Consider the following 60,948-nt stretch of genomic DNA (forward strand, 5'->3'; position numbering starts at 1 on the left):
TGGTCGGCTTCACCCATGAAAATCCAGTTCCAGAATTTTGATGACCAGAGAAACCAATGGACTGTGACTAACTATGGGAATCATATTGGTCTCTGTTTGAAACCCTTTTAGGAGTGAAGGAGTGAAATAGAGAAGCGCAAGCCATCTATCATGATGTCTATCTGAAAGAATCAGATTTGACAACATTAAATAACCTTCCAGCTGATAGCCATAACAACTACCAAGTATTAGTAGTTACCTTATCCAACAGGATTGAAACTGGTATTCAGAACAAAGTTCTGGAAAAGAATGCATAGGAAATAAGGGACACTAGCTAGTGAAATTTGCAGCAGATTAAAAAGATTTGCCCACTTATGCAGACATTCCTCATGAAATAACGGATTAATTTGCATGTTATCAATTTATAAACATTGAAACAGATGAGCATATGGGAATGAGGCTGGAGCAAAGGAGGGGTACATCGTTAAAAGGTTTGCAGTTGGCAGTGAAACACACAAATAGTGACACAGAATTGAAGGAAAATGTTTCAAGTGTAACTTGAATGGACATATTACTAAAATCTGCAGAATAAATCTTGTAAGAAATATGAACTACTCCCAAAGATTATCAGAATGAATAAATTGTTATAGATTACCATAACACCTGAGGCTGTGAGGAATCAACAAGACACCAAAGAGACAATTCTCACAAAGATGAGTTTCCAAGCCCAACCAAATGAAAGAAACAACTAAGGGCTAACCATGTACTGGAAAACAGAAATTAGCTGGATTTATGGGACAAAGCTCTGCCAAGGATACCCCATTTGCTCCAAATAAGATAAGAAATTCACTGTTTTAAGAAAATAGGCCATTGGCATATGGATTAAAAGCTTTGTGTTAATTGATAAGAGTTCCACAGCTAAAATATTTTAACCCTATTTGTTTATGATATGTGAGAAACTGCATCCATGTATCAAGAATGAGTAGGGAGTGAAGAGAACAACAAGTGAACGTAAGGTTCCAGCAATAAAAAAGTTAGAAGTTACCTTTGCTGTAGGAAACCTCTCTATGAAGTATGTAAACACTTTGAAAAGAATGAAGTAAAAGAAAGAAAATATGACCAAAAGGCAGCTAAGTTTGGTCCAAGATGTAGCATTTATCAATGACAATGATAAATTAATGTGGTCCAACAGTCAACCTGAGAGCTGCTTAAATAAAAGATCGAGGTATGAAATCAATTATTGAATGGTTCAAGGATAACGGAAAAATTCTCACAGCAGAGTTACTAAAGCCTAAAACCAAATAGCTATTAGGCACATTTGGAGTAGTTATAGAAGTAACTGGAGACAATGGAGGAGTTTCATCAGTTTATTTAGGTCTCTGTAATTTATGAAGGGAGCCTTTGAATCTTGCAGTGTAACGTGGGTATTTTATGTTTATGAACTATAAATATCTGCAACTAACTGTTAAATTACTAGATTTCCAACATGTCTTTTATTACTTTCCCAATAGATAAGTGGTTTTCACGTACATTGCTATGTTCACTTGTGTTAAGCTAAAACAAAGTGTATACCATAAACTTAATGAACAATACTTATTTTCTATAGACATTGCAAACAAGAAAGATAGAACCACCACCAAGTAATTGCATTTTATGTTCTGTATTAAATGACAAAATTTTAAGTTGCACATGAATGTGTCAAATATTCTGATAAGGAATCTGGTCTGACAGAGAAACGTGTTTGTGGGGCAAACAGAAAAAATGTAAAATATTAATGCACTGTAATGCATGGATGGAAGAATGACTGAAGGTATACATTATATAGTTCAGTATAAATATCAGGAAGTTTTACAGTTCATATTAACAAGTGTTTACAGGGCACCTGAAGCAGTTAGAGCAATGAGAGATATGAAGGTCGATATACTTATCAATTTTACTACTTTAGTACCAAAATTATATTTTGTAAGAGCATTATTAAATACAGTATAGTTTGTGAGTTGCAATAATGAAATATTAAAAACGTATTTTACACCAGTTGTTTCTAGATGAGGCAGCTGTCATTACATAGGTTGTTTGGCATTTGATACACTCTCATATCTGATTGGATAAACTTTCGGAACATCAATTTTGACAAAGGTGTAGAAGTGTATACAATATATTATCATTACCACGTTTTAATTTCACTGGTTTTGGAATTTCTTAAATAAAATATAATCTCTTCTTATAAACAGTGCAGAAGTAGTATAGTCTAAGACAGTAGGCCTGATCTAATCTCGTGATTAGGGAGCTACAACCACAATCTGCAAGTCATGGGTTCGAATCCCATAATCTAAAGTTATTTGTTTTTTAATTTTGCGCAAAGCTACACAAGGCTATCTGACCTAGCCACTCCTAATTTAGAAGTGTAAGGGAAGGCAGCTAGTCATCACCACTCACCGCCAACTCTTTGACTATTTTACCAACGAAAAGTGGGAGTGACCATCACACAATAACGTCCCTATGGCTAAAAGGGTGGGCATGTTTGGTGCGAGGGGATTCGAACCCACGACCTTCAGATTGCGAATCGAACGCTGTAACCACCTGGCGATGCTGGGCTCATGAGATATACTCATCCGTATTATTCATAAAGGCATCATAATGTATTGACCAATCATACTATGCGATGAGAGTTGGCATTGGATAGTTTTAACTATCATTCTAGACCAGTGGTTCCCAACCAGGGGTGCGAGATAGCGTTCCAGGGGGTGCAAGATAACATATGTTTTGACCACCTTCACCTTTATTCTTAAATAAATAATTACTGTGAGAGGTGCGAGAACATATTAAAATTTTTTTAGGGGTGCGGGGCATGAAAAAGGTTCGGAACCACTGTTCTAGACTAACACTTCCAAATTAGAGACGACTAGTGCAGGTAGCATTCTTGCAAAATTACTAAAGATACATGTAAAAATAAACGTTTTTGTATACATTTCTATACAGACATATTAAGTATCTGTGTGTTTCTGTAATGTTTTATTTTAGTAAGGAAACAATATAAAACAAAATGCGTTTCAGATTTTAGGATCATATGTTTATTTTTCATTTAACTTCTGGTGAAAAAAAATACTTGATTTTTTGGGGGTAAGAAAACTGGTAAAATTCCAAGCTTTTTTCAGTAAGCCTACTTCCCATACCAAGGACAGGACCCATATGTTTTTTCAAATGACAAGCTAAGCCTAAATGACTTTAAGCATCAAAAGAAAAAAAATCAGCATTTTTTTCTGATAATCTTAGGAGTATTATTCAAATAAACATTTATTTTTACAAAAAGAATAGAGATGGAGTTTCATATTGTATTTCAAAATAACAGTTTATTTATTTGTTTAATTGACCACAGATAGCATGTATTATGATTAGTTTTGGTTTTTATATAATTACTTTGGATGTTGGTATTTTGTTTCATTGATTATACAAATATTTGTCCTTATGTGGCTCAACAATAAGTCTGATGGCTTATAACGCTAAAACCCAGAGCTATGCTAATGGTAGGCATAATACAGGTATTTTATTGTTAATATTATTAAACACAAAGCTACACAAAAGGCTATCTGTGCTCTGTCCACATTGGATATCTAAACCTGGTTTCTTGCAATATAAGACAGTAGATATGCTGCTGTGCTACTGAGGGCAGCACAGATAGTTATTGTGTTAGTTTGTGCTTAACAATAAATATTTACGCCAAAATGTACAGTATGTTCAGAAAACTCGGTTTCTTCAATTGGCTTCGAATCGCCAGCCTTCAAACTAATTGATAATAATAACTCCACAACATCTGATTAATTTTAAAATGAACGAAAATAAATCAACACATGGAAACTATTTTACATATAATAAAAGACGAACTACATACTTTATCAAATCCTCTTTAACTTCTGCCATTCGTTATCTTTATGTGAAAAATTGAGGAAATTCAATATTTTTTTTCAAAATTTTCTCTTAGAAATAAAATCAGTCCATTTTAAGTTAACAGATACATTGCATATTTATTAAAACCAGATATTCAACTGAAGCTTTATTCACTAAGTTACTGCAGTTTTTACATTAGACAATATTTTATTGAACTGTGTTGGATATAACATTACCAACCTTACATAACAGCAAGAAACAGAGAAAAATTGTCTTTGTCTTAAAAATTCTCTGTCACAAAATTTATAGCAATAAATTATATTATCAACTTATTCTATACATTTTTACTACAGATGTATATTACTAATTATGTTGTTGACGTTTATCCTTTTAACAAACTAATGAAGCAATGGTTTCAGCTGTAGAAGTTTTGAACATTATGTGTGGATAAAACAGAAACTAAAGGCTATTGAACTTTCAACGTATCAAAGTATATGATAAAATTTATGTAACTTGTAATATCTGATAAAGACAAGAGTAGATTTTCAATAAACATATAAGATATACAATTAAAAAGTTTTAGTAAAAGTTATGAATTTTAATACTGCAAAACTATTACAGAAATCAAACCAGTTCAGTAAAATTATTTCAGTGAATTTACGTTAATACATGTAGTCGTCACTGTGAATTCTTTAACATGAAACAATTAAAGGAATATTACAATATATCTTCACAAATATCAGTAAAATGGTTTTATTTACCAATGGAAAAATAGCACACACGTATCACTGAAATGTTGTATGTTTTATAATTTTTGTTTACGTACATTAAATGAAATTTTTATCCTCACTAAACAATGGGATTTTACTAAATAGGGAAGTATTTGTTCAGAATTGTTTAAGTGAATGGAGAATTATTAGTAAACTAGTGTAAATTTAATATTGTTCAATTACGTGAATGGATAAAAAGTATTAATGCAACAGTATACATTCAATATTAAATAAATGGCAGAGTATTGGAACAACGGTATACGTTTAATAAAAGTTAGGTAAGTGAAAAAATATTATAACCAATGTGTGTTTCATACTGTTTAGATCTGTGAATAAATACCACAAAACTATGTGTTTTTTATCATGTTTAAGTATACATAGAAGTATAATAATGCAGATGAATACGTTTGACAAAACAACGTTTTATTTACAAGTTTGAATGTTTCGAAAATCTGAAAATTGTATTACACAAATTATTGTTACTATAATTGTAATATAACATAATAATTAGTTTATTTAGTTGTTAGGAATAGCTGTACGTGTATGAATAAAACAAACTTTATATATATATATATATATATTACACAGTGGATTAGTTACGTGTGGAAATTTATAACAGTTTGACGTTTAAAGAGCTTTGTGAATCATTAAAGGTCGGGCTATCTTTAGCTATGAGTAGACTTTCTTTAATGTAGAGGTCAGGGTCTGAATGTCCTGTGGTGATTATAAAGAAATCGTTAAATGTGATATTGTGACCTGATGTTTCAGAATGTGTAGGAATGGATAAGTTGTTGGGTTCACACAGTGGACTGTTGGCTCTGTGAGATACACCTAAATGTTTACAGACTCTAGTTTTTAAGTAGCGTTTCGTTTTGCCAAAGTTCGTACCTTACAGTCACTACACGAGCCATGAACGTAGAAGTTTAGGTATTTGATCTTTGTATTGAAATAGGCGTTTAATGTGAAGTTAGGTCTTATCAAAGAAGGTAAATATATTTATACCTCTGTGTATCATAAAATGGCGTTCACTGGCCTTTACACCAATTTCAATAGTTTTATACCCAACGTCTTCACACGTAATCTGGTTATATCATCGTCAAACAGAAATTTTTATCTTTGTTCAGATTATTTTATTTTACATGAAGAAATTGCCCTTCTGCATAAACACATGTTAAATAATTGCTATTCAACTGATTTTCTGAAGAAGATTACACGCAATTTACCGAGCAACAAATATTAACCATCAACCAATATACACATTCCCCATAAATTTCCCTCACTATCTCCTTTCCTTTTGTGCGCTCGCAAACCCTACCAATTAAAAAACAACTCTCTTCCTAACTAAAAACCATCTCTTCTCAAATTCAGCTTAGAATAACATACAGACCTAGCCTCCACATTAAACACCTATTTCAGTACAAAGATCAAGTACCTAAACTTCTATGTTCATGGCTCGTGTAAAAATATACGTGTAGTAACTATATTTCTTTGTTTGTTTCTTGAATTTTGCGCAAAGCTACATGTGGATTAACTACGCTAGCCATCCCCAATTTAGCAGTGTAAAACCAGAGAGAAGGCAGCTAGTCATCTCTACCCATCGCTAAATCTTAGGCTACCATTTTCCAACGAATAGTGGGGTTGACAGTAAAATTATAATGCCCCCACGGCTGAAAGGGAGAGCATGTTTGGTGTGATGGGCATTCGATTCCGCGACTCTCAGATTACCAGTCGAGCACCCTAACCACCTGGCCAGGTAACAGCTGTAAGTATGTACATTGACAAAATGAAACACCACTTAAAACTATAGCCTGTGAGCATTTAGGAGTATCTTACAGAACCAACCATCCACTATTTAAACCCAACAACTCATCCATTTGTAAACATTCTGAAACCAACGCTCACAATATCTCATTTAATTATTTCTCTATCATCACCACAGGACCTTCAGACCCTGACCTCTCTACATTAAAGAAAGTCTGCTCATAGCTAAAGATAGTCCGACCTTTTATGATTCACAAAGCTCTTTGGACCTCAAACTGTTCTAAAGTTACGTATCTCATCGACTGTGTAATATATAAACATTGCTTTATCCATTCACTTACAGATTTTCATGATAACTAAATAAACTAAAGATTATGTTATATTATAATTGTAGTAATAATCATCTCTGTAACACAGTTTTCAGATTTTGCTGATGATGGAATAAGTTATTCCGAAATGTTCAAACTTGTTATTAAAACGTTTTATGTTTTGTTAACCGTCTTCATCTAGATTGTACGTAGAAGTACTGATGCATCAGTACAGGATTATACGTGTGAATAAAGAAGTCTTAGTGTAATGTATTAATTCATTTTTTTTTGTTCGTGCAATGTTTTCTTGAGAATAATAGAGATTTAATGATCTCAATTCTCAAAATATGAAAACAGTTCTGCATCATTTATTTAAAAAATATAAGCCTTTTTCTGATGCTAGCTTTAAATTTGTGGCCATATTTATTTTTAAATGAATAAAAAACGGTTTCTTTATATTCTAAGAATTTACTTCTTTAAATATTTATTGCATGTTCAACAGTGTAAAAGTGAATGGAGAAATATTAAACAAAACATTTTTATTGCTCTTGCTTTTAGGGAGTGAAGAGTATTGCAATTGGGTCCGTCTCTGGGGGAAGGGCTGTTTGTGTTTTCTCGCGCTTACCTCTAAAACTAATAGACTGAAGTACAGTAACATTTCTTCAAAGTATGGGAAGTCAATATGGAGCAATCTTCCCAAATCCGGTCTGGAACAAAATCCGTATTCGAATTCTGGATCACTTTCAAACCTTTTTTATAATGGAGAGCTAGGGCATTTTTGTAGTTTGGGGTTAATAACTCCGTAAAATATAATCTGGTTTGTACCAAATTACATGGACACATCAAGGATGAGATTTTTCATCACACTACAAAAAATGATCTGGATCATTGATCATTCTAAATTTGAGAAGGATTTTCCAAGTTTTCAAACATGAAATTTGACGTTTTTCAATATAATCTTTGAAAGGTGTGTTTGTGTTTTTCTTACAGCAAAGCCACATCGAGCTGTCTGCTGTGTCCACTGAGGGGAATCGAACCCCTGATTTCATCATTGTAAACTGAAGACTTAGCGCTGTCCAAGCGGGGGACATCTCGAAAAGGAGCAGCGGGACGAGGACATGTAATTTATCCAATTTGTCTTGTTCATACTTATATTCATAAGCTTGGAAACTGTTCCTGTTAGTATTAACCAAGAAGTAAAACTAATCAATGCCCTTTACTCTAAAGATAGACATAAAGATAGAACGTAACTTGAGTTATATAAGTGCATTTTAGCGAGAAGGTGTCTATGCAAAGTACAGGGTGTTCGGAAAGTCACAGTGACTTTCCGAACACCCTGTATATGCCTCATATGAAATGGTAATAATTGCATATTAAATAAATGCCATTACTATAAGTTATCAAAATATAAGATGTGTACAGCGCTTCTGTCTTGTTAGAATTAAAGATTTAGTATGTGAAACTGAACTTCAAGAAATCAAAAAATTTGAATATTATTTTACATTTTATTAAGTACTAAAATTCATTAACTTTTTAATGGAAAAGGTTCCTGGAAAATATTGTGTTTTTAACTTCTCTATTCAGTATTACATATATTACATTACATATATTAGTCAATTTATTTCTTATCTTTTTTTTTCTTGATAAAGATTTACTAAAATCGTCAATAATTTCCATATTGTTCTTTACGGCTCTTCACACTCCCCTCCTTTAAAGAAAGGCTTCACTTGGTTAGGGTAAAGAATTGGTTCTCCGATTGCACAAAACTGTTCACTGAAAACATGATGAAATTGAATAATTTTACACTGAAAGTTTTTATATTTTAATTAATAAACACAACACTCAAGCACTATTAATAATAGCACAGTAACATACTGTTACCTTTTCAAACTGATCATTTTAAACTAATATGTATGTAATAAAAACTAGAGGGCGCTCAGTAAAACGCATACCTCCACTACACAAAGTTGATCCTATTCGGTTCTAAAACAAAACATAAACTCGAAAAATCTTTCCTTATATGTCCGTCGTTATCAAAGAACACGGGCGAATGTTTGTTTGTTTTAAATTTCGCGCAAATCTACACGAGGGCTATCTGCGCTATTAGTTCCTAATTAAACAGTGTAAGACGAGAAGGAACACAGCTAGTCATCACCACCCGCCGCCAATTCTTGGGCTACTATTTTACTACGAATAGTGGTATTGACTGTAACATTATAGCGCCCCACGGCTGAAACGGCGAGCATGTTTGGTGCGTCGGGAATTCGAACCTGCAATCCTCAGATTACGAGTCGAGCGCTTTACAACCTGGCAATGCCGGGCCTTAGCGAGACAATGAAGAATGATATTCTACATGTGTCCATAAAGTTTCATCAAAATCTGATTATTTATGACTGAGTTACAAAACAAAAGTTGTGTGAAAAATCGGTCACCGTGATAACAGATAGAAATATTTTGGATTTTCCTGACCTTGCTGTGACATTGACCTTCAAAATCTATTCACTTCTGCGTTCATAGTCCACTTGTATAACAGCTTTTGTCCAAATGCGTTCAGCCGTTTTTGAGAAAGCTTGCCAATAAATACACACACACACATAAGAATAAAACATAACGTTTGTTCACTAAGAGGTACATATCGGTTCTTTTTTCATTTTTTTCTTTTTTCTTCATTTGGTTTGTTTTTAATTTTCGCGCAAAGCTACATGAGGGCTATTTGCGCTAGCCGTCCCTAATTTAGCAGTGTCAGACTAGAGGGAAGGCAGCTAGTCATCACCACCCATTGCCAACTCTTGGCTACTCTTTTACCAACGAATAGTGGGGTTGACAATACATAATAGCACCCCCACGGCTGAAATGGCGAGCATGTTTGGTATGACAGAGATTCGAACCCTCGACCTTCAGATTACAAGTCAAGCGCCTCAACAATTTGGCCATGCCGGACCGTTTCTTCCACTTACTAAATTTTGTTTCCTCTTGACAACAAAGTTTCACTATGAACTGTCTATAATATGCCCACGACAAAGATTAAATCACAAAATAGCCCTGAGGTTACCGCTGAGTTACCAAGTGGAATAATATATGTACAATAATTAACAATATGCTCTAACAGTACGAATATGATAGTCACGTGTTGCTGTGTTTTAAAACTCATGTTTATAATAATAGATACTTCATTCTATAGAAATACAATTCTAACACATCGTTTTTTTAATGATCAATAAAAAATAGCTATATGAAAATAAACGAACTTTAAAATTCACTGCTCAGGTTTCTAAATCCCTAGTATTCAATCGTATCCAGAGATTTAGTTTTGTTTGTTTTAGAATTTGTGTGCAAAGTTCCACAAGAAAAATCGGCGCTTAGTTATCATTAATTCTGAGCTGACAGACAGGTTGTAGCTAGTCAATAACACCCATCGCCAACTCTTGAACTATCCTTATCTACTTGAATAGTTGGATTTAACTGTTATTATTATAGCGCACTAGTGATCCCAAAGTGGGGAGTACATTTTTTCGGCAACGGAATATGAACCAATATTCGAGTAAGCTAATCACTAGTCCACGCTCAGTCCTATTCAGAAGTAATGGATATATCCTAACCAAATAATTTCAACTTAGTTTTTGAATTTCTTCTTGAGTGTACTGAATTTGAAATGCTTGAACAATTCCGTGAAGAGATAAGATATTCAAACTTTAAAAACAAAACAAAAACATTAATTTACTCTAACTCTACCCCATCTACCGGATATAATCTAAGAAATCAAAGATTGTTTGTTTTGAATTTCGCACAAAGCTACTCGAGAGCTATCTGTGCTAGCCGTCCCTAATTTAGCAGTGTAAGACTAGAGGGAAGGCAGCTAGTCATCACCACCCACCGCCAACTCTTGGGCTACTCTTTTACCAACGAATAGTGGGATTAACCGTCACATTATAACGCCCCCACGGCTGAAAGGGCGAGTATGTTTACAAGCAGATTACGAGTCGCACGCCTGAACACGCTTAGCCATGCCGGGCCCAGAAATCAAAGAAGTTAAATCATATAAATTGTATTCGAGCATGCAAAAGTGTATACACCTGATTAACTAAGTCACCCAAAATTACTCCTGGAAAATTATATCGCACAATTCATTTGTAATATTTGTATCGCTAGTGTTCGAATAAAATATTGTTGAAAATATATTAGTTATAAAACAGTTTGTAATATTTGTAGCGCTAGCGTTCGGGTAAAATATTGTTGTAAATATAATAGTTGTAAAAGAGTTTGCAATATTTGTATCACTAATGTTTGGGTAAAGCTTTTGTTTCACAAACCGTCTTTATCTATGCATACGTATCTTAGCAACAAATAAACAGGCAAAATTAACTTATTTTATTTTAATAGTGAAAGTTGGATCAATTAAGAAAAAAATGAATTAAAAGAAGCAAGTCGCATAAATTATTTCTAAGGTTACCTGATTTCGTTTTCCAAGTTATTTACTTCAAATCGTTCGACTCGAAGGGCTCGAGGTTTAGGAATGAATGGAAGGTGATATGGAAGTCCAAACTCATTTCGGCTGAAGAAGTTATAATGAAAGTGTGGTGACTGTACAGGTTGCCATTTAACATCTGTACGGATTATACTTCCCAGGTCTTTCGAACTTATCAAGCATTCCACATCTTTCTGATGTCTAGTGAACATTAAAAAAAATTAATACCAAATTTATGAGCTGATCTTGACAACTGTTAAAAGCTACTCCGTAAATACAAAACACATGTAACGTGACACTGTGAAAATTTCACTTTTTATCTATCCTCAGTAATACAATATATCTTGGAAACTGGTTCCCCCAGTGGCTCAGCTCTAAGCTTCACCGCTCATTTGCTAAAAATCAGGGTATGATGTTGTTGATAGATACAGTATAGATAGCATTTTTTTGTAGTTTTAAATACAAACTTTGGAACTTGAGGTACTCCTAACATAAACATTGCCATTTTCCAAGAGAACTGATGTTTTTCTAATATAAATAGTTCTATATTTCAAGGGAACTGACGTTATTCTAAAAAAAGATAATATTATCTTCAAAGATAACTGATGATTTTCTAACATAAATAATACCATATTTCAAGGGAACTGATGTTCTTCTAACATAAGTAGTACTATCTTCCAACGGAACTGTTGTTATTCCACCACAAATATTACACTATCTAGCAAATTTTTTACTTTTTCCTGTTCCTGGGCAGGAAGTCTTATTTCCCAATTGCTTATGTGTAAAGTAAATAGAAAAGACTTATTTTTCTCTTCAAACTTTGCTTGTGTGATCTGGGTAACGAAATTTTCAAATTTATCCATTTTCCAAAACATTCCAGGTAGATTCAGTACTGAGTAGCTGATAGAGAATTTTCTCGAACTCACAAGAATTTTCTAGAACTTTCCATAGTAATATTTATATACAGGGCTCACCACTCACCACTTCAGTTTAGCTCTAGCTGCCTAAGTGAACACATGGGCCTATCCAAGGAGGCTTTACTAAGTTTCCCTGTTATTTTTGCGTTTGGGACAGCAGGGACACCGCAGCACACTACAACATGAAGCACTGACTACAACGGACCGAGTTCTCTGTGGGGAGGCACAATGTCAAGTGTGAGCAACTAGTGGACCTCCAGGTCTTGTTCCCACCATTGCACATACAAATTGGGTCTTATGAAACAATTTGTCACAGCTCTTGATAAGGAGTCTGCAGCCTTCAAGTACTTTAGACTTCTTCCCTAAGCTGTCTGAAGAATAGATCAAAGCTGATGTCTTCGTTGCACCACAAATAAAGAAGATCCTGGAGTGCACAGAATTCCCCAGGAAGCTCAGTAGGAAGGGGAAAAAAAGCTTGGGACAGCTTTGTCACACTGGTTCGGGCCTTCTTGAGCAATCACAAGGCCAAATATTATGTGGAACTGGTTGAAGCTCTGGTAAAGAACTACGGCTAAATGGACTGCAGGATGTCCCTGAAAGTCCATATCCTTGACGCTCATCTTGCAGGATGTCCCTGAAAGTCCATATCCTTGACGCTCATCTTGCAGGATGTCCCTGAAAGTCCATATCCTTGACGCTCATCTTGATAAATTCAAGGAGAACATGGGAGCATACTCAGAGGAGCAAGGCGAGCACTTCCATGAAGATGTGCTGGACTTTGAACACTGCTACCAAGGAACATATGACGAAAACATGATAGAAGGCAGTACTTGGGAGCTGATACGTAAAAGTGATTCACATTATAGTCACAAATCTTGAAAAACTACTCACTTCTAAATATTTTTGTATAACTTTAGTGTAAATACATGTAAATCTTGATTCATATGTTGTTTTATTCAGACCTTATGTAAATGAAAATGTGAAAATTTGCCCATTTTTACATAGAAAATAGGTTAATTTCTAAATTTCATTATCTAGATCACAAAAGCAAAGCTTGAAGGGAATAATGGCCATTTTGTGTACTTTTACGACATAAGCAATTAAGAAATAACACATACTATCCAGTAACAAAATTTGTGTTACGTTGTGTTAAAATATTTTGAGGGGCCTGATGGTTTTCTGCAACAAATGAAACAATCTTTTGCAAAACGTATATACTATTCTCAATAAACTGATGCTCTCTGACACAAACAACAATATTTTAGGACAGAAATAGTATTAATTTAGGTTGGTTTTTGTTTGTTTTAATCACTAAGACACAATGAGCAATGTGTTCTCTACCTATCACAGATAACAAAACCCGATTTTTACAGTTGTAAGCTCTCAGAACTTTTCTTTTAGTCATTTCTTTAAATGTTCAATCTATTTTATAAATTCAAAATTAAATATTCTACATTAAAAATATTTAAAATATATGGGCAAAATATAAGCATAATTACAGTCAAAACTGATGAAGTAGTACAGATGTGTACTAGTATTCATTTAATATCCAAAAACGTGTTTAATTTAACAAGTGTTTCATTAGCTTAACCATACTTTTCTTACTGTAATATTAACTGATTAATAGTACACTAAATATCCTAAAACGTGTTTATTTTAACAAAAGTTTCACTAGTTTAATCATACTTTTCATACTAAACGACTAATTGGTTTCCAATTCTCACTATATATCCTACAATATGTTTCTTTTAAATATTTCATTAACCTAACCCTACTTTTGTTACTGTGCGATTAATTGATTTTACAGTACTCACTAAATATCCTAAAACGTGTTTATTTTAACAAGTGTTTCATTAACTTAACCCTGCTTTTGCTACTGTACGATTAAGCGATTTTAAATTACGTAGACGTTTCTATTTTGAAATATGCGTGTGAACATTATTGCAGGACACAGTATATATGTATTTATTTTCAAATAGTCACGTGTCAAACAACTATAATTTTTATTTTTAACTGCCTTTGTCAGATTATGACGCAAGGAGCAACGATAAATAAACTACTATTTGAAAGTTCTAATACAACAATATGAATATATTTATTCCTTACGACTTCCTGACTTGGAGAGGACCTATATGCTTTTTAGATCCTACAAGTTGAATAAACATAAGACCCTGAGGTGGACTTGGTTTAAAGTCTTCATCATCTGCATCGTTTGATTCAGAAACTTGGGCCTTCACATAATAATGATAGCCTAAGAAAAGTAAGGCTTAAAATTAGGCTTACGAAACTACTAAGGCACACTATATGTGTATATGTATATATATATATATATATATATGGTATGAGAGTCTGAGGTAAATACATCGTTTTAGATTTGAGGTATTTCTAATTGATTAATAGTGATAACGAATTGTATTAGAAAACACGAAACTGACCATTAATAAAAATTAATATACCGTATATAATGTAAACTAATAGGCCAAGGACTTGATAAGAGTTGTTTTTAGATATATTACCTTATAGCTGTTTGGAATTGAGATTACATGGTGTGTTTAATGTGCAGGGGAGCTAAAACTTAATTTCTAAGGCCTCGATTCACTAACGTTATGCGTATCGCATTATGGAGTTATTCTACTAGTCTTCTTACTATCACTATTATGGAAACTGAATAAATAGTAGGTGAAGGATTACGACAGTTGAATGTTTACACATATGTATTCAATAATCACACTTAAAAACAAAAGGATCTAAATCAGCATGTTTCTTTTTTAGTGTTAACAAATCTTCATATACTCATCTTTCGTCTGGTCTTGTAGCAAATAAGCGTCTGTATCATTTAAGTTTTAGTTTTGATTTTCTGAACGTGTACGTAACACAGAAATGTTCGTACTATTTACAAGAAATGAGTTCAGTGTCAATCAACCAATGGAAACCACTAAAGAGTTTCCTGAATTCTTATTATTTTTCATTAGCTTAGTTGTAGTCAGAAGTTTATTGCTTTTAGGAAAGAAATTATGTCACATTTATTTAAATTTACTTACGGCAAGCTGGTGTGCTATGGCCAGTAAAGAGATACATCTTCACGGACTCGGACTTTTTGTACTGTTGCCATTCGATAGCTTTGTGCCCCAGCGGTGCACACAGAGAGCCATCACCGCAACCCTCGACACACTTCGCAGCTGAAAAATTTTGGAAACTGTCGCACACATAGCCATAGAAAGGACAGTCACTGTTGATGGATTCTATGTATAATTGCCAGGCAGGAATGGTTTCACATCCTGAAATAGACATGGATGAAAACAACAACAAAGAAAAACTTTGACATTACGAGTTTTTCTCTCAGCTACAGCAAAACTAATTTAACTATCTTTCTCGATGACGAGAAACCCACTCGAAATATAAATGTATCTCAGAACGGCTGGTAGGGTATTAACACTTTTACTGATAAGGTTAAGAAGATGACCTAGGAAGGTCGAAACGTTGTTCTCTACCTATCAGTAAAAGTGTTAATACCCAGCCGTTCTGGGATACATAATTTAACTATCGCTTTTGGTTACGATTCTCCTCCGAAAATCCCACTAGCTTATTCCTTATTTTAATAGAAAATAAACCCACAATACAGCAGTAATTTGGTATTATAGTGACAAGAACACAAGCCACGAACTTTGAGCTCTTTAAGTATTTTTAACTGACTTCAGTGTCAATTTAGAATACACTAGATACACTTTGTTAGCTGTATAGTTTCAAATTCTGTCCCTAAACTGTACAATAACAGCTGTGTCGACGTGATCTTCTTACAAAATTACTAGAAAAAAATCTAACCAATGTCATGTGGATGGGGTTCACCAAAATTGTGACTACAGCCATGAGGCCTCCTGCCTCCGTTAGGGTAAAAGTCCAAATGACCACTGGGTTCCAGTTCATCTATTTCTGGAGAGAAAAGAACGAGGATACATTTCAATAGTCAATAACAGAGCATCCAAGTGATATGTTTATACAAACACACCAAATTATGCTTATTTAATAGAACAGACTAGATATATGGATTAATTTGATTATCAACTAGATAACTGTGTCTCTAGCAGTTTTAAACTAAAAGCCTGTAAATATAGAAAAATAGGCAATCAAATATAAATGTTTTACAAAATATTAATATTGGTTATTGATGCACTGGTTTTTCATGGTTAGAATATAAATTGGTACCACCATTAAATAACTATTTAAGTAAAGTTCCCAAAACAGAAAGAAGAAATAAAGGAAACCATCTTTTTTATAATCAAGTTAAAATAGATAATCGAATAAGATAGAAGATTTAAATACAATTACATTACCTTATCCACTTGGTTAGGTTAGAATATCTTCGCTATAAATGCATTACAGAAGATACTTGGGTGAGATAGAATATCCTAGCTAAAATGTTTTACAGAACAAATTTGAGTGAGATAGAATATCCTAGCTGTGCTTCATCACAGAAGACATTTGAGTGAGTTAGAATATCCTAGCTACATCTTAGCTAGACGTACTTTCGCAGGATACCCAAAAGTGTTCTGCTTTAAGAGTAAATGAAACTAAAATTAAGAGTAATAAACATTTTTTTATTTCTTGCTTTTGAAGTTCATATGTCATGATCTGTTGTTCCATACAGAGTGCATAGTTCTTCTCGTGGTTCATAACTTACGCACGTTTTATCGACGTCACGATAGTGCAACTTACAGCTTTAAGCTTTCCTTATGTGATGTCATTTTAGTGTCTACTGACCAGCAGACAACACTACTCTACAGTGGCGCGAGTGGTTAAAGAGGAAACTCCTTTCAGGGAATTTACATTACAGAACATATGTGGCTAAGATGAAATATCCTATCTGTATCAAAAGGTTAGAGAATATCTAAGCTGTAGCTTCTTGTCAGAAGATATTTAGTTGAGACAGAATATTCTAGCCAAAGCTAATTCAACAAGATATTTGGATTGGGTATAATACCTTAAATACAATCATATCATATATTATGGAAATATGTTTTCAAATTTAGCAAATCATCTTTAAAAAAATTAAAGCTAGTAATGCATTTGTCATTTTTAAGATTTTGTTTCTAGTTTCTCACCTAATCCATTCACAATAATATATTCGTCTTTAGTGTGGATGACGTCGACGAACTCGGCATCAGAGGGATCAAGGCGGACCTGTGGATCAGTTTTTTGGAAGTAAGGACCAGAAGGATCAAGCCCTGTTAACACAATTGATGGATATATAGGTTGAAACTAATCATAATAAATAATCAACTACACACCTTTAGTGAACTTACTTCATTTGCTTTCCACATTCTTCCAAACATTTGAAAATTCCCTGCAATTATGGGTAACGCTAAATCTAATTAGAGATATTTTATGAGTTAGAGATATCACATAATTGAATACGTTCACTGTAGCTCTTGTCGTAGTTGACACACTATTAAATATATCCGTTTCAATAAAATGTTTCACAGTGAAGCACCGTAACAGGATACTTTTAGTGAGAGTGTTACAATAAAAACAACGTACGACAGAACACATTCAGTGCAAGTGTTGCAATAAATAAACTGTAAAACACATCGGTTTTCTTGATAGTGCCACATAAACATATCTTATTTGCACTGGAATATTCTACGATAAAAATACTTTTGTAAATTACATTTTTTTAAAAAACTGGTTTGGTATGGTTTTTGGAATTTCGCACAAAGCTACTCAAGGGCTATCTGTGCTAGCCGTCCCTAATTTAGCAGTGTAAGACTAGAGGGAAGGCAGCTAGTCATCACCACCCACCGCCAACTCTTGGGCTACTTTTTTACTACCGAAAAGTGGGATTGACCGTCACATTATAACGCCCCCACGGCTGGAAGGGCGAGCATGTTTGGCGCGACTCGGGCGCAAACCCGCGACCCTCAGATTACGAAGCGCACGCCTTAACGCACTAGGCCATGCCAGCCCTTTTTTTTAAAAACAAACAAACAAAAAAACATGTAGACGTTTGTGTTATTATTTCACCAAAGAGAAGTGAAATATCATATGATGAGAGCATAACCTAAGGACTATAATTTTTTCAAGAGCTTAGGAAACGATATAAACAAAAACTGAGTCAGGTAGAAAAAAAGAGATTGTTTATTGATTACTGAGTCAGCCAATAGTCATTAGTACTAACTTTCGAGTAGAGCAAATTACCTATTTAGATTGGCCCTGCATGGCCAGGTGGGTTAAGGCGTTCGACTCATCATCTGAGGGTCGCGGGTTCGAATCCCTATCGCACCAAATATACTTGCCCTTTCAGCCTTGGGGGTATTATAATGTGACGGTCAATCCCACTATTCGTTGGTAAAAGAGTAGTCCAAGAGTTGGCGGTGGATAGTGATGACTAGCTGCCTTCTCTCTAGTCTTACACTGCTAAGTTATGGAGGGCTAGCGCGGATAGCTCTCGTGCAGCTTTGCGCGAAATTCAAAAAACAAACAAACTTATTTAGATCAATACTAAAACAAAAAAAGATTCCTCAAGAGCTGCGGCTGCAATTAGATTCAAATCAGTCAGGAGTTATTGCTGTGACCTAAAAGTTTGAATTTGAAAAAAACAAACTCATTGTCATTCTAAGAGCCGCGAAGAAGAGCTTTCTAAGAAACGCAACTAAAAGGAATGATAAACCTCGTGAAGTATATGCTTACAAATATAATATATTGTTCGATCAGTTCTCTTGCTGTTAGCGAACATTTCGGTCATAAACCTAATAATATATCCACGATGTTTGGCTACCTTAGGAAGATCAGGTTTACAATGCAAAATAACCTCTAAAAATAATAAAACTAGATATATTAACTACTAGCTGAAGTACCCCTACCCTGGACGGAAGTTATGCAAATTCATGACTAATAAAATGTTGTCTAAGAACATGACAAGTTGCTTCCCCATTACATAATTGTAAAAGAAACGCACAAACCAAATTTGGTGAAGATCCATCGACAAGGCCAATGTAGTAGTAAAAAACACAAACACGCAAAATTGTATGTACTCCCACAGGGACCTAATGAACTTGTATACCAACTGTCGTGAAGATCTATCCATACTTGAAAGTAGTTACATGGACGTACAACATAAAGTACTATTATGTTTTATATAGGTTCTAATCGACACTGTTAATAAAAGTAATATTAAGGCTTCATTGTATCTCATGGTTGAAGGAGAGAATGGATTACATCCAATGGGAAGCTCGTAGCTAGCGCGTTTCGGCATTCGCACTGTGGCAGCACAATCGCCAGGGTCCTTCATCTTGTTTGTTGTTGCCTTCTCTGGACGCGGACTATTACCGGGTAAACACACAACGTTTAGTCTTTATATGTCATATGTACTTATTTAGGAACATGAAATAACTAATATATAAATACATTGTGTATATTGTATCTGTGTGTTACGACAAATTTTCTTTTTGTCAATGGAATCATGAACTTTTAAATGGGCGATAATATAGGCCTTGTTATTGATTTCAATGCCATCTAGGCCTAAAAAAACAAGTATAGAATAGGTCAGTGGTTCACAACCTTTTCTGACTTGCGGCACACTACGACAATCTGAAAATTTTCGCGACACACCTGTAAAACCTTAACGATTTTTTTAGGTACACGTTATACGGCAAGCGTTAAAAGCCTTAGAACGAAAATCACGGCCAAAGCAAGCGATAATAATGTCATCTGCACATTGACAATACTATCGCTTGTTTTGTCTGTGAGTGTCGTTCTAAGGCTTTTTAACGATTTTGTGGTATAACAGAAAAATCAAAACTTTTTATTTTTACATATGTTTTCAATGTGACGTTTGTGCCTGCTTCCGAAAGCAAATCAAATTGAAGCGAGGCTCTAACGTAGACAAACAAGCTCGCATTTCATCATCGACTGTAAGAAGCCTCTCTCTCTTTATGGCTTTAATTTCAGTCAATGCTGACAATCCAATTTCGCAAAACCATGAAGATGCAAATGAAAGCAGAACTTCAACTGCTTTTGAACTGATTGCAGGATATGAATTTTTAATGGAGATCCAAAACTCATCCAACCTCTTTTCTGGAAACAAAGACTGATAAAATTTGTCGTTTCGTAAATCAATGAGCTGTTCTTCCTCCTCAATTGTAAGATTTGTTGTCTCGTTGATTCCGAATGGATAGGTCACCCAGTAATGTTCGTCGACAGCAAGTGACGGGAAGTAATGTTTTAATGCGGACTGCAGGTAGCTTAATGTGTTAAAAATTTGAGGGACAATTTTTTCTTTGACGGACATTCGTTAACAGAAGGAAAACAATTAAGGACTCCTTTCGAGATCTTATTCTTCCACAGCGTCACCTTTTCATCGAAGGCCTTCAGTTTGGACGTTGCAGTAATAATGTTTTCAGATGGTCCTTGGAGACGTAAGTTCATAGAATTTAATTTGTCAAACAAGTCGGAGAGAAATTGAACCTTCAGCCACCGGATATTCATCATGAAAAGAAAATTCAAAACCTGCTTCCTCAACCTCCAGGTAAGAAATTACTTCAGTTTTTATTTGGACAAGACGCTTTAACACCTTTCCTTTCGAAAGCCATCGAACTCAATGTGATACAGTAGCTTTTTGTAGTCTGAATCCATTGCTTCACAGAGAAGAGAGAAAAGTCGAGATTGAAGTGGCCGAGACTTCATGAAATTTACCACTTAAATAACTTGATTCATACTGCAAATCTTTCGGCAAAAATTTGGAGGCGAGCGCCTCTCTGTGAATCATGCAGTGAACAATCCTAATGTTTGGATTTTGTTGGCGCACCAGAGTGACAAATCCCTTCTTTTTTCCTTGCATTGAAGGACATCCATCGGTGCAAACGCTGACACAGTTATTCCAATGTAATTTGAAAAGCAAAATGTTTTCATTTACCAATTCGAAAATAACTTGGCCTTTCGCTGTACTTGTTAAATCTTTGCAAAATAAGTATTCGTTTACGATTTTTCCATCTTTTATGAATCGAGCAAAAGCCACTAACGTCACTTGAGACACTTGAGGTTTTCCACTAACGTCAGTAGATTCATTAACTTGAAGAGACCATAACAGAGACAATTCATCTTCAGGCGCTTCGAAGTGTTCGCAAACCTGATCCTTCAAATCCAACGACAAGTCAACAATTCTGCGCGAACTTGTGTGATTGGACAGTGGAACTCGCTTGACCTTTTTGGCGGCATCCATTCCAAGCATAGTTTCAACGATGATTGATAACGCTGGTGCAATGACTGATTCGGCCTCCGTTTCCGCTTTCTTGCATTTTGCCAACAATTGAGCAACCTTATAACTAGCAATCAATCCTTTTTCAGGCAGCTTCATGTAGTTCACAAGCTTCCTTGATTGTTCATGTTGTTGAGCTGCGAGATTCTCGAAGTATTCTTTTGGTTTATCCTTCACAGCTGAATGTTTTGTTTCCAAGTGTCTCTTCAGTTTGCTAGGAACAAGCGCCTCTTTTGATAAAGCTGCATTGCAGAGTAGGCAAAATGGTAATTGAGAATGTTCCGATTCCAAAGCGATAAAATCGTATTCGATGAATTCGTTTTTGTACTTTCGTTTGATTCCTTCAACACATTTTCCTTTGCAATACCAGATTTACTTTAATATTTTTCCATGGATAAATGATAAAGCTAATTCATACACGATAAGCACGAAGTTCTGCAGTTGATATAAAATTCCTACCTACAGCATAGTAGCTGAAGCTTACCGCAGAATGAGAACGTGTTCCAGAAAGCAGTTTGATTGTTTGATGCATCATTTATGGCGTACGAAGCGCTTGTAGCGCCACAATTAAACTACCGTATTTTCCGCCTAATAAGCCGAATTTCTGGCCCTAAATTTTGGACCTGATTTTTGGGGTCGGCTTATTGGCCGATCACCAGCTTTGGACCAAAAAATACCGAAGACCAAAATCGGCCCCAAAATCATACCTTTGATCTCACAGTTACGACAGAGTTATTTCAGTTGAATAAACTTTATTTATCAATAGAAAAAAGTCTATACATTACGAATGACATGTATTCATAGAAATAACAAAATTCATAAAAAAATACACACTTTAATCTCAGAAATTTATTAAAATCCATCAAATTCATCATCTTCATCGTCAGAAGCACCAAGTAATAGATTCCAATCCTCGGCAGAGACCTGGTCGTCGTACGGGTCATTCTCTGGTGTTATTAGCTGAGTGAGTGGAATGTTGTCTTCCTCGTCGTCGTCCAACCACAACATATCATCTTCCGTTCCATTTGAGATGCTGCATTTTTAAATGACTTCTCCACAGGTTCAACACTAATATCGTCCCATGATGTCACGACCCACTCACAGACGGTAGCGAGTGATGCAGCGCGCATATTTCCGGCAGCAGTAACACTTTGATTGCCGGAAACCATCCACTCATTCCAGCATTGACGGAGCCTGTCTTTAAAAGGTTTATTTAAACACACATCTAAGGGCTGTATCACAGATGTCAGCCCACCGGGAATAACTGCTATATCGGTATTGCATCTTTTGATCGCGGCTTTAACGTTTTCACACAGGTGGGACTTAAACATATCCCAAACGAGCAGAGATCTAGATTTCATCAGTCCGCCACGACGACGCGCCCACACTTCGTTAATCCACTTGATGCATCCTTCGTCATCCATCCATCCGTTTTCTTGTACATGGACGATCACTCCTTTCGGAAATTTCTTCTTCTTAGGAAATGTTTTTCTTTTGAAAATTACCATAGGCGGTAATTTTGTCCCATCAGCAAAGCACGTTAAGACCACAGTGAAACGTTGTTTTCGTGGCCCGTTGTCTTAACCCAAACGGTTTTCTCGCCAGCTTTGTTAACGGTTTTGTTTCCAACCATATCGAAAAAAATCGGAGTCTCGTCCATATTCCCAATCATTTGTAGAGGGTAGTTGTGTTTTTGGCGACGATGAATGATAAATTTCTGGAACGAGGTGATTTTATCATCCAAGTCACTTGGCAGTTTCTGCGCGATCTTCGTTTTCTCTCGAAGTACAAGGCTGTGTCGCTTCATGAAGCGGGTACACCACCTGTTGGTTGCCTTTAAGTCTCTTGAATTTTCTTTATTTCGACCAGCCCATTTTAGTGCAAAAATACGGATCTGGGCACGCGTGACAGTCAGGCCATACTGCCGGTTTTCATTCACCCATGTCGCTACATCTTCTTCCAGTTTTGGCCACTTCGGTTGATTTTTCTGGTTACAGTTACTTGTTTTTGACATTTCTTTTAGCACACATTCTGCTTTCTTCCATTCACGGACCTGTTTTTCATTCACACAGTAATGGCGAGCGGCATTCATATTTGAGGTTTTTAAGGCTAGCTCTACTACTTTCAGTTTAAAAGCAGCATCATAACGCATTCTTTTTTTGCAGGTGTAGACATCTTTGGCTTTTGACGGTACAATGATAAACTCCCACTACGTACCCCTGGTATTTATACCCTGGGTTAGTGATTTTAATTACTGAGTAAAAATTCTTGAATTTCATTAGTTACCTAATTACAGTGAGTGGAGCCAATAACGAATGACATATTGATTCCATCTCTGTCTCAATACAACACGTTCTGCTTTACTACAGAACGCCAATGATCACACACAACATGCATGCTGACGCTGAAACGAGACTAAGAAATCATTTTGAAGAAACATGTCACTTCTTAAAAATGGCCTCGGCTTATTGGGCGGTAATAAGCAAAACCCCTCATTTTCAGAGCTGAAAATTGGCCTCGGCTTATTCGGCGATTCGGCTTATTAACCGGAAAATACGGTAACAGTCGAACCGTTGCAGTCGAGAATGAAATTTAAGTGTGAACATCTCAATGCTCGAGTTCAATGAAAACCATCGAATGTTTTGGAAGGTTTCAGAGTGTCTCTATAGTATCTTTTATTAACTGATGTGTTCGACTTGCTTGTAAAATCCCAAGAAAGTTGAATGTGTTTCAAAAAAACCGCGGCACACCTGCCAATCTCTCGCGGCACACCAGTGTGCCACGGCACCCAAGTTGAGAATCATTGGAGTAGGTGAATGACGAACTAAAATAATGTCAGTTTTATTGTGATAGTGAGCTTGTGACATTCCTTGATTTTTTTTTTTACTAAGGTTAGGGTTTTATCATAGATGAGTGTTTTAATTACGAAAATGATTAATTCATTGTAGCATGCCGGGGACAGATTATGGACAGTGGACACTGCCCCAGTTGAAAGAAGAGCTTGAAAAGAGAGGAGCTAGAAAGTCAGGAAAGATGGCAGATCTTGTGAAGATGTAAATATATTGATGATATTGTTTTGTATCAAATATTAAATATCAACCTTTTCTTCCTGTAGAAAATGTACACGATAAAGTAATCATTGATAAAAATCAGAAGTTACACAGTTGATATATTGATGACATATCTGAAATTGATTATGTTCTGCCTATTTATGGCTGTTATATTATATTTACTGACGTTAGTTTTAAATGCAGAGTAATATTACATAATAATACATATAGCTGCCTGAGATGAATGTAATTTATTTTTGCATTACTGATGGATTGGAGTTCTATGATCAGAACAGCAACTTTGACAGGACTGTACAAGATGACAAATTATACCAAGCTTATTGATTTAAAGATAATATGTAGTACATGTCAGTAACATGTTTTACAGGAATAAAATAGCTTTAAATGTTGCGAAAGTGTTATATTTTCAAATACATGAAAAGAAACGTTTGAATCACTATTTTCAGAATTTACTTCGGTAATGCTAAAATAAGTATAACGCAGTGTACAAAATTACTAGTTTATGAATTTTTAGTCACAAAATATTTTTATTTTTAATGAAGAGAACTTACAAGATGTCCATAAAACATTGTGCTACTGTTCATTAATTAAAAGCCATTTCGTTTGTTTGTTTTTGAGTAACGTGTACCTAAAAAAATCGTTAAGGCTTTTCAGGTGTGCCGCGAAAATTTTCGGATTGTCGTAGTGTGCCGCAAGTCAGAAAAGGTTGTGAACCACTGACCTATTCTATACTTGTTTTTTTAGGCCTAGATGGCATTGAAATCAATAACAAGGCCTATATTATCGCCCATTTAAAAGTTCGTGATTCATTTGACAAAAAGAAAATTTGTCGTAACACACAGATACAATATACACAATGTATTTATATATTAGTTATTTCATGTTCCTAAATAAGTTACATATGACATATAAAGACCAATCGTTGTGTGCTTACCGGTAAAAGTCCGCGTCCAGAGAAGGCAACAACAAACAAGATGAAGGACCCTGGCGATTGTGCTGCCACCGTGCGAATGCCGAAACGCGCTAGCTACGAGCTTCTCATTGGATGTAATCCATTCTCTCATTCAACCATAAGATACAATGAAGCCTTAATATTACTTTTATTAACAGTGTCGATTAGAATCTATATAAAACATAATAGTACTGTATGTTGTACGTCCATGTAACTACTTTCAAGTATGGATAGATCTTCACGACAGTTGGTATACAAGTTCATTAGGTCCCTGTGGGAGTACATACAATTTTGCGTGTTCGTGTTTTTTACTACTACATTGGCCTTGTCGATGGATCTTCACCAAATTTGGTTTGTGCGTTTCTTTTACAATTATGTAATGGGGAAGCAACTTGTCATGTTCTTAGACAACATTTTATTAGTCATGAATTTGCATAACTTCCGTTCAGGGTAGGGGTACTTCAGCTAGTAGTTAATATATCTAGTTTTATTATTTTTAGAGGTTATTTTGCATTGTAAACCTGATCTTCCTAAGGTAGCCAAACATCGTGGATATATTATTAGGTTTATGACCGAAATGTTCGCTAACAGCAAGAGAACTGATCGAACAATATATTATATTTGTAAGCATATACTTCACGAGGTTTATCATTCCTTTTAGTTGCGTTTCTTAGAAAGTTCTTCTTCGCGGCTCTTAGAATGACAATGAGTTTGTTTTTTTCAAATTCAAACTTTTAGGTCACAGCAATAACTCCTGACTGATTTGAATCTAATTGCAACCGCAGCTCTTGAGGAATCTTTTTTTGTTTTAGTATTGATCTAAATAGGTTTGTTTGTTTTTTTAATTTCGCGCAAAGCTGCCCGAGGGCTATCCGCGCTAGCCCTCCATAACTTAGCAGTGTAAAACTAGAGAGAAAGCAGCTAGTCATCGCTATCCACCGCCAACTCTTGGACTACTCTTTTACCAACGAATAGTGGGATTGACCGTCACATTATAATACCCCCAAGGCTAAAGGGCGAGCATGTTTGGCGCGAAGGGGATGCGACCCCGCGACCCTCAGATTACGAGTCACACGCCTTAACATGCTTGGCCATGCCGGGCCAATTAAAAGCTAAGTTTTATTTTCTGTTCAATACATTTCAAATACAGGTCAACCATGATCTCTCAAAGGAGGGTGTTACTGTCCTAACCAGATGTGTCAGTAATGTAAGAGAAATTTCTCCTTTTGTCTTGTGCAGTTATATTATGTAAGATATTTGCTTTTGACCTAACATTTATGGTTAGTTATAAACATATAACAAGAAATATGATATACTTACAAGTAGTATGTACTGTATATCTTATCATTGTTGTACTAAAAATGTATACAAAGTCACTATTGAACCTGTTAATAAAGGAACATAACATTCTGTTTGCGGCATACTGTTGTTTTCTATTAAACTGACACTGTCAAACACAGAAAAGAACTAAACAAATGCACAGACAAATATGGCGCTTGGACCCTCTCTTTTGTGCTGCCGCCCCACGACTACGTCAGAGCTACGATATTACGAGTCGACCATTCATTCCCTCACCCCAAGATTGGTTTTGTTTGTTTTGAATTTCGCTCAAAGCTACACAAGGGCTATCTGCGCTAGCCGTGTCTAATTTAGCGGTGTGTAAAACTAGTTAATCATCACCACCCACCGCCAACTCTTGGGATACTCTTTTACCAAGGAATAGTGGGATTTACCGTTACATTATAACGCCCCCACAGCTGAAAGGGCGAGCATGTTTGGTGCGACGTGAATTCTAACCCGCCACCCTCAAATTACGAGTCGAACGCCTTAACCCACCTGACCATGCGCCCCCCTCCCCCCAAGTTACGAGGAACCACGCTACATTGTATTCAAAATACTCACGTATCTGTAAATGTTTGGTTCATAAACAGATCAGAACAACGTGCATATTAGTCAGATGAGGTTTACATAAACCTCCATCGATAAATGTATAGATTTAATATAATACATTTCTATTTTGCATAATACAACAACAAAAAACATGTAAAAACTTAGATTGTAACTCATTACCAAAGGAAACTGAGGAATAGACGATTTTCGTTAATAATAATCGTAGGACTCACCTGTTATTCTGCCAAGACCTGGAAAATTTTCTCCTACATATCCAGCAATGTGTGCTCCTACTCCATGACCAATTATGTGTACGTTGGAGGGAGGCACAGACTGTTTTTCCTATGTTTCGAAATAAACCAGTCAGTGATTGAGTGGTATAAGAACTTAGCACTAATTAAACATTTTCTTCTGAAAATATTCTTGGATAGTAAACAGGAATTTGAATTTACAGTAACTTTGTTACTGTGCTTCATGCTAACCACCCCTGAAAAGACTTTGAAACAAACACTGCTATAGTCCTGATCATTATGACGTCATAACATTATCCAGTTATGTTAGAATACGAACGAAAATGAATACAGGTCTATATTCTAAAGAAGACAGATCCATAATTTTAAAGCAAAGATGGTGCAGGTGTTTGGTCCGAAGGAGAGGATAAAAATAATCTCATGTCTGAACAAAATTTTGAGACAAAGCTCTGAGGTAAAAAGGCATGTTATAGCGTAAATATGGCTTAAATCAGGTCTGTAACTTACAAGAAAGTTTTTTGGTTGGTTGTAGTTAAGCACAAAGCTATACTATGGGTTATCTGTGCTCTGTCCACCACGAGTTTGGAATCCTGTTTCTTCCAGTGTGAGTTCGCAGATATGCCTCTGGGGGAGCTGACAAGAAGGATTAAAAAGAAGTCCATAGTCTGAGTGTAACATGGGACATGAAAGAGCATGAAAAAAGACTTGTAGGATGAAAATCTAGAAAAGCCTTTAATCTGAAGGAAAAGATAAGACAGGTCTTTAATTCGATAAAGATGGGGTTGTCTGTAATCTGTAAAGACGAGAAGCAGGTTTGTATGGTGAAGGGGCAGGGATAAAGTTGGTCCTTAGTTTGAAATGGAGAGATTGGGGGGGGACATTACTAACATTCAAAAGTACGTGTATTAAAGTTAACATTTCCTTGACTCATATTTATCACGGCCACCACTTCTTATCTGAACCCTTCATTGAACTGCAACTTCTAAGATATGAAGACTCATTCTGTATTTCAGTCAATGAAGAAGTGGTTCTAAGACAGTAAATATAAACATGTAAAGTTTTATGTAAATTAATTTGTGACGTTTTACACTTACTTAAGCACAAACCATAGTTTACGAACATACTAGAATTATCTGCAATACACTGAAACAGATAGGGTAGTACTAAACATACTTACACTATGTTACTAAGCAACAAGTAATTTACACGTAAGGTCCACATTACTGAGCAAAATGTATAATGTACATATACGTGTTTCACTCAGTAACAAATATGATTCAGGTGTAACACTAAATTATGTATTTTAAACTTATCCCCTATCGTTACAAATCGTATTTGATAACTGAGCCTCATGTTGACCTGCCTCAAGCTACAAGTAAAGAAGTATAATACACTTACTTGTAAATCTTTCAGGAATTTTGCTATAATGGCACCAACCATACGAGCATTAGCCACGCTCTGGGTGTATGAAAGAGTGGCGCCTCTCGACCAGTCTACAGCAATAATGTTGCAGTCACTGTTAGTCAATAGTTCCTGGATCATTTGCTGAAGTGTTATATGAAAATAACATTTAAGTCAAAGTATTTGTAAATATTTATAAATGTTTCTATTACACAAAACTCGGAGTTAGCACAGAAAAATGAAGTTAATATAAACCAAATCAGGCGTGTCGTTTCTCTCTTAGTGCAGGCCAACTGTTAAGTGAGCATTACTTTCGACGCTTCTTTCCTCTGTCAGTGTTAACTGTTACATGTGTGTTAGTTTGACCGTTTTGTTTATCTGTCAATAAGTATTCTTGATGACGAGAAACCTACTTGAAATATAAATGTACCTCAGAACGGCTGGTATGGGTATTAACACTTTTATTGATAAGGAGAGAACAATGTTTCAACCTTCCTAGGTCATCTTCAGGTTAAGATAAATATTGCTTCATGCACATATTACACCCAATTTGAAATGTTACATTTACACTGTAAGATGACCGCTTGCTGCATGTATAATAAACAAGGTTTCGTGTTTTACTGTTATTGCTGTGCTCCTGCTGTAAGTAGGTTAAATACAGCGTTTCGATATTCTGTTTGTACTGATCACCTGTCACGTATTTTTCTGTTGATGTTGTCTAAATGTTACACATCTTCAGGTATAACGTTTCATTTCTGTTACGCATCTTCAGGTGTAGCATTTCTTTTTTCTTCTGTATATATTGTAAAAAAAAAGCTTTTCAATTTTTTTTGTGAAAATTCTGACTAAACTCAAGCTCCAAAATGATTAATAACCTTTCACTCAGTAGTGATTTAGTTCGTTTTGAATTTCACGCAAAGCTACACGAGGGCTATCTGCGCAAGCCGTCTCTAATTTTGCAGTGTAAAACCAAAGGGAAGGCAGCTAGTCATCACCACTCACCGCTAACTCTTTTACCAGCGAATATTGGGATTGATCGTCATATTATAACGCCCCCACATCTGAAAAGGGCAAGCACCCACCGCCATCTCTTGAGCTACACTTTTACCAATGAATAGGGGACTGACCTAACATTATAACGCCCCCACCGCTAAAAGGGCGAGCATGTTTGATGTGACGGGGATCCGAACCCGCGACCCTTAGATTACGAATTGAGTGCCACAACCACCTGGCCCACTCAGAAGTGAATTTCTGCAGAACTTTACACAGTATACCTGCACAGCGAGTACCCTTACTCACTGTGTCGTTTCTCAGTGAAACGAGTACCCTTACACGTGCAACTCTCACTGTCGTTGTTAAACACAGTAGATAAGGTAAAATATTCTAATACTTTTATAATCTGACACACGACTTTGTCTGCAATCAGCTTAGAGTTAAAAGTTCAATCATAATCGATGTATACAAGTGTTATAAAGGGTTACGAACCATGACCTATGACTGTTTTAAAGCTGGAGCTCAGTAACAATCAAATAATCTCTTGCTGTGAAAGGTTTAAGCTTTATTTGAGTATCAAGTGTTAAAAGTTACAAACCAGTATCCAAGGGTGATTAGCGTCTTCAAGGTAGTCATGCACAAGTAGCTTCACCGGTTTAGTAGGGTCAAAGTCTGAGGTCGATTCATCAACAGAATTCAGTCTCCGGAATCGTTTAGGATTATATCTGGACATTTCGAAGAGATGGACATTAAGAGCATCAGGATGTGCAGGGAACAAGTTGATTGGACGATAAATAGACAAGAAAGGTTTGCCAATTGAAAAGCACCCAAAGTCTCCATAACAACGTTTCAGCAACTCCTCTGTAAACAATAATAAGAAAGTGATGAATATGAGCAAATGGTTATGAAAATGATATTATTTGATTTGTTCTTAAAGCAGTTAACATCAGTATCCTCAGAGAAATTTAAAATGTAATTCAGTAAAATAAATTATTATTTTATCCTTCGAGTCAGTTTTTTTCTAACGTAGAAGTTCGTGAAATCGTAAATATACACAACGTATTAATAAGTAATAAGTAAGCTGACACCCCCGAGAAGACAAATCGACCATTTTCATGACGTAATGTTCAAAAAGAAACCACCGGATAAAGACAGTGTCTTTAAAAAAGACCCAGAATGCAAACAACGTCACGAAAGAAAGATCATGTTTATCACCTGAAATACCACTGTGCATAACGAGTACAGAAATTAAATAGTTTTACATACCAGACCTAAACAAAAATAAAAAAAACACCTATTTTAAGCTCTGCTTTAGAGCAGGTCAACTACACAATTTGGGATACAATTTGGGATACAATTTACACAATCTGTAAAAAAGATGAAGTAGAGAGACAATTTCAGTTATTATCAAGATAAGAGTACTAATCCAGGACGTGATAGAGGTTTACTACTACACCAAAGCGCATCACTTTTTATCGCTATTCGCATTGTAATAGGACAAACGATTAGACTTTATAAGTTTTGGCTAGAACACTAAGTGAGTAATGATTGTATACAAAACAGTGTTGTTTTTTTACTCCAAATATCTAAAGATTAATGTATAAAACATTGTAATGTTACTAAAGGCAGAACTAATATGATTTTAGGTTGTATCTATCAAAGTGCTCATTATAAATCTAAGGAGAATATCATTTAACTGCACAGACCACTGGTTATGCCACATTTGGATTACTATGTTCAGTCTAGGGCTACTTACATCAGGAAGGATGTTGAATTGTTGTAAATCAGGGGTTCCCAACCGGTGGGTCGCGACCCCACAGGGGGTCGCAAAGCCTTGGCAGGGGAGTCGCGTTCCCTTGTTAGAAGTAGCTCGGGATAACATTAATTTTATTTCATCAATTACATTTTCATGCTCTTACATTTTTTTTGTTTCGGTGCAAAGCAAAACGTATGCTACGTTAGTTCAATGTCATTAGGTGATATTATGAGTGTATTTATGCGCGCCTGTGAGTGAATGTGCCTGTGTGAATGTGTATGTGTCTGCAACTGTATGTATGTGTGTACTAGTGAGTAGCGAGTATGTGAGTGCACGCGCATGTACGTATGCTTGTGTGTCTGTTTAGCTGTGATTAAGTGTGTGTGTGCTCGCTGTCGACACGTGAGTCACATGTCCGTTGCTGATTGGTGGATGACGAATCGCGCGACTGGCACGCTCCCTTCCCTCCCAATACTTACCCCATCATTACTCTACCTTCACCCCCCACAAGTAGTCAGTGTAAGATATACAGTTACCAAAGCGTTCATTATTCAACATTTTTATTTTATTTTAACAAGGAGATAAGCAAGCAGTAGAGGTGAGTTGTGTCCATGGCTAAACGGCGCAGATACTCAGAATGCTACCTCAACATTGGCTTCACCACTGTGCTCGCCAACGACGGCATCGAGAAACCACAGTGTGTTTTGTGCCTTGCTGTCCTGAGTGCAGAGTCAATGAAACCATCAAAACTCAAGCGTCATCTCGAGATGAAACATCCAGAACACTCAAAGAAGGGTTTGTATTTCTTCAAACGGCATGAACGGTGTCTTAAAAGCCAAAGAATCGATAGAAGTGTGTCGTTTCAGCAGCAGAGTGCAGCCGTAGTGGAAGCTTCATATGAGATTGCATTCAAAATTGCTAAACAAAGAAAGCCTCACACGATTGGAGAAACACTTCTTAAACCATGCATGATGAAAGCAGTAAATCTTATTCTTGGAGAAGCCAGTGCAAAGAAGATGCAGCAAGTATCCCTGTCAAGTAATACTATACAGAGGCGCATTTCTAAAATGTCTATGGATGTGAAGGAACAGGTTTTGACTGAAATCAATGGTTCTTCTTTGTTCTCCTTTCAGCTCGACGAGTCAACAGATGTAAGCTCATGTTCTCAGTTGCTTGTCTTCGTGAGATACATTAATTCTGGTGACATCAAAGACGAATTCTTATTCTGCAGTGCACTTGAAACCACAACAAAAGCTGATGATGTCATGGAAAAAGTTTCAACTTTTTTTCAATACGACGATCTTCAATGGAAAAACGTGTGTGGAGTTTGTACGGATGGGGCACCGGCTATGCTGGGATCGAAATCGGGATTCCAGTCGAGAGTGAAGAAGCTAGCACCTCAAGCAAAGGGCATCCACTGCATGATTCACCGATATGCTCTCGCCAGTAAGACTCTCCCTGCCTCTCTGCAGGAAGTGCTTGAATCTGTAATCAAAATTGTAAATTATGTGAAGACTCAAGCACTCAACACTCGCCTATTAAAAGAACTATGCAAAGACATGAATGCTGACCACGAAGTCCTTCTCTTCTACACAGCAGTACGTTGGTTGTCGAAAGGAAACGTTATTAATCGTGTCTTTGAAATGAAAGATGAAATAAAGCTATTCCTGGAGACTCAAGAAGGGAAAGATCTTGTAGCTCACTTCGAAGATGAAGCATGGAATAAAAGGGTTGCGTACCTAGCCGACATTTTTGACCAGCTGAACAAGCTCAATTTGAAGCTTCAAGGAAGGGAAACACATGTTCTCCTTTTTTAAGATAGTCTTCGGGCCTTTGTTTCGAAACTGCAGAACTGGGGTCGGAAAACCAATCTTGGAAACATCGCTATGTTTGAAAAACTTTGTGGAGTGACGGCTGAGTCTCAGATCCAACTGGATCAGTTCCTCAAGGATGAGATTACCGAACATCTTCAGTCTCTAGAAAAGGAAGTCGAGCGTTACTTACCTGAGCTATCACAGGAACAGGAGGCCCTGGTAAGGAACCCATTTTGTACTGAACTTGATGTATCCAGCATCCCAGATGATATCCAAGATGAATTTCTGGATCTAAGGAACGACTCTTCAGCTCGTGATCTCTTCACGGTGAAATTTGTGACTCAGTTCTGGTGCGCTATGTATCAGTCATACTCCAAAGTCAGCATGATAGCTTTACGTGTCCTTGTTCCATTTGCTTCTATCTACTTGTGTGAGGCAGGTTTTTCCACTCTTGTCAATATAAAAACAAAGAATAAGAACAGATTGGATGTTGGAGATGACATGAGACTGGCTCTAACAAACGCTCGGCCACAAATTTCAAAGCTTGCTGCTGAAATGCAACATCAGGCATCTCACTAGCTGGGTTGGATAGCTGTTCAAACCTATGTTAATATTATTTTAAGAAATATATGTTCTTTTGTGAATTCAGGTTGGACCAATGTGATTTAATTTGCTAATAAATAATTACAGAATTTTAAAATATTTTTTTAGATGTTTCTTTCCCTCTCCTTCACAGAAAATAAAAGAAAAATTAAGCTGCTGATAGTAAACCCTAAGTAGGGGGTCACATGGGTTTCAAACTTTTAGGTAAGGGGTCGCGAGTGCCAAAAGATTGGGAACCCCTGTTGTAAATGGTTAATAGAGGGCTACTAAGTGATATCTAGGATAGTATGGTTGGTATACGGGGACAATTGAAAATAAGAAGAGTTATAGAGGTATCTGAGGTTTTTGAGATTGTTAATGTAATTGATAATGTTGATAAATTAATTTTGTTTGTAATTAATGCTGAAAACGGTAAGACTAGGGAACTCCAATATATTTTTGCAGGGTAGGAGTCATCTTCAGCTAAGACAGTTTTACTTTCCTAAAAGAGTGATTGGCTTTCAGAATGTTGCCTTCAGATGTGTTTGAAATAGTTAATTTTAGGGAACTTAAGGTAAGAGTTACTAAATATAAGCATTACAAGGACTGACTTTGAGTGTTTTATTTTTACTTAAAGTTTAGTGTATGGAAGAAGTTAGAAAGACCAAAAGTTTCCTTGTTGTCCTTAAATTATATCTACATGTTCATAGTGATGTTCATTCTCTTTATCAACTTCTAGGGACCAGTATAAAACACTAGGTTAATATTTACTATAAATAAACTAGCGTTGTTTCTTTTTCTCAGGTTTTAGAGACCACTATATAAATGAGGTTAGGTTTGTATATAATGAGATGTTGTAGAAATTGTATATGACACCATGTACTTTTTACCCTCTGTTTTCCTTTTGAGTGCAAAGCTCACATTCTAAGGCTTGTTAAGATTTCCTTTTTTCTCACATGTATTGCGGTTTAATGACTACCATTTTATACTGATGTTTAACACTCCTACGAAAAGACGTTTCTAGTCCTGATTTCTCCAAGCCCGTTCCCCTGGCTGTGGTTTCGCTAGATAGTAGATAGAGACAGTGGGAATCTCGTTAATCCATTCATTAATGGATTTAAATGGCAATTTCATTTAAATACAAAATTATTAGCCTAATATTAATAACCTTTCAAGTTGCTCTGGGGCCTATTAGGCCCCACTTTTCGTAGGAGTGTTAATACACATTTTGGTTTCTACGTTCACACACACACACATGTATATATATATATATGTTTGTTTGTTTAGATGAACTAAATATTACAGACACACAATGATCCAAACATCAAATAAAGAGATTCCAAGGTTTAGGTATAGTCTAAAACAACTATTCTTACATACCTGGTTAATGAGATTGAGTTGACACTTACTGCTACTTCCCATATTCGATCATCAATACGCTATTCACTTGAACACACTTGAACCAAGGTGTATTTTTACATAGATTGAGACTCAAATACACTAACCATTAGAGCACAAGTATTTTTTTTAAGAGAATAACACTCCAATACGTTAACCAATAGATCACCTCTGAGCCAAGGTATGTTTTTACACGTTTTTACATGGAACGTGTTTGTTTGTTTTTCAATTTCGGGCAACACTACACGAGGGCTATCTGCGCTAGTCGTCCGTAATTTAGCAGTGTAAGACCAGAGCGAAAGCAATTAGTCATCACCACCCACTACCAGCTCTTGGGTGTCTCTTTCACCAACGTATAGTGAGATTGACTGTCACTTTATAACGCCTCCACGGCTGAAAGGGCGAACACATTTGACTGGGATTCGAACATGGGACCCTCATATTACGAGCGGAGCGCCTTAACCACCTGGCCATGCAGGGCCCTATGGAACGTGGTTTTCATCAGTTAAAATAATTGTCATGAAAAAGTAAAATGTAGAAAAAAGGAAAGCTGTTTTATTACAAATGATATTTCTGGTTAAAACATGGACTGAACATTGTTTTTAGATATTGAAAGAGACACTTGTTGTGCTCGGGTACCGAATGATCTATAAGGTTGGAAAACACAACCCCCAAAATGGTTTTCATCTAACGTATAGTAGCTGCAATTCAAAATAAATGCTGCTTTTAAATCACTTAAATCATCGTTTAAAAGTTTACGGTTTGAATCCAGAAATTAACGAAACATACGCAAGGGACGCATTATCCACTATAATGGCGCAAAGAACGTGGATACTAGTGTGCGCCGATGACGTAAATTGTAGTCGAAGCATTTAGCAAAAACATACGTCACTGATGTGAGTTGAAATGGTCACGGGGAATGGGAAATCTCGCCCTAAAACACTTACCATAAAACACTCGCACGCTATAAAAAATCAGTGACCTTGAACTTCATTTCGTTTATTGAATATTTGGCTGTTTATACTTTTTCACTCTTTAAAATCAGGGAAATATCCATGTGGTAAACATAAAATATTCAAGTTGCTTATATTAGATCAACGTTACGAAAAAAATAAAGTCACGCACTAAGTATCCATTCGTGACAGTTTGTCAGTATGTTTATCCTTAGAACTACATAAACAATATAGTTCCCTGTAGATAGCAGCACGTCATTACTTATGTTGGAGAAAATTGGTTATCAATTTATGAGTGAAAGTGAGGAAGTATGTGATAATATGTTAATCAGACTATTCCTATATATCCACTACCAACGGGGCCCGGCATGGCCCGGTGGTTAAGGCACTCGACTCGTAATCCAGGCGTCGCGGATTCGAATCCCCGATGTATTTATAAAAAAATGCCCATAAGGTTGGGATGTCTTAAACCGTTTTCTTTTTGGAAGATAAGTGACTTTGAAATATAGTTCCATCCTACAAGCTAAGCTATAAGATCAAACTTCCGATCGAAAATAAGTTTAATGCATCTGTCATTTTCAGTGCTTTTGTTGTTTTTGTTTCCAATATTTTTGCTGTTGTCAATGTTTTTGAATGTAATTTGAAGGTTTTTAATTGTTTCTATATTAAGAAAGAAGTGTGTTTTGTGTATATATGTGTCTAATATAGTGGTAGCAGAATAAGAAAAATAAAATAAATCTTTTTTTGATTGTTTGGAATTCTGAAGAGAGCAGACTTTGATATATCTTTGATTCGTCTGATGGTAAAGTAAAACATATAGTAATAGTAAGTTCATGGTTCATTAGAAACGTTTTCTTCGTGTGCATGTTTTTTTAAAATGACAAACAGTTTAGGATTACTAACTATTGTCCCGGCATGACCAGGTGGTTAAGGCACTTGACTCGTAATCCAAGGATCGCGGGTTCGAATCTCTGTCACACCAAACATGCTCACCCTTTCAGCCGTGGGAGCGTTATAATGTTACTATCAATCCCACTATTCGTTGGTAAAAGAGTAGCCCAAGAGTTGGTGGTGGGTGATGATGACTAGTTGCCTTCCCTCTAGTCTGACACTGCTAAATTACGGACGGCTAGCGCAGATATCCCTCATGTAGCTTTGCGCGAATTTCAAAAACAAACAAACAAACAGTACCAACCAGGCTTTTTGCCTCGAGATAGGACTTATCAGACTTAGACTTAATTACTGATTTAGTTTTATTGCATTGATGTTGTGGTTGTTTAAAATGCTGCAGCTGCAACAACAACAACAAACTTGCTGTTCACTATAAATTTACTTGAAGTAATAATAATCTATACAGAGAGAAACGCTTGGTTTTATCTGTCTGAAACGCTTCTCTCAAATTTCTCGATTAAATGCTACAAATCTAGTGTCATTAGAAAAACCTTTGTGGGTGTTTAGACTGCACAATAGCTTTACTATTCAGAATCACTATAACAGTTTTATTGCTTAATAAAACTTTTAATGTAACGATATGCTATAACATGGCACAAAGTCGTTGTCATCACGTGACAATTAGCTTTGACCAGCTTCGATTTCAACTGTAGTTTTTAATTTGTAAAGTATTTTACATAAACAATACTTAACCCGCGTTTATTTTGTGAAAAAATAACCTTACAATAAATACAACTTCTCTGGGCTTTCTCGACTTACTTCAGTTTAAAATAGGCATGCGCAAGTTAGTTTAAAGCCATATACTTTTCACTCTGACGTTTCTGCATAATTAGCCAAGTTTTCTTTTGTTACAAATTTACATTAATTTGATTTTCTAATAGTTTTACCTTTAGTTTGTTTCATAAAATGCTATAAACACCATTTAGTTACTCATAAAACTTTCATACTGTGTACATTGTTATGTATACCATTTCTTTATTATTTACTTTACGTGTGGCTTTATTAAACAAAGTTACGCCTAAGTGAGTTTGTTCGTGTGACCGAGTAAAGTTTTTTTACAAATACACCAAGATTTATCGCCCTAGCATATAGTGCCTGCAACAACTCCTAGCATTAAACGTTATGCGTGAAAATGAAAAAACAGGAAAAATTCAAGTGAAGGGCATGATAACTATTTCAATTGTTTTGTAACTCACAGCTAATAAATAAATAAATAAATATTTTAAAAATATATTATTAATCTCTACGCTAACTCTAATTTTAAATAATTTAAACGTAACGATAATAATTACAATTCACTTACTCAACTAGTCCACACCATAAGAGCAATTGTTCATTAATTTCATGATATAAATAGCGTCTAGAGCATTACTATGTTTATCGTATTAACAGCCATCTTGATGACTGTTTGCTTGTTTTTTAAATTACGGGCAAAGCTACACGAGGGTTATCTACGCTAGCCGTCTCTAATTTAATAGTGTAAGACTAGAGGGAAGGACAAATAATCATCAGCACCCACCGCTAACTCTTGGGCTACTCCTTCACAAACGAATAGTGGGATTGACTGTACATTATAACACCACCACGGTTGAAAGGGTAAGGCATGTTTGGTGTGACGACGATTCGAACCCGCGACCCTCGGATTACGAGTCGAGTGCCTTAACTACCTGGTCATGCCGGGCCCCATCTTGATGTGCACCTTAAGTGGCAAATACAGTGTGGTTGATTTATTATGAAATATTATTCCTGGCTTTCATTCTTAAGTTCTTAGAATTTAAAAACTAAAATTTCATATGAATCTGAAATGTTGAAATAGTTAATAAGGTGCTCAACAAATGGGTGATTAATAATTTTCCATAAACTAAAATCAAATAATTATGTGTCTATTGGAAAGTAGTAATTTCTAGTTTACTGCAGCGCTTTTTTAACTGAGGAATAGCTAAACACAGACATATACGTGAGCAGTGTTTTTCCAAACCCTTCTTATCAGAGGTTTCGAACCACCACGGTGATTGAACAACAGTGCAGTAGTAAAATTCAGTAACATCTCCTTGTCATGTATTATATTAGTTAATTAATTCAACATAATTTTTATAGGTTTACTGTTTATTTAGAATTAAAATTGATACACTATCTACTGCTCTTCAACAGCACAGCGGTTTGTCTGCGGACTTAACAACGCTAGAACCTGGGTTTTGATATTGTGTAGCTTTGTGCTGAACTACAAACAACAATAACAAAATTCAGCTCATTTTTTGGGCGGCTCCCCAGAAAAAGCTCCACGACCCTCAGGAAGAAACACAGCTGTATAACTGAGCTAATATATTTTTAGACGTTTTCTTTTTACAAATTAAAATTTGTTGGAATGTCTATCTTTAAATAGTTTAGTTTACTAGTCGTTATGAAAAGCTATGAACTACTAGATACATAAAAACAGCTCAGGTTGTTTGCCTAGATTTGTTAAAACTAAATTATCAAGTTCCAGTGCCGATCCACGAAGAGATAACTGAATTAAAAACATCCCAGTATGTAGGTCTGGTTACTAAATAAGCCTTCTGTTAGACTCGTCAGAAAAATATCAATTTTAGGTTTATACAAACCGTGACTCATAGAAATCAGTTCAAACCACAAATACGAGGACGCAACAGAATCTGTCTTCTGGTCTCTTAGATCAAGAAATATCCCAAATGCAGTGGTGCGATTATTAAATGTAGAACAAGAAGCCGCTAGAACATGAACTAGCTCTTCTAATATGGGATTAGTTAAAACATGCTCTCAAGCCAATTACTTTCAGGTGTTCTTCTTATACAAACACTATACTACAAGTTAGTTATACACGTACGCATTTTAAATCGTTTTTTAAAGTACTTGATAATGTCAAAACGCGGAATTTTTTAACATAAGCTCTGTACAAAACATCAACAAATAAATATACGATATTTCAGACTGATTTTATTTATAGGCTATATTTAGATTGGGTCGGGTTTATCTTAGTGGTTAGTGTGCACGGACTGTGAAACTGAATATTCATGATTCGCGACTCCATTCCCGAAAACGCATTCTACATTATAAGAGTGATGGCCGTTGATTGCTTGGAATTAAGCTCACAGCTACACAATGGGCTATCTATGCTCTCCATATCACGATTATAGAAACACGGTTTCTAGTGATGTGACTCTGCAGACATACGGCCAAATCCCATTATTCATATAATCAGATACAAGTTACTCAACCGAACAGGCAGGTAGAAACTGCTGACTAGCTGTCTTTCCTCTAGTCTATCGGTTCAAAGTAACAGAAGATTAGTCATGCGCAAATGTTCAATGTGCTCATTTATTTAGTTTAAATTAATAATATAATTTATGATCATTTTTTTCCCCATCTGCTACTTCCAGTTGTTAGTGACGTCTATGATTATTGGATGAAAAGAAAACTTCACGTTTCTTCATACATGCGAGTATGGGATGGTAGTTTGGGTGTAGATTTCGGGTTCGAAACGTGGTGCTGCAAAACATGCTATGGATGTGTTATAAGAGTGACAATCAATTAAATTATTCTGTTAAGATTAGTCTTTTCAGTTAGAAGATACTGTTCACTGATTGCTTTCTCCATGGTCAACATTTCAGAATTAAAGACGGCTAAGCCTGAGCCGTAGGAGTCTCTGGCGTGATCTCATAACCTATTGGCCTAGCATGGCCAAGTGGTTATGGCGCTTGACTCGTAATCTGAGGGTCGCGGATTCGAATCCCCGTCACATCAAACGTGTTCGCCCTTTCAGTCGTGGGGGCGTTATTATGTTATGGTCAATCCTACTATTCGTTGGTAAAAGAATAGCCCAAGAGTTGGCGGTGGATGGTGATGACTAGTTGCCTTCCTCTTGTCTTACACTACTAAATTAGGGACGGCTAGCACAGATAGCCTTCGTGTAGTTTTGCGAAAAATTCAAACCAACCCAAACTTAACCTATTACATATTCATATGGCGCGGTTTCGGTGAACAAACAATCATCACCAATTATCACATGTTAGTCCTTCATTAACATTTTAATCAAAATTTTATTTGAAGAGATTAAAAAGCGATATATATATATATATATTTACCATTAACTACAAAACTGAAGTCTTAAAAATATCAACTGGTCAAAACGGGTCCGGGATGGCCAAGCGTGTTAAGGCGTGCGACTCGTAATCTGAGGGTCACGGGTTCGCATCCCCGTCGCGCCAAACATGCTCGCCCTTTCAGCCATGGGGGCGTTATAATGTGACGGTCAATCCCACTATTCGTTGGTAAAAGAGTAGCCCAAGAGCTGGCGGTGGGTGGTGATGACTAACTGTTTTCCCTCTAGTCTTACACTACTAAATTAGGGACGGCTAGCACAGATAGCCCTCGAGTAGCTTCGTGCGAAATTCAAACAAACAAAACAAACTGTTCAAAACGAATATTGAACTGTCCTCTTAAATATTGTAATAAGAAGGCTTAGTTTTACTACAAACAGTCAAGACGCTTCAGTATGGTAATACTGCGTGAAGATTTAGATTGACACAACGTTCAAGAATGCTACAATATGGTATGTATGTGTCTAGTTTTAAATATTGCTCCATCGTTAAATATCATTACATTGACCATAAAATGTGGAAAAAAAAGTATTTTTCTTTCAGTTTGTATAAAGAAAAAGTTGCACAACGGGGCCTCAAGAATCTTGCAAAGTGGAATCATATATATATATATTTATTGATATCCGAATCTTACGACCGTGTAAATATATATAGTAATGTAGCAGAAAATAGAAGGTAACAATTGTTTTGTTAAATCTTTCCTTGTTAGGATAAGTTACGTAAAGTCATGTAAGGATAGGTTATTAATACCATTAAGTGAGCATATTTCTCAACTAACTTTTCTTGTAAGCTTCTGCGGGCTTATAACTACCTGTGCTAAGCCCATCATAAGCAGTGAAACCTGGTTTATAACGGTGTAAGCCCCCAGACTCACCGCTAAGCCACTTGTGGTAGAGAGTAATTAAGTTTTGTGTAGGTGTTAATCTAAATAGGGTTAAATCATAAGTTGTACCTTTTTGTGTAAGAAAACGTGTTTCAATCTCTTTCTTTTAAACGTAGGAATTTAAATTTGACCTAAATTTGACTGCTAATGGGGGAGAGACAAGACATACACACACAAATAAATATATACATGTCAATTATGACGACACACATGAATGTATCATGTGCGTGGAAATAACCAAAATGAATGAGTCTGTACGCATAATTATTAGGGCTTGGGCTCTTGTTGGCCCCATTCCCAATTGCCCAAGCCCATGTTTTAAATTCTAACTTTAAGGTTATAGAATTTTAAATAACAGCAGAGCTTAATTAAGGAGGCTAAAGCATAGTATTCTGATAACAGGGACCGGCATGGCCAAGCGTGTTAAGGCGTGCGACTCGTAATCTGAGGGTCGCATCCCTGTCGCGCCAAACATGCTCGCCCTTTCAGCCGTAGGGGCGTTATAAAGTGACGGTCAATCCCACTATTCGTTGGTAAAAGAGTAGCCCAAGAGTTGGCGGTGGGTGGTGATGACTAGCTGCCTTCCCTCTAGTCTTACACTGCTAAATTAGGGACGGCTAGCACAGATAGCCCTTAAGTAACTTTATGCAAAATTCAAAAACAAACAAACAAACAATTCTGATAACAATTTTTACAAATAAAAATATGACCGAGTGAGACATCTTATTCTTTAGTCAAAATGGTCGTTTTTGAAAACCAATTTTTTTTCCAACGATCTTATCATACATTCTTTCCTTTAATTAATATAATCTGTTAACACCTGTTCCTGCAATAAAGCTCTATTAATTATGTTCTAAGCCCAACTCCATATGTTGTTGGTTTTTTGGGGGCTCATTTTTGGCCAGATATCAATATATACAGTATGCGATACAAAACAAGAAAACCAATTTAAGCAACAACCTGGGACAGTGAACTAAAGACAGGTATGAAAAATAAAATAAAATTTATAAGATCGAACTACACATAACATCAATTTAAAAATTTTTGCGCCCCCTATTCCAGGAAATTAAAGACTGCGAATATGTTCTTCTCTGTACAGACGAAGTATGAAACGCAAACTTGTTTAACTGGTTCGAACAAGTGCTCTAATTTAGCGCACCAGAAGTGTTATCGTTGGAAAGTTTAATGACTGCTCTAACCTGAAAACGTGCGCAGAAAGTACAGTTACGTATACACTTACGTAATTGTAACTACCCACCGACCGAATGAACACATGAACGATTCCTTTAGTAAGCATTAGCTAATTTTATCTAAGTGTCGCTTTCATTTTATTGTGTTGCATTTTTCATCATTTCTTCTTCCTTACCGCTCACGTTTTTGTACATTTTTTTTTCGTTTTCGGTTTGATCATGTTTTTTACTTTTCTTGTCTTTTTTTTTTCCTTCTTATCCTCACTTTCATTTATAATGACGTCACTTTCGGTGTTTCGTTTTCATTATTACTCTTTTTTTTTCTGTCCCTCAGTGGTTTAGCGGAAATTTTGTAAAATTAAAACTACTAAAATGAAAGAATAAAAATGATTCGATACCAGTGCTGACCTGTTCCGTTTTTAACTTAGTTTTATGTTGTTTCCTGTTATCATGGCCCCCAGTAGCTTAATCAGAGAGCTTATACCTCCTGCAAATTGGGTTTAGATACCTCTGATGGGCACAACACGGAGATTTCAAATTGTTAACATTCTCTCTTGTTTCGAGTTACTGCCGTTTTTTTAAATCTTACCTGTTGTTTCGTTGTTTAATATTGTTTTTTCGAGTTATTGTTGTTTGTTATATCTTACTTTTGGTTTTTGTTGTTTAATACATTTAGTTGTTTCGTGTCATTGTTGTTTGTTAAATCTTACTTGTTGTGCTTTTTGTTGTTTTTTGATTCTGCTTTCGTACTGTTTGTTCCCACTTCAGCTTCTGTTAAAGTTGACTCTCGGTGGCTCATATAACGCCAAAAATCGGGTTTCGATACCCACCAGGGACATGGAATAGCTTTTCGCTTAAAAACACATATGGCCCGGCATGGCCAAGTGTGTTAAGGCGTTCGACTCGTAATCCGAGAGTTGCGGGTTCGAATCCCGCTCGCATCAAACATGCTCGCCATAACTGATGTTTTTATGTAGTAGGCCTTTATGTAAAGAAAGAATCGAGTTATCAGTGCGCTTAGAACAGCACTTTTAACCTTGGGTTGTTGTTTGTGGTCATCCCCGTCGCGCCAAACATGCTCGCCCTTTCAGCCGTGGGGGCATTATAATGTAACGGTCAATCTCACTATTCGTTGGTAAAAGAGTAGCCCAAGAGTTGGCGGTGGATGGTGATGACTAGCTGCCTTCCCTCTGCGCGAAATTCAAAACAAACTAAACCTTATTATATCCTCACCCGCGAGGCCTAGTGGCTACACCAGATCTATGAATCAGAGAATAGACACTTTGTGATCCTTTACTACAAAATCATGGGTCTGTGGGCGCGCTACAAATATAATGGTAATATCTCACTTTACGTTAGACAAGTTTGCTTTTTTTTATTCCGTGCAAAGCTACGCGAGGACTATCTGCGCTAGCTGTCGCTAATTTTGCAGTGTAAGACTAGAGGGAAAGCAGCTAGTCATCACCACACACTGCCAACTCTTGGGCTACTCTTTTATCAACGAACAGTGGGATTGACCGTAATATTATAACGCCCCCACGGCTGACAGGGCAAGCATGTTTGGTGCGACGTGGATCCGAACCCGCAACCCTCAGATTACGAGTCGAACGACTTAACCAACCTGCCCATGCCGGGCCAACTTAGACAAGTTATTCTCAAGAGATTGCGGTGGGTGTTAACCGCCTCTTTCCACTCTATCTGTTAAAAACTTGGAACGGTTATGAGCAGGTATTCTTTATGTGTATGATTGTGCAAAATTCTGAAACAAACAGATCTCATTAACTTTTATTAGCGAAAACTTTGGTAAGAATGAAATGGCTTTGTAATATTAGAAATTTCCTAATGTTTTGGACACGCTAACAGTAAAATGTTTAAAACACTAGAATCAAAGGGAAGTTAATAACTCTAATAAAACTTTACACTTCAGCAACTTTCAATACTGAAACGACCAAACACGACTGTCTTAATAATCCATCACTACCTGTTTCACATCAGTTTACAGTTGATTGGAAAAACAAAAATGGATTGCGTTGTTATTGTTAAGGGTGGTTTATAATGTTATTTTATCAATGTTTTATCAATGTTAGTAGACCTATTTATTTTTTACTTTAACAAGACCTGCTCAACTACTTTTAAACCAATTATTTGTTATTTTATTAAAGTAAAAGCGTTTTTGTTGTCTATATACTTATGGTAACACATTTCGTGTCCACACAACAGGTTATCGTTGCTCTGTCTTACTTGGACACTGAACCCAGAATTTTAGCATCATAAGCTGATAAGTTTGCCACAAGACCACTGATGATTTTTTAAAAGTAACTAAAGAAGGTTTAATACGTAGCTTTAAAAAAATATTTTGAGCATACAAATCAGTAAGTCACGTGATAACCTCAACCGATATAAAATAGCGTTGGAACGATGTGTATCAGAACTACATTTTGACACTGTTTGGTGTTACGTAGTTTGGTACTATCAAACATTGATTGTTTTGGGAAGAGTTAAAACAGTTTTTTCCGGCGTAAAATATGCATACACTTGGATCATAAAGATATATTAACTAAAATATCCAGAATTTCGAATTCAGGAATACCCTGGGATATTACAAAACAAGGACCACACAGTAAACAACCTGCAAGAAGTCCTACCATAGTAAGCAAAGAGGGGTGAATTGTAAAGTTGTGTAAATCCAGATATACAAATACCAGTGGCAAAATCCATCCATATATTCTGTGTAGCAGGTACGAAGCACAATCAAGACGGATCTCGTTAGGCACTATTACATACGATCGAATGTTGAAACGAGCATTGGAAAACCGTCTTCTTTTTAAACTAAGTTTTATGGACAAATATCAAGGAGGAAGAATGTGCTTTAAACATGACAGCCTTAAGACAGAGCCTTCTGCAATGGAGACTACGCTAAACAGCTCGTGTTAAGATCTGCTTTCATGACAAAGAGCGCGGCCGTGCTGGTCAAACGGATTTTAACGAAACTGTAAGACTCCAAAATCATTTCAATAAAATGTGTTCAGCTTCTGTATATGATCGTTAAAAGAATGAAACATACTATTTCACAATACAGTGTTCAAGTTGAGTGATTCGATTACACAATAACACCGCGTTTTTTATTGTTGTTTTTAATTTGACGTCAAAATTACCGTTTTTACTACATCTACTAGCACTAACCTAACTTGTACGTGAAATATCTTGGATTTTACAAAGTATTATATTACTTTTAGATATATGTGACAATTATGGGGACTGGAAAGACCACCCCAAGAGATAACACCCTCCAGGAGTATGATCGCAATTTCCTGTTCCACTTTTAAATGTTTGTAATTTCGTTTCTTTAGGAGCAATTACCTTTCCACACCTTTCTATGGACAATAATTTTAGATGCAGAACATTTAATAAAGTATAATACACTATACTTATTTGTATTTTATATAATTTTTGCTGAAGCAAACATACATAAAAAACTCTATCCGGTTTTCATTGTTTTTTAGATTTTTACCAATCAGTGAAATAAACCAGTATTTGGTATTTAATACTTTTAACCTCAGAGTCATCTTATTCGACATAGGGGCTAAACGAACAGGTTATATACCCCAAGCCATCGCTGACTTAAAATTGTTCACTATATGAACAGTCAGCGACACTCGTGGGTCATACGACTAATCCTCTACTTTTCATAATGAATATAGCAAAATTGAACTGTTATTCTTATAACGCGCACACAGCCCAAATTCTAGAGAATATTCAGAAACTTCTACTAGTCAGCCCCGCATGCTAACCACTAAGTTACGTTTGGAGGGTTAAATCAAGAGAAAAAGATTCAACGAATGATTTTGTTTATTTTTAAATTTCGCATGCAGCTACACGAGGGCTAGCCGTCCCTAATTCAGCAGCAAAAGACTAGAGGGAATACATCTAATCATCACCACCCACTGCCAGTTCGTAGGCTATAATTTTACTAAAGAATAGTGGGATCTACGATAACATTATAACTCACCCATGGCTCAAATGGAGAGAATATTTGTTGGGATGGGGAGTCAAACCCGTAACTCTTAAATGAGTATGAGTCTTAACCACTTGGCCCTGCTGGGCCATTAAAGTAAGTTAGATGCACACTTAGAGCACATGGCTTATAATTATTAAAGCATGGTTGAATATGGTTCACGCTGAAGCATGGTTATAGATAAAATAAAACTGATATTCCATCGTAAACAAGTGTTGCTTCATAAACACTAACCATATACCAGTGAGAAACTTGTCACAATGTTCATTTTATTTAAAACTTTAATTATGACAAATTTTCATATGCTGGCAAATATCATGAATGCTCGCACATCAGTATTTTCAAATACTGAAGATTGCCATGTGTTATGAGTGCTTATGTATTTAATATGACTAAAAAAGCAATGAAGTGTGTTCCTACCGTTAACATGTTTCACATCGAGAGTTGACAGCTACAAGAGCAATAAAGTCTGTTTTTAACATTAATTAACAGGTTTCAGACCTGGGCATTGATAACTACTGTAGTTATGAGTGTTGCTATTGATAACATGTTTCAGATCGGCGTTGATAATTACCATTTTTACCATTAACATGCTTCAGATTGGGCGTCTACAGCTATCAATGCTACAGTTAACTTGTCTAAAGAATGTTTGTCGAAGAACATCATGATTTACAAGTACTTTTATCTTGATTATTCTTACTATAATATTTTATGGTATTATCTGTTAAGGTTTCGTGTACTACTATGAGTCTTAGTGTAGTATTCACTTGTTTGAATACTATGTTTCCATCCAGATTAATACTGTAATATTCACTGGTATTAATACTGTGATCTTATATTTATTAATACTATTGTCTCCAAGGGTATAATTATCACTTGGATTTATTCCACATTATTACTGGGTGTTCGCCTTACTAGACTCTAACAACATACTAAGTTCAAATAATATGCAGCAGTATCACTTATACTTGGTGTACATTATAATTATTTAAGACCAGGCTTAAAAGCAAAACGCGTTATCCAACAAATAGTAAGAGTTAACAGGAAAACAAGGACGCGGGTAGAGTTGAAAATTCCAAGGAAACTACAAAATAAAATGTTAAGGACCGTGAACGACCTTGAGCTATCTGATGCCAGGCGTGTTCTAGTGGTTAGTTTGCTCTGAAAGTTAAACGGAGGATTTAAGGCTTGCGATCCGTTGCTACAAGATCGCACCTTTAACTTTTGAGTCATAGGTATGTTATGATTGGCAATCAACAACAGTTCTTGACCAAGAAAGAATAGTCCTATAATAAGAAGTTGGTAATGTGTACTATTTGTTTCCTTTGTTGGTCATTTGTATGAATATGAGCTGATAGTTCTTCTTGTTAAAACTTGTAAATACAAACAATGCATATGTATGTATAAAAACACAGCGAAGATACTGAATAACTTACACATATCAGAGAAAGACCCAACTATATGACAGTAATACTATCAAATAAAATATGACAAGACAGAGTTTTATGGAATAATGACAACTGTCTCCTTATTCCTCACTATAAGACGCTAAAATTCTATATTCATGATGACGAGAAATCCTCTTGAAGTAAAAATGTATTCTTAATACGGCTGGTATGGGTATGAAAACTTTAATTAAAATAAAGTACAGAACATTACCAGAATCAGCCGTCTTTAACTATGCAGGTTTATCTCTTGTTTATGTATTAAGATAACAATGCAAAACAATCCTCGTATAACTATTTATATGCAGTGTAGGAAGAATAAGTTTAAATACATACAGTTGTGAAAAGGTTATTGCATCACCAGATTTTTTTTTTGTAAACATCTTCTGTATTGAGGCTCCAATTCATGTAGATGCAAACGAGTTTCTTGGATGATGCAGTACTGTCTAATTATTACGTAAGTAGCTTTGCAGGCTGTTTGGATGCTCCACAAGCCGTTTGTTAGCTATAAATAGAGGTTCTTATTAAGAGTCACTTTAGAAGTCTATCTGCTACAACGGATGTATGGTGCTACCATAACCAAGGGTTGCGAGTTAATTCTACAGAAAAAAAGCAATCATTGTTTCTCTGAATATAAAGGGACTTTCAATTATGCAGACTGCTACAAGAATTAAGCTTAACTAGCCTACTGTGAGCCACTACATGAAAAGATATAGAAATACTAGATGTTTGGAATGGCAAAAATAAAAACTTAGAAAGGTAGACTACACAGCAGCTTATGATCGTGTTTTGAGCACGCGACCTACAGAATCGTCTACAGATCTCAAAAGAGTCTTGGCTGTGTTCAGCCAGTCTCCTAGCAAGATGGCTACAAAAGAAACCTAACCTCACCAACAAGATAAGGCTCAACTGCACCAAAGAGCATGGTAACTGAATTGAAGCAATGTGGAGCAAAGTGATCTTCTCAGACAAATCAAGTTTAACTTGTACGGGTCTAATAAGAAGCGTTTTGTTTGACGTCGATATTAAAATGAATTCCATCCAGCACATTTAAATGCAACTGTGAAGAATCTATACGATCAGAGAATATTGGGATGCATCTCTGTACAGGGTGTGGGAAGCCTGCATTTTGTGAAAAGCAATATTAATACCGACAAATATATCGAGATCCTTGAGTTTTAGAGGACACTTCGGTGGATTTGACCAGTGCACATTACAGGATGACTGCTCTGTGCCATCGGGCTAAAAAAGTTGGTAATATTCATGCTCTCTGTGCAACAGACATGAAATAAAGAGGAAATTTCACTCTACTTGTATTGAAATGATGTATTTTACTGTTTTAGGTGAAGCACAATCCTCAAAGGGAAATTATCAAAACACTACACTGGCCAGAAAACAGTCCAAATCACAACCCTATTAAAAACTGCTCGAAAGTAATGAGTAACAAGGTGCAAGAGAAGAAACTGAGAGGTATCTTGGAACTGCAAGAAACCCTCATGTGTGTGGCATCATTAAGTCACTCTTGCCTATGTTTACTCCCAAGTACACTCTAAGCATGGCAATGTCAAGCAGTCATCAAGGCCAGAGAAAACTTAACCAAATATTATAACAAGAAACAGACTCTGTGACTACATTACTAGCGTTATCGTTAAATATAGGTTTTCTTACTCAGAACATATTCGTATTTGTCAAGTATCTGTTGATCATCCGCTGTAAAACGTTTACAGTGGTTGGTTTGCTAATAAAGATGTTTATGTGTTTGGATGACTGAAATATGAGTCAACTTACATAACATAATGTCCATACCCATTTCACATTAGTTCTCATATTTTCACAATAGACAATCTCTTAAAAGTGTGAAAAATGTGAGTGGTGCAATAACCTTTTGCACCATTGTAAATATCTTTAAACAAAGTTAGAGCTGTGTCTGATTAATGTTTGTGGTGTTTCCCAACCCGGTGATCACGCATGATACTTCGCTTTCCTTATCCTTCACATTACTAAAGTTAAAAGGACCATGGCTTTATATAACTAAGACACTCTTTACTGGTACTTTACAAATTTATATCTGCCATTGAATAACGCACATATATGAAAGTTTTCATATATGTTTAATAACGTTTCCACTCAGAGACACAGTGGTATGTCTGCTGGCTTATACCGGGTTTCAATACCCATGATGGACAGAGTACAAAGAGTAAGTTTAATTTATGAATTGAAAAAATGTAGTTAACTTAAACAACAGTGTTCATTTGTTCACTGAATGATGTTCCTGGACGAATTTGAGCAATTAGTCTATTAAAAGATAAAACACTAATAAAATGTTATTTGCATTATTCAGTAATTTCAATGGATTCCCTTTAAATGATAGAAGTAATAAATCACCTAAAGTACAGAAAAATATGAGTTACTTTACAAAACATTGTAAGGCCTATAGAATGAATATATTTTAAGGTTGTTTTTAAATAGCATTATTATAAATCCACTCAGATTTTCATTTTTATTGATATTTGACTAAACAGCAGAAAAATCATTGTGTGCAGTTTAAAAAAAAAGGATAAAATAATATCTATTGTTACAAAAGTTTATTTAACAAATTAATACAATTTATACAATCAAATGAGCAAAAAAGAGGTAGGAGAAATGTATCTTTCTGATACATTAGTTTTGTTCTAAACTATTAAATGACAGTAAACAAAGAAACGATTTATTTTCTATTGCATATTTTATCTGTACCACCAAATAATGATAACTGAAAGAAGCAAGTTCTTCCCTGGTGTCATATTTACTTTGTACCACCAAGTAATAATAATTGAAGAAAACTAATTCTTCCCTGGTGCATGCTTTATCTGTACCACCATTAATGATAACTGAAGAAAGCTAGTTCTTCCCTGGTGCATATTTTCTTTGTACCAGCAAATAACGGAAATTGAAATAAGCCATTTCTGCTTCATACAGCAGTTACATTCTGTACCATAAAATAAAAAGAAAGAAGCCAATAATTTTATGATACAACAGATTTCCTTTGTACTTCCAAATAGCGATAAGATGAAAGAATAGTTCTTTTCTCACGAATATTTCCTATACACCATCAAATAATAATAACTACAAGAAGACAGTTCTTCCCTGATGTAACAGATTTTCTCTCTACCATCAAACAATAATAACAGAAAGAAGACAGTTCTTCCCTGGTGCATGTTTCCACTGTAACACTAAATGATAACAACTTAAATAGGTTGGGTCTTTCCTGGTGCATATCTCTACCACAAAATAATTATAACAGAAGGAATCCATTTCCTACCTCACACAACAGGATTTCTTTGTATGATAAATAACAATAGGAGAAAAAAGAGAGTTTCTCTCTAATACGTCAGACTTCCTCGATGCTACCAACTAACAACAGAAGGGAACCAGTTTCTCTTGAATACAATAGATTTTCCCTGTACCACCAAGTGATAGTAACAAACAAAGCCTATTCCTCTTTTGCACCACCGAATAATAATAACAGAACGGTTTGTGACACAACAGGTTTCTTGTACCATTGAGATAGCCCAAGTTAACAAAATCAGTCACTTCCTGGAAAAAATAAATATGATAGAATTAAAAACTTTAGACTTGTTTCTTTTCAGAAAGTTGATTTATGAAATAATGTAGTTATTCTGTAGCATCAAATAATAATAACACTAGAAAACTAGTTTCGATGCTATAAATAATATTTAGTCTGCAATAAGAATTAGCATAACAACGTTAAACATGTTCTTCAGGGAACAATAGAATTAATTTGTAAAGTGAGCACATAACCAGTACAAAACCTGTCCTCACTGAAACAACGTGAGTTATCACGTTTATTCTCTGTCCTCCCACCCCATCTAAGAAAACAGAACAACTCTAAATAATGAATTGTTTTTAATAGTGAAAAGGAAAAAAATCCAAGTGTTATAACTCTGTCATGGAAATTAAGAATAATTTAGATTTATCTAGTGATAAAGTATTTAGTTCCCTTTCATATTGAGTCATTCTATTTTAGGTCGAGGTGAGATTTACAGTACCCGGAAAGAGAATGCACGAGCAAGTTAGGAGAGATTTGAGGTGCGAAACCTTCAGTAACTTCTTCTACTGTAAATATAGAAAAAAGAAACATTTTTCCGTGTACGTTTCTGATTGCGGACTACGTGTGTGCCATGAACGCGAAGTGAGATAACTGTGCAATGAATGAATAACAGTTTGTTTGTTTTTGAAATTCGTGCAAAGCTAAACGAGGGCTAGCTGCGCCAGCCGTCACTAGTTTAGCAGTGTAAAACTAGGGGAAAGGCAACTATTTACAATCACCCACCGCTAACTCTTGGGCTACTCTTTTACCAACGAGTAGCGGGATTGACCGAAACTTTATAGCGCCCCCATGGCTGAAAGGCGAGCATGTTTGGTGTGACGGGGATTCCTACCCACGATCCTCGGATTATGAGTCGAGTGCCTTAACCACCGGGTTATACCGGGCCGATGAATAACTGAAGGAGATGCTTGTATTTTAGGTTAATGTGTGTGTTTGTGCGTGTTTTTGATTGTAGCTAAGCACAACCTATAGAATGGGCTATCTGTGCTCTGCCCACCACATGTATCGAAACCCAGTTTCCAGCCGTGGGAGTCTTCAGACATAACGCTGTGACACTGAGGTGCTTATGTTAGGGGAAGGGGAAGAAAAAAATTATAATAGGAAAATAACATAGAGAAACAGATATTGTTTCTTTACCCTCACTTTAGTTATTCGAGTTTTTTTAAATAATAAGCAAGCAGTTATGTACAACTTTACTTGTTAATAGGGATATGTCCAAGTTTGTTTGTTTGTTTTTTGAATTTCGCACAAAGCTACTCGAGGGCTATCTGTGCTAGCCGTTCCTAATTTAGTAGTGTAAGACTAGAGAGAAGGCAGCTAGTCATCACCACCCACCACCAACTCTTGGGCTATTCTTTTATCATCGAATAGTGAGATTTACCGTCACATTATAACGCTCCCACGGCTGAAAGGGGAGCATGTTTGGCGCGACGGGGATGCGAACCCGCGACCCTCAGATTACGAGTCGTACGCCTTAACGCGCTTGGCCATGCCAGCTATTATGTCCAACTACTACCAACAGTTAAATAACACACAATAGCTTATACTTGTGTATTTACCGAAGGATAAATTACCAACGTAGATAAACAAACGAAAAGGAAAATTAGTCAGTGAAACAATAAGCAACTAAGCTAGGTAACGCTACTGTTGTTGGTTTATGGTGCTATAAAGTGTCGCTTTGTCAACTTACAACTTACAGTAAATGACACGGATACGGTACATAAACTTTACAATGACAGTAAATAACACGGATACGGTGTATAAACTTAAGTGTCACGAATATGGTACATAAACCTAACACTTACGGTGAATGTCACGGATACGGTATATAAACTTAAAACATATGGCAAATGTCACGAATACGATATATCAACTTAACATTTTAAATGTCATGAATGCCGTACATTAACTTAACACTTACAGTAAATGTCCCATATATGATATAACACATGAACTTAACACGGTAAATGTAACGTACACGGTATAATATGTTGATCACTTTCTAAAGTGAAAGCGTCAACTTCACCCAGCTTTTTTTATACATTATTTTTCAGAGCAAAACGAAACGCACAAACGTAGCACCGATAGTTATCTCAGTACTTTTAGCCTAAAAACACAACCACGATAGTCTACTTTTTGTAGCTGAACACAGTTACACAATGGACTATCTGTGCTTCATCCACCACGAATATTGAAACCCGGTTTTTTTGGGGTTGCAAATGCTGTCACAAACATACTGCTATGCCACTGGGGTAGAAGCAATAAAAGAAAAAAGCGACAGCCAATTAAAACAAACGTCGCTCTATCAGATGGACTAAAACCAAACTGTAGATACGTCGGAAAGAAACGAAAGACAAACGTTGATCTTTAAGATAAAATTAAAGCAAATTCTGACCTATTATACGAGCTGAGCTAAAAATACAATTTGTGGCTATCGTATAAACTGAAAACAAACATCTATTCAACCTATAAATAGAGGAGACAAAAAAATTAACATCTCATGACAAACCTGAAATAAAATGCTTAAATCATTTCATTCAAAGAACTTAATTCTATGATATAAAAAAGCGCCACTGAAAGCATTTCAATTAAAGTATGATTTTCACAGTATTTCGGTTGACCTTTAAGTGGTTATAGTGGGTTATAGTACATACCTTCGCTTTCTCCTTCTTTCTTAGTGTCTTGGGTTCGAACGTGTGGAGGGGTCAGTATTATGAAAACCAGCGACACGTACAGCGGTTTGAACATCACTGCTAAGTTATATATATATATATTTCTATAGTGGAGTTTGTGAAGACCTTTAGCTCTAAAACTTCTAGTGAATTACGTAATGGTAGAATGAGTCGTGTTCGTTATAATGTATACTTGTCGTCTTTCACTCGTTTTCTTGCACTAGCCTAAGCGAACAAAGTACTTAAACAGCTGTTTACGACGTGCTACTCTTATCACTCATTTTATCTCACATTAACTTTATTAAGGCAGAAAATCACTCAACAATGAAAAGAAACATAATCGAGTTTTTTGTGAGCATGCGCGAGACTGTTCTCAGTCATGATTGGCGGATACTAACTGCAAGAGAATAAATAATTATTGGAAATTAAAAAGGAAATGTGCCAGGGTCAGACAAGAAAACTTGTAAGTGTTTCACGTCAACAGCGTAAGTGTTTGAACCTTTATAAGAAGCGCGAACGATGTGTAACAAAATGGCGACTACGTTCATGCTTAAATAGTGGTAGGTAATTCACAGCTCAAAGCTACTTATCGTTACGTCGCGCCACCTAGAGTGATACTTTGGTCGAGTTGAAAGGCTAGTGACAGTCTTATTTATTTATTTTTATTCTTTTTTTCTTTCATTTGGAGTCGAATATACTCACTATAAATACGTAGAAAAAACCCAACAGGAAATAAACTACTGAGATGGAGGATTTAATAATACGAACTATGTTAAAAATTAAAATGCAATGAAACTACAGGGCTTTAGACAAGCGAATCTTTCTCCATCAGGTGCAAAAGGCAAAGTGTGAATAATTAATATTTTTATTATGTCGTTCTAGTTTCCACCTTATTTAACAATTAAACTTTTTTCTATAATTTATTCGTCTCAGCATATTTGCTTAACTACTCGAGTTACTGCGGGCCCCGGCATGGCCAGGTGGTTATGGCGCTCGACTCATAATCTGAAGGTTGCGGATTCGAATCTTCGTCCCACCAAACATGATCACCCTTTTTTGTTATGGTGACGTTATTATGTTATGGTCAATCCCATTATTTATTGGTAAGAGTAGCTCAAGAGTTGGCGGTGAATGGTGACGACTAGCTACCTTCCCTCTAGTATTACACTGCTAAATTAAGGACAACATTAGCTATATTACTCGTGATTAATACGACAAACATTCTACACTTGATTAAATGCTTAACATTAAATCTTATAAAATGTCATCAATTCTCAGCTGAGAAGATATATGAATAATTTTACTTCGAGACCTGGAAAAATGGTAAGTCTACAGAGATCGATACCTAAAATTCGGGGTCTGACTCCAAGCGGTGGACACTACACATAAAACTGTATGACTTAGCTTAAAAATAATACATACACACATTTTTATTACTTCTGTTTTATGTGACTGCTATTCAATATTTCTGTAAATAGAACCTAATATACTATTTATTCTACCATTATTAACAGCACACTGCTTGGATAACTTTAGAGACTAATCAACCATTACACCAAGATTCCTTTCTTTCCCAATACTGTTAATGTTATTCCCATCCAAATTATATTTATAATTAAAATTATGTTTGTTTTGTTTGTTTGTTTGGAAATTTCGCACAAAGCTACTCGAGGGCTATCTCTGCTAGCCGTCCCTAATTTAGCAGTGTAAGACTAGAGGGAAGGCAGCTAGTCATCACCACCCACCGCCAACTCTTGGGCTACTCTTTAACAACGAATAGTGGGATTGACCGTCACATTATACACCCCCACGGCTGGGAGGGCGAGCATGTTTAGCGCGATGCGAACCCGCGACCCTCGGATTACGAGTCGCACGCCTTACGCGCTAGGCCATGCCGGGCCATTAAAATTATGATAATCTGCATGCGATATCTGCGTTTATTATAATTAAAACCCGTCTACTATTTATTTGTTCAACTCTCTAAATGATCTATATCCTTTTATAAAGCATCAGCAGCATCTTCATAGCTGGTAATATTCAAGACCTCAACATCATCTGCAAATTTAAGCAGTTTATTGACCATTCCTTCATCTATGTCACTGATGTAAATCAAAAAGGGCAAAGATTCTAAACCTGAGCCCTGAAGTACACTACTTGTATCATTAATCCAGTTTGACTGAACTCCATTTCTAATAACCCTCTGCTTTCTTCCATCAAGCCACTCTTCTATCCAATAAATTAAATTATCCCTCAAATTTATAGACTATTTTTATAAGGCTTTTATGTGACTCCTTGTTAAGTTCTTCCTGAAAATTCAAATACATTAAATCTACATCCTTACTCTCGTCTACGTAAGCAATAACGATTTCAAAGAATGTCAAAACATTTGTAAAGCAATATTTTCCCTTAGTGAAACAATGATGACTATATAATAAAATTCTAAACTTTGTTAAATAGCTTTGCAAAGCACCTTTTAACAGACTTTTCAAAACTTTTCCCACAACTAAGGTAAGACTAATGGGCCTATAATTGCTGGGACATTTTTTATCAACTTTCTTGAAGAGAGGAGTTATAATGACTAATATTCATTCCTCTTGTACCTACTCACTATTCAAGTAATGACAAAAATTAGTACCAAGTGGCTCGTATACCCTTCAAAACGTTTGGAGAACTATTATCCGGCCCAGGAGCCTTATCTTTTTTTAATCATCCGAATGTTTTTTTCACCAACTCAAAATGTATGTAGTCATCTTGTTTATCTCGTTGCTATTTATCAACTATTCAAAATGCTATTTGAATCTTTCGCAATAAAAACTAAAGGAAATGCAACATTTAATAACCTCATAATTCTATCCTTCCTTTATCATTGTAACACTTTGTTTACCCTTAATGTATATAAAGAAATCCTTATTGTTAAGTTTTACATTTTCAGCCAAGCTTTCTCATACGTCCTGTTTGATGTCATAATTTCCTGTTTTATCAGCTATCTTGATCTTCTATAATCTTCTAAATATCCCATCATACCAGTCAATTTAAATTTCTTAAATTTATGATACTTTCCTTTAATTGTATCTCTTAAACTCTTTGTGAGTCAACCTGGTTTTTATTTGCAACTATCGTTTTTTTTTCTATAAAAAATATTTTTACCTTAAATATTGATAAATTTACCATTAAAACTTTTCCACATCTGAGCAGGGTCTCCAAATAACTCAGCTGCCCAATTCACAACAGATAATTCTTGTCATATCCCTTCAAATTTGATCTTTTGAAATATGTAACAAAATATCGTTATTACTTATTTCCATATGCAGCAAAACAACGAACCTAATAGACCAATGATAAATTGCACCCAGATGTTCCCCAACTTCTACCCTAATTTTAAATTAACAATGAATCTAAAATAGAATTGTTTGTAGTAGGTTCCATGACAAATTGGTGAAGAAAGCCTTTCTGAACAGCTTCCAAAATTTCTCTCTCTTACAATTTGACTTTAGCATTTCTCAATCTATGTGTCTGAAATTGAAATTACCCATAATTATGATTTCGTTAAGAGCTGAAAGTTTAATCTCATAGTAAAGTGTTCTCACTTATTTCATCAGTATCCTTTGGTGGTCTATAACAAATTCCTACTAAAAGCATTTTCCCTTTCTATGCACTAATATAGAAACTCCAACGGATTCAACCTTCTTGCTTTTATCTTTAATATTCCAAACTTCAACAGGATGGAACTCATATTTTACATACAAAGCCACTCGTATCTTCTTTAATATTCTATCACTATTAAATAGCCTGTAACTCTGTATTCCAAAGAAACTTCAGTCATCAAAGTTATACATGTTTAACCATGTTTCGGTCATTCCCATTACATCAAAATCCCCAATTCCTATCAATGTTCTTAAGTCGACTATTATATTTCTTATACTTCTAGCATTATAATAGTAACAATTAAACATATCGTAGTTCTATATTATTTTCCTATGTTTAACATTTCTCTACCTCATATTACTTTTGCATTTAAATTTTCCTGGCCCTCACTACTCTCTAATTCTAGTTTAAAACTTCCCTTAAAGCTGAGTTAATAGCCTTAGCAAACAAACCGGTCCCTTACCCATTTAAAAGTAAACAATCTATTGATCCTTTCTTCCAATGAACTGATTTCACAAGTTCAAATAGCCTATTTGCTCATCCTTACACACTAATCTAATCCTAGTATTTAGCCTTAATTACCAACTTATAAATTCATCCTCACAGTTCATTCTAGGCAGTATCCCCGATAACACTAACTTTTTACCTTTTCCTTTAAATACCTCTATCAACCCTCTGTACTTATTAATTAGCTCCTCTAACCTACCTTTTCTTACATCATTAGCCCTTACATCCACCACTAAACTGCAACTCTGCTAGTCCCCTTTATTATATCTCATGATCAGTTATATCCCCCACCTATGTCCCTTGGTAACATAATCTGATTTTTTCCCCTATTCTATCCACATGCTTTGTTGAGGTATCTATCGCCTATAACTATGACCAACTTATAATCTACATCTTCCTCTGACGCTTTTATTGTTCTTCCCTCCAACAATTACTCATCTATAGAAACCAAAGGCTGAAATTTGTTGCTCATTAGAATAGGCTCATGATTACTAAACTTACTACTTTTTACTCTTTCTGAGTTACTGAAAAATCATTGTTAACAGATATATTTTTTTTTGCATGTAAGAGTTTAAGCTCTTCCTGGAATCCTGCCACTATTTCCTACAGTCTATGTTTATTTCTATCTACTTTAATTAGGATAACCTCCACTATTTTCTCCAACTTGCAAATTCTGCATAAAATTGCACATCTTCATTACTAGCTCTCTTAAATTTTGTTTAAAGTATATGTCAGTCCCAAGATCTCGAATAAAACCCACTCATTGAACACATAACACCTAACAGAATGTGAACGCTTAACCCATACACCTATTTTAACCACTGCATTTATACTCATAGCTGCAGCCTGAAAATAAATACTTAATATCAAATACCAGTAGTCTGTTTTTAACACTATTACTGCTAAGCAATAACAACCAATAATATTATTTTTTATCATTTCTTTGTCTTCACACTAAAATAATGAAATTTATTTTAAAATTTAATCATATAGAACTTAAAACAGAAGTTAATAATGTATTAGAACTAACAATATACGTAACGTTACTAAAATGTATTTAGCCTGATTTATTTTCTACCTATAAAGAAGGCCCGGCATGGCCAGACGGGTTAAGGCGTTCGACTAGTAATCTGAGGGTCGCGGATTCGAATCCCCGTCACACCAAACGTGTTCGCCCTTTCAGTCGTGGGGGCGTTATAATGTGATGGTCAATCCTACTATTCGTTAGTAAAAGAGTAGTCCAAGAGTTGGCGGTGGGTTGTGATGACTAGTTGCCTTCCCTTTGGTCTTACACTGCTAAATTAGGAACGGCTGGCGCAGATAGCCTTCGTGTAGCTTTGCGCGAAATTCAAAACAGACTATTCAATCGCGCCCTCTACATAGCTCACTAAAATTAAAAATGATGGCTAAGTGAAAAGAATTATAATATTTGGGTTTTATATCAATCGTGGCCACACAGTGGCTCAGCGGTATGTCTGCGGACTTACAACGCTAAAAACCGGGCCACGATACTCGTGGT

The 60,948-nt window shown here is 35.8% G+C and overlaps 1 protein-coding gene across 1 annotated transcript; it reads right to left on the reverse strand.

Moving 5' to 3' along the window:
• Nucleotides 1-8,043: 8,043 nt before the first annotated feature.
• LOC143257041 (inactive pancreatic lipase-related protein 1-like) lies at nt 8,044-55,601 on the reverse strand. Its single transcript, XM_076515136.1, has 10 exons — nt 55,260-55,601; nt 30,492-30,754; nt 28,898-29,044; nt 27,482-27,590; nt 17,185-17,307; nt 15,908-16,015; nt 15,127-15,363; nt 14,192-14,336; nt 11,154-11,369; nt 8,044-8,476 (listed from the first exon to the last, which is right to left on the reverse strand). Exons 1-10 carry the CDS (start codon nt 55,351-55,353, stop codon nt 8,389-8,391), a joined length of 1,530 nt encoding a protein of 509 aa, XP_076371251.1. The 5' UTR covers nt 55,354-55,601; the 3' UTR covers nt 8,044-8,388.
• Between the last annotated feature and the right edge of the window lie 5,347 nt (nt 55,602-60,948).

The sequence above is a fragment of the Tachypleus tridentatus genome, chromosome 7 (assembly GCF_004210375.1).
Source record: "Tachypleus tridentatus isolate NWPU-2018 chromosome 7, ASM421037v1, whole genome shotgun sequence".
NCBI lineage: Eukaryota > Metazoa > Arthropoda > Merostomata > Xiphosura > Limulidae > Tachypleus > Tachypleus tridentatus.

Bases quoted from the DNA above. Each gene is read 5' to 3' on its own strand.
- LOC143257041 (XM_076515136.1), bottom strand. From the start codon at position 55,353: ATGTTCAAACCGCTGTACGTGTCGCTGGTTTTCATAATACTGACCCCT. The intron at 30,755-55,259 runs GTATGTACTATA...TATTGTTTACAG, and splicing joins GAAAGAAGGAGAAAGCGAAG to AGGAGTTGCTGAAACGTTGT. The intron at 8,477-11,153 runs GTAACCTTAGAA...TCATGTTTTCAG, and splicing joins AACTTGGAAAACGAAATCAG to TGAACAGTTTTGTGCAATCG.